This window comes from Durio zibethinus, chromosome 28, assembly GCF_047325235.1.
Source record: "Durio zibethinus cultivar Kanyao isolate XHJ-2024 chromosome 28, ASM4732523v1, whole genome shotgun sequence".
Lineage (NCBI taxonomy): Eukaryota > Viridiplantae > Streptophyta > Magnoliopsida > Malvales > Malvaceae > Durio > Durio zibethinus.
The window spans coordinates 4793605-4859852 of record NC_143189.1 but is presented as its reverse complement, the minus strand read 5'-3'; the positions used below and the strand labels follow the sequence as shown (position 1 = coordinate 4859852).

Genomic DNA, 66248 nt, shown 5'->3' with positions numbered 1-66248 from the left:
TTCTTACATCTCTGAATCAAATGAATAATTGAACAGTTAATGTTTCTGACATCTGAATTCTCATAATCTTCTTTATTTTTTGGTTCAAGGTCGTAAATGTGACACAGCTTTCATTTTGGCCTGTAGTTTGTATATGTTAGACAAAGATGTTTTGGCCTTTACTCAGCAAGGGAACAGCATCTTCAGATTCTTTAGAGCCATTGCTTCATTAATGGCCTAAAAACAAAATAGACTAACAAAATAGACTAGTAGTTGCTTATTTCTTGACTAATGGCCCCTTATTATTGTAAACAGTCATTAACAGAACTGGAAACTGAGGTTGAAGCTGAAAAGCAATTTGTGTCTGGTGTCAGAGTTAATAACTTGGTAATAGGGTGGGCAACCCAACTTATTTTTTATCGATTTTTTTGATTCGGTTTTATAAGGTTAATTTTTTTTAATTAAATTTCGGGTCAAATTAAATTAAATAATATTAAAAAAAATAGATTTAAATTTTAAATAAATTCGATTTAATTTGACGTGATATTATATAAAATTAATTTTTTAATTATATATATTTATATAATTATATATTTAAATATTTATATTTAAAAATAATATTATATATTAAAAAAATATTTTATTAATTTTAAATTAAATCGAGTCGAATATAATTTATATAATATCAAATCAAATTTAAATTTAAATATTAAAAAATAAAAAAATTCAAATCAATTCAATTTGGATCGAATTTGATTTTAATAGATATAAAATTGAGCAAAAACCTGCCTGCTTGGCAATGTAGCAGAGTCGAAACCAGCCAGCCACTTCACCACGTGGCATACTTTAATTTGAAGTCTTTCACATTTTCTAGACTGAAAATGCATTCAATTTAAAAATAATTTCCGGATTTGTTATTGTGTAGCTTCAGTGTGGATACATCACCCACAGAAAGAAAGGTCCCCCTAACATAAATATAAGTTGCTCAAAAGACTGAATTTGGTGTGAGCCAACGGGCAAAAATCCCGAGGTAAATCTTGAGTCCTTTACCTTTATTAGTGAATAATTTTTTTGTGAAACCATGCTATTGTTTTTAAATATATCTAATAATTCATGTATTTTTATTAAGGTTATTTTATATTAAATATATATAAAATATAAAAAAATATTATATTAAATTTGTGTTGACACATGAAATATAAACATAGTTATTGATTTTTATCAAATTTATATATAATTTTATTAAATTTTAAATAATATTATTTTCATATTATATAATCCTATTATGTTTAAAATTATCTGAGTTTTTTTTTTGGTCAAAACATGCTATTGGCCACCTTGACACATGAGAAATTTGCTGGTTCAGGTGACACTATCATCCACAATATTGCACTTACTTAGTTTGCATATTCTTTGAAATGAATGATGCATTGGCGGTTGGTGTTGTGACTCTTGCATCAGCTAAATCGTCTTTCACCGCATGACAACGTTCAATGGTCAAGCAGCTGCATGCTCTGCGGCCTGCTTCTTGATCGACACCAATGTTTTGGGAGAAAGAACCTTGTTACAATCAAATTAAAATCTTTAAATTTCACACACAAAGTGAAAAAAAATAAAAATACTTATATAAAGTTTATAAAATAAAATTCGTAAAATTTTTTATTAGTAATGATTTAATAAAAATTAAAATTAAAAATTAAAATCGATTAATTGATAGAATTCAATGAAAAAAATTAATAATATATAAAAAATTATTTAAAATATCTTTCATAATTTAAATTTGATAAGTATTTATTTAACAATAAAAAAATTATCAAAATTTTACCAAAAATATCCATTTAAAAAAAATCAAAATTTACAATTTTTTTTAAAAAAATTTTGTATACTTAATTTATGTAATAAGAATTTTTAATTTATCAATTTTAATTTTTTATTTTATTAAATCATTTTCAATAAAAATTTTTCATAAATTACATTTAAAAAACTTCGATTAACTCTTTTCTGGCATCTAATCCACTTGCCGTCTCTTGGACCACTTCCTTTTTATATTGCAAGCATGGGTGATAACGGTTTAGTTTGGTTTGGATTAGGTTTGATTTTTTTGGATATCATATAATATTATGAAAATTTTGGTTTGTTTTGATTTACTAATTTTTAATTTTTTATATTATTTTAATATAAAATTTTAATTTATTTAAGTAGATTTTGATATAAAATTATTATTTTTATTTTATAAAAATTTAAAACATATATAAAAACTAAAAAATATATATAATTCAGTTCGATTCGATTTTTTTCAATTTTTTACCCTTTGGTCTAAAATTTGATCTAAACTTAATATGTATATTTAATATATAAACTTGATTCGAACCAAATAACAAAAAAAAAATCAAATTAAACCAAACATTATAATTTCTAATCAATTTTTAAATTTTTTCATTTTTTTTCTCAACCCTAATTGCAAGATTCAAGACTCCCTTTTGCCCATGCCTTGAAGTTGACCTATATGATGGAAAAACCCTTGCTCTCTCAATTAGAAAACAAAAAAATAAAAATAAAAATCCATATTAACTTTGTTACCAAACATAAAAATGTTGAATAAATAAAAATACTTTAAAATTTGAAATAAATATGAACATATTAATAAAAAAGTATATCTACTAAAGATTTTATTTTTAATTCTACAAAATTTCCTAATTAAAAAATGTTTAATTTGAAATCAATTAAAATTTAAAGTGAATAGTATTTTACAATTAATAATTTTAGATTTTAATATTTGGTCTAATTGATAAGGATTTTTGTTTTTGTCAATCAATATTGAACTTTTTATAAAAAAAAACATTTAGAGTGCGTTTGGATGATAAATGAAAAAAAATTATTTGTAAAGAGGTTTTTAAATTTTTAAAATGAAATTATCACAAAATAAAAGCTAAGATTGCCAAAATTCTTCAAATTTGAATGAAATATATATATATATATATATATATTTTTTTTTAAATTTCACCTAATGAGGTGAAATTTGTTAGATTCTTTAGTTTTACGGTAAGAAGTCAATATTTATTACATTTCCTTTTTATGTGCAATTTTTTTTCTTTAATTTTAACTACAAAACTTATTATAAAATTTATTTTTGAATTTTTTATGTTATTAGTAATATCTATATATTTTTATAAATTTAATGACATCCATATTACATATATTTTTAATAATTGTTTTTTTTATCTTTAACATCATTATTTATCTATTATAATTATTTTTATCTTATCAAATTTTAATATTAAATTTTTAAAAAAATTAATTATCTAAACAATATAATTACAAATTCTATTATTTTGAATTGATGTATTTTAAAATACTAATATTTCAAAATTCTTCAAAATGAAAAAATTTTCATTCAAATACACTCTTAATTTTTTTTAAATATACTAATTTCATATGAAAAAAAATGTACATTTAAAATCGTATAAAAAAACTCAAATAAAATTTGAAAATACTCTTTGATCAAATTACAAAAAAGAAATAAAAAAAAAACATATTTCTTTTTTGAGCCAACCCAAGAAAATAAAGTACAGGTATAATTTTTGTAATTTCCGCAATACCAACAACGAAAAGAGAAGACCCAAAATTTCTCATCAAGAATGACGATGTCAGCGATGGGAAAGAGCCCTTCACGCTTCCAGCAGAGAATAAATAAAGTTAACACACCCGCACACAAAATTGACACAAAAACTCACGTATGGTCACGAATTCAGCAGAAGAAAAAATAAATTAGAGTTTTTTTTTTTTTTCTTAGAACCCCCACCAGCATTACTGCTGGCTAAGGCGACTCTTTTTAGTTTCTTTTACCTTTTGCTGTCTTATTTTCTTAACCCAATCTCGGCGCTGATCTGGTCCATAGGGTGGCGCCACCTACCATAAAGACAATCAATGGTACGGGCCTCCCCCTCCCCCTCCGTCTAATCTAATCTACTGCTCTTTTTCGGTTATTATTTCATATAATACAAGTCTTCTTTCACTCGAAAATTTTAAAATTTTTTATTTCACTCATTATTTATTTTTTTTATTTAAAAAAAAAATAATGATTTGTTATAAATGATTGAGAAAAAATTTAAATCTTATATGTGATATTAAAATATGAAAATATGACTTATATTTATTTATTATATTTAACATTTAAAAAATAATAATTTCATTGATGAAATTTAAAATTTTCACATATGTAGTGAATAATTAAAAAAAAAGACCATAATTTTTAATTTTCAAAAACTCAAACCGTCAAAAGCAAATAATTTTTAAGTTTCGTATAAATCAAATCATTAATAAGTAAAATTCAAACATCAAATTTTGAGTTAAAAATACATTATTTATCAATAAGACCAAATAATAAGTATTAAACTATAATAATTTTTAAATTCTAAAATAATGGATGCTATCTAGTCACATTTTTGTTTTCACAATATGACATATTTGTTGGATGATACATGTTTTCTTAATTTAACTTTAAAAAAATGTATGTTATATTTAATAATAATTTTATTATATATTATTTGGTAAGTAATTTTATTTTATAGATAGTAGAAGAATAAAAGTGCTAAAGTATCAATTTAATTAGTTATCAATTGTTTTTACAATTAAGATCGTTACTGATCAAATTAAATTTTGATCAGTAAAATTAAGTGTCTAACATTATGAGTTCATTCAAATATTTTTTTTCTATGACCACATTAAATCCAATTTCGTTATCATACAAAAGTAGAAGTTTGTTGTTAATGCACTCAAAGGAGTTAAGGAGAGAAAAACATTCATTTCTTTTTTCATTGACATCTAATTTAATTAGCAATAGTGATAACATATATAATTAATATTTAAATTGAAATCTCAAATTCAATTACATTCCAAAATTAACTTTTTTTTGACAAAAATCTTTCTATCATTCTATGCTTATAAATTAGAATTTTTTTATTCATTTAAAAAAATATTAGGCTCAAATTTGTCATTATATTATAAAACAATATCGCAAATGTTACCATTATATTTCAATTTCATTGAATTTTATCACTATATTTTTTTATTTTATTAAAATTTGAATATTAAAATAATAAAATTAGTAAAAATTTATATTGTATAAGAATAAAATAGATGAAATTGATGAAATTTGTATTAACAAAATATTTTAATTTTGTTATTTTTATAAAATAAATAAAATTAAAAGTATGATAACAAAATTAAAGCATAAAAAGCATTGTTGAATCTGACAAATTTCACCTTAATTAAAAAAAAAAACCTTTAGGATAAATTTAATTAGAAAAAGAAAAAGGCTATAATGAGAATTGTTACTCGACAGCTGCAAAATAGTACCACTTGCCGTATTAGCCCAAATCTCGATAGATCCAGTGGCAGGCAGGCAGGCAGAGAGATAACTCAAAGCTGAAAGGCAGACACAGACAGAGAGCTAAGGCAGAGCTAAAGAAACAGAGTATTTCTCACTCTTTCTTTCATTTCGATACCAAAAATCCATGCCCTATTTTCTCCTCCATTAACGGTCACTACTGTCAATCCGAACTCATTATTATTATTGTTATTACAATTATATTATTATATTCTGTTACGCCCCAGGGGTCTTTCTGATTCTTCTCTTTCTCTTTTTTCACTCTTTCACCCTATGTGCTTTAAATATTCTAAAGAAAAGGCTTTAACGTAACGAAAGAAAAATTCCCATAAACAAGCTTCATGAATTTTGGTTGTTGAATCTGATCTGGGTTTTGGGTTTTTGTTGTTTGGGGGAGGGGAGGGTGAAAAGGAGAGAGAAGGGAAGATGTTAACGTGTATAACTTGTTCAAAGCAGTTAACCGATAACAATGGATCTATTGGGCGCCAACAGGATGAAGATACTTTGGAGACTCCTAGGACTAGGCAAGCCATTAAGGCCCTCACTTCTCAGGTATTGTTATTAGTTACTATATATAAACATTTAGAAATTTGCTTACATGCTTTTGTGTTTGTTTGATGAGAAAATGCGGGAAAAGGCAACTAGGAATATTTGAAGTTCTGCTTCGACCCAGTGAATTTCATTATAATTTGACTTTGATGGTCTGTTCAGTAAGGCTTTAAGTGACAGAGGACTTTTCTTTTTATATAATTTTCAGATCAAGGACATTGCATTGAAAGCATCAGGAGCTTATAAAAACTGCAAGCCTTGTTCTGGTTCATCAAACCATAACCATAACCGGAACTATTCCGACTATGACGCCGCCTCTGGCTCAGCACGCTTCCATTGCCCTTACCGTAGAACAGGAAACTCGAATTCAACGCCCAGAATATGGGGCAAGGAGATGGAATCAAGACTAAAAGGACTTTCCAGTGGTGAAGGTACCCCAGCCTCTGTTAGTGGCCGTACAGAATCAATAGTGTTTGTGGGGGAAGATGAGCCTAAGGAGTGGATTGCACAAGTGGAGCCTGGTGTTTTAATCACCTTAGTTTCATCGCCCGAGGGAGGGAATGATCTGAAACGAATTCGATTCAGGTACTTAATTTTGTTATTGGTATATGTGGCATGAAGGTTCTGATCTATTTTGGTGTGATCACATGATTTTTATTTTTGGGATTGAAATGGTAGCCATATTTGTATTATTCTTTGTGGTTTAAAATTTTCTTGTATATCAAATTTCTGGTTTTTAAGTGTTATTATTGTTTTGTTTTGAAATTGTCTCCTTTTAGTTTGGATGCCGTTCTTGGCTCGAGTTTGATATTGAAGGTTTCAATTTGTTGGATAGTGATTGCATGTGGTTAGTGTGACGGTGCTGGGGCCAAGTTCTATGTGATCTTTCCGTAGGCAGTACACTGATTGGTGAATCTAGTGTAACACTAAAGGACTAAAGAAATGTCTTCTTCACATGCATGCTGGTCCCTTTTGTCCTTCAGGGTCTTCACTGGCAAATTTTCATTACTTGATGATAGTGACCAAACAAAGCATTTATTAGAATCGCAAGAAAATGTCCTTTTGTACATCAAGTCATTGCTTTTCAATTAACAGTTGTTCTTTTATGGGCCAAATAATCGTGTGAACCATCTCAATCAGGATACCATTTTCCCTTCTTTTCTTCTTCTTAGGTAGGAACTTTGATGGCTTCTGTTTTAAGCACCAATGGTTTCTAATAATGTGTAATTCACTTCCATCTCATAATTATCAAGAGCGTGTTTGACGGAAGATTATGAACGGATAAGATCATAAATTTCTGGTTGTATGCTAGCTCGTTTGTTATTTTTTTTTTCTCTTTGAAAGTTGCTTCTTTAGCTATTAGGAATGGATATATATATATATATATATATATATATATATATATTGAGATCTCATCTTGCCTGATAATATATATATCAGAAATTTTGGAAGGGAAAAAAGGCACTTGGCTCTATAATTCTGTTAAATTCATTTCAAGGATTATGAAACTTTAATACTGCAATTATCAGCCTCTGCTCTTCTTTTGTTCTATGGTTGCTTGTTGATTGCTTGGAGTGCTGATCTTTCCTTTTGTTGATTTAATCAGTCGTGAAATGTTTAATAAATGGCAAGCTCAAAATTGGTGGTCAGAGAACTATGACAAGGTCATGGAATTATACAATGTTCAACGCTTAAATCGTCAAGCTGTCCCATTTTCAACTCCCCCGAGATCTGAAGATGAAGTAAGCTTCCCCTGAATGTGTTGACTTTTCATTGTCCTTAACATGACTTGGTGAAGTCCTAGTTTTTTTTTTTTTTTTTTTTCTATCTATATTTTAAGTGAACCGTGAAAGACCTTTAGGTTTTACATGGCACTGGGATGTTGATTGGATACTTTCACTATTAGGTCTGAAAGTACCATCCCTTTAAAATAGATGCAATCAGTCCATGATTGAGGATCTTTTCTCTTTGGTTTTATTTTTCAGTCAACTATAGGTTCAACATTTTCAGGGTTTCAAGCAAAATTGTTCTTTGATGTCATCCTGCCCACTTTGGGGTTTATTCCATTCATAAAATGATTGCGGCCCTGTAATTTCACGCAAAGATTACCGTAATCGTCTTTCTTTCTTAGTAAAATGACATGTCCATAAGTTTTTGAGTTTTTAAAATTAGTTTTCGTCCTTCCCTTTCAGGGCTCAAGAATTGAATCTGTGAAGGATAGTCCTGTGACTCCACCCCTGAACAAGGAACGTTCCCGCAACTTTGTCCAGCCAACAGGAATGGGCTATTCTTCATCAGATTCCCTGGATCATCACTCCACACAATCCCGTCAAAACTTTGACTCAAGTGCACTTGTTTCGACGTCAAAACTCTCCAGCATTAGCGGAGCCAAAACTGAGACATCATCGATGGATGGCTCTGTTAGAACTAGTTCATCGAGAGAGGCAGATCGCTCTGGAGAGCTCTCCATCAGTAATGCTAGCGACATGGAAACAGAATGGGTTGAACAGGATGAACCAGGAGTTTACATCACCATTAGAGCACTTCCAGGTGGCACTCGGGAGCTCAGACGTGTCCGCTTCAGGTATGTGGTTTCTTCGACATAGAGAGGATAGGTGGATTAAAGGTCAAAACTGTTAACATAGTCTTATACTAACTAGGTTTGCATTTTCTTGGTTTGGGACTTTAGAATGGATGGGAACAAAAGCCAAACTGTTATTTTCATTCTATGTTTCCTTGCTCATTGTTATTAACGGGTCATTCGTTCTTGGCTAAGAAGGTAGCTTAAAGCCATTCCTTGTAGGCTTTTCTAGTAGTAGTCTTAAACTCTAAAATTGAGATTTGAGGCCAAGGCATTATTTGCAAAAGAAAAATGCTGAGGTGTCTGATATTCAGACTGTCCGACTACTCATAAATTATGGATAAACAGCTTGAATGGGGTATGTTCAGTCTTAAGTGTGCCATAGACCACTCAGCATTCAACTGCAACGAAGCAATGAGACTTGATAATAGTTTAACCGTGCCAATTACTAAGAGTACAACCAACCCATCCTGGCTTTATTTATTCATGCATTATGGTCCATGAATTAAGTTCTGATTAGAGGGTTTTCTTTTACATTTTGACTTTTTATAATTAGCATTGAGTTATATAATATCCAGTGAAGGACTGGGACAATCCTGACAGAAGCAAACAATTTCACTCTCCTATAAGATTTAGTTTGGTCCAATTGGAGTGCAAACAGCTTCCCTAGTGCATATGGAGTGAATGAATGATCCAAAAATCTAAGCCTTCTTGTTGCTAGTTTGACTCACGATGCTGGTCCCCTCACCTCCCAGGTTCTCCTGCTGTGAATTCCCCATCCCCTAGTGTCATCCGAGACTCTAATTTTCCGATTCTCCATGGCCGCAACAGCAGCAGACAGCTTAATATTTAATTCAAGCATTGTTTTATAGTAATAAAATCATTATTGTTCCTTTGTATGTGTGCTGCAGCCGAGAAAGGTTTGGAGAAATGCATGCAAGGACGTGGTGGGAAGAAAATCGAGCCAGGATACAAGAACAGTACTTGTGAGATTTTAGCAAATCAATGAGATAGTGGCATTTGGAAGTTTTGTCTGCTTTTTAACAAGTGGTGGTAGACAATTCTGTGTGCCTGGGCACAACTAATCACAAAGCTTACATGTATTAACTCTGCATATTTTTCTACTTAGATATATCATCAAACAAATCTTCTTTCTTCTTTGTTTCTCTCTTTTCCGCCCACATTTGGTTGGATGCAATTGTTGGGTGTTTTGGAGTCTGACAAATTGGTGCAGAAATCGAAAAGATGAAGAGAAATGCTAGTTAAAATAATGTTTATTTTTCATTTTCGCTCTTTCATCTAATTCTTATAAGCGGGTGTATTTTATTTATAATTTTATGATTGTTCAATTATAATAAATAATTATATAAAGGTCTAACGTTTATAAATGTAGATTTTACATAAAATTTTGATGAAACTTACATAAATTTTAATTATAATTACTTAATTGTGATATAATTTTTATACTTGAAAGGGTGGTGCATTTACTATTTCACATAGAAGAATGAAGGTGGAAACAACTTGCTAGGTAAAGCCTCACGTTTTTGTTGCAGCCCAAACTTGATGGATCCATGTTCTGTTCTCTTGGGCTCTTATTGTTGCAATACAGCATTTGATTCCACTCCCAGCTTTCTTCTGCTAGAAACGGGGGTTAGCCCAGTTGTTTCACAAAGAACTTCCAAAATACAAGCACACAACCTCAAGGACAAAACCGCGAGAAATTCAAAACTTTAGGGCAGATCAGTCATTAGGCAGATCCCGAATTAGGAACCGAATTTCTACCAAGTAAAAACGTTTTCAAAACCCTCGCTCCCAAACCTCTCTTTTTCTCTCTCTAAAGCCGTTCTTCACTCTCTTTCTCCCCCTAAATACAAACCCTAGCTCTTATCTTTTATAGGGTTTTAATAGTAATAATAATAAAATAATCAAAGAACCCTCTTTATATTCAGAATAGAATTTGGAATTGTATTATCAAAACTGGGTTTTTTGTTTAAAAAAAATAGTGTGGAAAGTGAGAAAGTCTTTTGCTTTTTTTTTTTCGGAGTAATTTGAAACAAAGAGAGAGGGAGAGAGATGGTAAGCGGGGCAAGAGTCGAAGGATATATCTCACCGCGAGTAAGGAAGACAATACAGTCAATTAAGGAAATAGTCGGCAATCACTCTGATGATGATATCTATGTTGCCTTGAAAGAGGCCAACATGGATCCTAATGAAACTGCCCAGAAATTGCTTCATCAAGGTAACTTAAAACCCTTTATTGTTGGTGTTTAGGGAAATGGGTTTTGTTTGCTTTGTAGTGGCTTTAAGTGTCGCGAGTTTGAAGTCAAGATTGTTCTGGTTCAAGTTGCGCTTTCTTTTGGGTTTGTTTGTAGTGTTTTTTTATTGTGTTTTTGGGTATAGGCTATTTTGGTTTGTGTTAGTTGGAGTGTGAAAGTTGATTATTGTTTTATGAAGAAGGTTTAATGCCTGATGATTTGCATGCTGAGAATGTAGTTTTTGCTTGTTTGGTGATATTTCTTTTTGTCTTTAGCTTTGCCTTGGTGCTCTTCTTTTCGTTATACTAGCTGCATTTTGCTGAGTCTGAAAGATCTTGTGTTAATTCTTCTTTTTGTTGCAGTAGGTCATTTTGCCTTGGTGCTATTCTTACATTTCGGTGTTTTGAGCCTGCTGATTAACCATCAATCAATTTTTTCTAGAACTTTGTCTGGTTGACTAGATATAGTTGGGGGGGGGGGGATAGTAAAGTATTAAGTATGATTAGTACAACCCAGAAATCAAAACCTCCGCATAAAAGGTTGATTGAACTGTTTAGTTTGGTTAAACCCTCTGGACAGAGATAGCAATAAAGGTATAATGTTATGGTAATTACTGTACTAATTTACAATCATTGGTCAGTGATTTTGATGCATGACAAGTAAGCAGCTTATCTTTGTGTATGTCATACAATTGGCATTATGATCGTCATTGACTTGTTTCTGAGCTGATTTCTTGACATTATGACATTGGATAGACTTGATGATTATGTCTGTCTAATGCTTCATGCCATGCCATGCATAGTGAACGAGTGACCCAGGGATGTTCACACCTGGAATAGTTGGACATTTTAGCATTTTTCCTCCTTTTGTTAATTACCATTGTTAAGAGGGGATTGGTTGTGTTTTCTGTTGTTTAGGCAACTTTCATTAAATTGGTAAATTGGTAAATTGGTCAACAGAAGTCATCAATCTTAGGCCTTGTATGAGTTCTCAAAGTTGATAATTTCTGTTTTCCCTTTTGGATATGCTGTGGTTTCAGATTGCTTCTTTTGTTTAAGATGATATTTCAAATGTACTTTTATTGATGTTTCTTATTTACATCCAGTCTCATTTTTTCTTCTCAGATACATTTCATGTAGTAAGGAGAAAAGGAGATAGGAAGAAAGAGGTATAATCTTGTATATTTACTAATTTGGTTTTTGGTGAATCTTTTTTGTGTGTTACTTACTTTCTTTTGCAACAGAGGGCATTGTGCATATTTTTATCTTAACTTTGTTTGTTGATTTTCCCACATTCTCATTATTTGATAGGTGCCTCTGTTTTTATATTCTTAGTCGTGTGATATTGTTCTGCTATTAATTTATCCTGTGATATTTATGCATTTCATTGATCTTGTATCCATAGTAATTGATATATTGTTAATCACTTGAATTCTTATTACTTGCTGTATCTTGAAATGTGAATCCACTAGAGGAGTTAATGTACAGATGCGAAAACTTGTTCTGATCTGACATTTCATTATGATAGAGCATTGGGTACCAAGTTACCATGGATCCAAGAAATCATTCTGAGAATGTTGGTCAAGGGATGAAATTTCGTACATATCCTGAACGTGGTTCTCAAAGAGGAGTCTATACTCGGAATGCTTTGCCTGGTAATGCAGTGAGATAAGATGTTTAAATGACCTTTATTTTTTGGCAAGTTAATGCTTGATTATGTAGTCTCTTGAAGCTAAACATTATACTGCCCCATGTTCAAGGAGTGATGAATTAAAGTTAGGATTTCTTAAGTTTCTTTAACGATTTTCGTCGTTGTTAATCTGGTACAAAGTGATTTTAAAGTTGTCTATGAAGATGGATATTAGTGAAATTAGTGATTGTAATGATTTGCACTATTATATAATACTCTTTTTATATTGATTTCTAATGTCTTAGATTTGCAATTTGCACAATATGCTGATCTGGCGAGGTTTTCCTGGTGCCTTTAAGAGTTCAAGTCTTGTTAATCCATCCTTCCATGAAATCCCACAGCTTTAGGATTTTTTTTTTGTATTTTATATAAATTTTACCCATGTAATGTGTGTTAGTTTTTCTTGTCTAGTGAACTGTAATTCAATTGCTTTGGTTCCCATCTACTTCTACATAAAGTCTGCAGCTGATTATTGACGATCTTGACGCACTTTTAACCTTTTTCTGCTATTTAATGAATAGTTCCTTACTAGATGCAGGAGTCAACAGAGAGTTTCGTGTAGTGAGGGACAATAGAGTTAATCAAAATGCAAATAAAGATACGAAGCCTCCTTTCCTGCAAATCTCAACTTCTGGAAATGAGCAAGTGCCCATGAATGTTGCTGAAAAGGGGTAATGTCTATTTGGCAGTTATTTTATTTGCTGTTCCACTCTAAGCCTTTTTTTCTCTGGTTTCTTTTGCACCTGTATTTACTGATGTTGTAGTCCTTGTGAAATAGAGTGCTCCAAGTGTTATACTTTTTATTACCATTCTGCAGTTCAACCGGAACACCAAGCAATCAGAGACCTCGGAGTTCATCTCAAACTTCAAATGCACCATTCAGTTCAAAACTGAGACATGCTCGGGTTGCAAATTCAAGTGGTATTGATAGGAAAGAATTGGAGGAAAAGCAAACTTTTATACCTAATGCTGTTTCTCGGTCACTGGCAGTGAAGCCCGATTATACTCAAGCACATTCTGCCACTCAATCATCAAGCAGCTCGGTTGTTGGGGTTTATTCATCCTCTACTGATCCTGTTCATGTTCCTTCTCCTGATTCTAGATCATCTGCTGCTGTTGGAGCTATTAAGCGTGAAGTTGGGGTTGTGGGTGTTCGCCGTCAGCGTTCTGAAAATGCTGTCAAAGATTCAACTGCAGCAAGTGGTTCTCTCTCCAATTCACTTGTAGTGAGGGACACTTCATCAGAGGCATTTCGACCTTTTCCTGCAATTTCTAGAGCAGACCAGCTCAGCCATAATAGTGCAACTGAATCTGTCATGCCAGGGACTTCTAGAAGCAGGTCATTTATGAGCAATCAGTATGGGAGCAGGCAACATCAACAAGTGTTAGGTCATCAAAAAGGTACTCCCTCTTGACTCGAAGCATCCATCTAATAAGCTGCCCTTTTTGTTGGTCAAGGGGTAGGTTTGATATGATTATTATACTTATCTATAAAATGTTTTCCTGGGTATTCCTTCTCACTTGTATATTAGACAGATGTTTAAATAACATGTATTTACAAAAATATTAGAGAAAAAAGTATCTAAAGTAAAGTGTAACTCATTATGTGGTGGTTATTGCCATGTTATGTGGCTTTGATGCCTTTCTGTTATTATTGTTACTTAATTATTTTTATTTTTATTATTATTATTATTTTGCAAGTAAGTTTCTGTTGTGTTAAAAAGAACCCAAATACAGTTTTTTTTTTTTTTTTTTTTTTTTCAGTTAATTTTAAGCTTCTTGTAAGTGTGATGAACTTCTGTGTATATCAAGGTTAATATTTAAGAATGTAAGACACAATAAACCAGTGATAGATTTAGATGAACTTCTGTGTATATCAAGGTTAATATTTAAGAATGTAAGACACAATAAACCAGTGATAGATTTAGATATCAAGTCAACTCATCTTCGTGTTACCTTAGAAGCTTCTTATTATGGTACTTTTCGTCTTTTTGTTGACCAAGTTAGGTTTTATTTTGTTTCTTTAAACTGCTATTTTAGCAAATGGCTGTCAGTAGATAGTAGTTATTATAGCACTTGTTTTCAACTTGTTTCTGAAGTTTTTGTGAGAGTTTATCATGCATATTTGATGCAGCTAACCAACATAATAAAGAATGGAAACCAAAATCAAGCCAAAAGTCAAGTGCTAATAATCCTGGAGTTATTGGTACACCTAAGAAGTCTGCTTCACCTCCTGCTGATGATGCCAAGGACATGGATTCAGAAACAGCTAAATTGCAAGATAAGTTTTCTCAAGTAAATATCAATGAGAATGAGAATGTTATCATAGCACAGCACATTCGAGTCCCAGAGAATGAACGCCGTCGACTTACTTTTGGCAGCTTTGGAGTGGAATTTGATTCGTCAAGGAATTTTGTGCCTGATTTTCAAGTCACTGGTGTTGCAGAAGACTCAAATGGGGAATCTGCTGCTAGGTTGGTGTTTTCTCCCAAGTAATTACTTACATTCGATAGGGTCTAAAGTTAAAAATTTGTTCTTCAGTTCATATTCCTTGTTTCTTATGGTTTACTTATATTTGATCTAAGCAGTTTGTCTGTGTCTGCTCCCAAAACTTCCTGTCATGCTGCTGGTGGTGGCAATCCCATTGACACTTTAGATGATCAACTTAGAAATTCTGGATCTGATTCTCCACCTTCTGGTACTGCATCTGAGCATCAATTGCCTGATAAGAAAGACACTTCAAGTCCCCAGAATTTGGACAGTTACGCCGATATAGGAATGATCCAGGACAACAGTCCATCCTATGCTCCTTCAGAGTCACAGCAGCAGCAGGATCCTCCTGAGTTACCTAGTTTTTCGGTAAGTATAATCTTATGAATAATGACAGGTGTCATAAATTCAAACCTTTAATCTTGCCTGAACAAATATTTATAAAATTTATCAGTTGGTGTGTTTCTGATATAAGGCAATTTTGAAATTTGGAATAAATACTGTTTTCTTGATTGCTCCTTGCAATGGAATGTTCTGATGCGGTGTTGGCTTGATAGCAGGCATATGATCCCCAAACTGGTTATGATTTTCCATATTTCAGACCCCCAATAGATGAAACCGCGAGAGGACAGGGTCTACCATCCCCTCTGGAGGTTAGTGTCAGTAACATGCATTTAAGAAGCAGTATTCATTTCAAAACAGGTTTGTTTGTTTTTATCACTGGAATTGATGCAGATTCTAATGGTAATTAGGCCTTAAGCATGCATGCTGCGAACATCCCTGCATCAACAATACCAATGGTGCAGCAGCAACAACCACCAGTAGCGCAGATGTATCCTCAAGTTCATGTGTCCCATTTTCCTAATCTTATGGCATATCGTCAGTTTGTCTCCCCAATTTATCTAGCACAGATGGCGATGCCAGGTTATTCCAGTAACCCTGCTTATCCGCACCCATCGAATGGTAGCAACTATGTGCTCATGCCAGGAGGTAGTTCTCATCTTAATGCAAATGGCCTCAAGTATGGAATTCAGCAGTTCAAACCACTTCCTGCTGGTAGTCATGGGTTTGGAAATTTTACCAGTCCCTCTGGGTATGCGATCAATGCTCCTGGTGTAGTCGGGAATGCAACAGGTCTTGAAGATTCATCTCGGATCAAATATAAAGATGGCAATATCTATGTTCAAAATCAACAGGTATATAATTGTTCTTCACTCCAATAGCCCGTAGTATGAGCCACTGATCAACTAAATATTGAGGCATTAGTGACTGTGAATTGAGGATTCTTGAATGTCCTGTTGTATCTGGTTTTGGGTTGTGTAGATGTTCTACCACAGCAACATGGTGTCTGCTCATCTGCTTAAAAGAAAAGTTCCAACCAGTATGAAAAAAGTAATGCGCATTATAATAACTAGGATATGTTTGATTCTTTAAAGATTTTCGAGTGATTGACATTGGTGCTTGCAGCTGAATTAGATAGTGAAACCCTGAAATATCACAACCATAGACTGGTTTAATGCTCTTTATTGAGTCAGGTCATTCGTGTTTTGCTTTGGCTGCTCTTCATTAATTTTTCATCCGTTATTTTTAATGCACCCATAGTCACTGTTCATACATTTGGAGTCCACAATCATTGACTGTCCCCCCACAGATATGAATTATGATATGGAATATATTGAAAAGTAATGCACAAAAAAGCAGCGGAGAGGTACTCACCCATGAGTTTTGCAGTTTGGTTTTTACATTTTGTTGAGCATTTGACTTTGTTATTTGTTGAGTCATGATATCAAAATTGAGCCTGTTGGACGTATAATTGATTATTGCCAACTACGGTGTGATATATCTTCACTTGCCTCACGCACAATGAGTTTCTGTAATTCTGCATGTGTTTCTTTGGTTTGATGAAATGTTCTTTTGTCTCTGCTGTGTATAGTTTTTATTCAGTTGGTGAGTTTGATTGACTTGGTCTTTATGCTAACTGCATTGTCATTTGACAGGCTGATGCATCGGATCTCTGGATTCAGAACCCGAGGGAGCTATCGGGCTTGCAATCTGCTCCATACTACAATATGCCACAAACACCTCATGGTTATATGCAATCTCACACAGGCCATGCATCTTTTAGTTCTGCTGTGCCACAATCTTCTCACATGCAATTCTCAGGGCTGTACCATCCTCCACAGCCTGCTGCAATGGCAAACCCACATCATCTAGGTCCTGCCATCGGTGCTAATGTTGGTGTTGGGGTTGCTTCAGCTGCTTCTGTGGCTCAAGTAGGTGCTTACCAACAGCCTCAATTGGGTCATCTTAACTGGACAACAAACTTCTGAATGGTGTCAACCTAACCCTTTCTCTTGTAATAGAGTGAAGTAGCTATAGAAATTTCAAGTTTTCTTTGTGAAACAACCCGCAATCATTTTAATTCAATACATAATTGGTGTTTAATCTCTTCCTGTTTTTATTAAATTGCACTAAGCTTGAAATAAAAACTTGAACAAGATGATCTTCTGTCCGGGTCATGCCAAATTACGAATCATGCTACTGTAGCTGCGAAAATGGATTTGGTTCACTTGGTAACTTATTACACACTGGACTCAATCACCTAAGCTTTACGTAGGTCATTAACGCCGGGATATACATGCATGTGCTGTTGTCTTTTCATCCTTCTGTTATTTTTGAAGGGTCTGTATTGCAGCAAAGATTCTTTCATGTTATTTTTGTTGGAGGGAAAAAGGGAAAGAACAGGGAGTCACTGCTGGGGGCTTTGTGTGTGTGTGTGTGTGTGTCCGTGTGTGTGTGTGTCTGTGTGTCTTTGTGTAGAGGTCGTAGGTATAGGACTCTGTGCTTTATGCCTTGGGATTGCAAACACATTAGCTGCCCCATTGCCCTTCCCTTGCCTATGCGGCTCTGCATGTCCATCAGCTTGTATGATTGGCCTTCCAAGCGTCACCCGCCCATTTAAGACTAAGCACGTAGCTGGAAGCCCCCACTCCTTTTTCACTTCCTTCTTTTTCTTTACCCACTTTTTCCTTTCATTTTCTCCTAGCTGGAGGAATAATCTTTCCTTTATGCTTTATCTCCTACCAATGCCAATGCCTTTTCTTTCTTTCCATTTGGATTTAAATTCTTACACTTACTTGTCTGCCAACTTTCCATCTTAATTTAATTACGTCTACTTTCATTACGTCACCCTAACTCATTGCGAACAGAATCTCTCCCAGCAAATTAACCATTTTCAAAAAAAAAAAAAATTCCTTCCATTTCATATTTGACAGCCATTGACATTTTCTTCACTCTTAACAAAGAATCTACTTGCCACAGGAGCTTCTTGATATGGATTTTGAGTGTTGAGTTATGAATTTTTCCTGCTTCAAAAATGGACTTCAAATTAAGTTTTTATGCAATTATACATTGATATATATTTTTTAAATTAAAAAAATTCGAACCCCATTTTTTAATATAAAAATACATAAACTTGTATTGTTAAACAAAACCTCACGTATCGCAATTATTATTATTTTTTTATTTTAATGCATTCCAGTTCAAGGTAGAGGAGAAAATTAACCCCGAAACAGTTCAGGTGTCACACCCGACGGTGCGTATGTCAGGTGGTAGAATTTGTGTGATGGTTTCCACTTTCCACCGGCGTTTCACGTGTGAATTGGCATTATATGCTAAAAAGTTTGATTAAGGAATTAAAGCACGTAATCATTGGGGCTCGTGCTACCTTTATTTCTATAAATAATTAATTTCATATCATGCTGTGATATGCATGCTTTATGATTTTGATTAAGATGGAGAACGGGTCAGATTGAAACGTATTTTTGCTCCTTTCGAATATGATTTGATTTAATAATAAAAAAAATAAATATGATTTTATCTTATTTTTTAAAATTTTTTATATTTAAATTTAAATCTGATTTAATATTATATAAATTATATTTGATTTGATTCGATTTAAAATTAATAAAATATTATTTTTTAATATAAAATATTATTTTTAAAATATAAATATATAATTATATATAAATAAAAATTAAAAAATAATTTTTAATATAATATCGGATCGGGTCAAATTTACTTAAAATCAACCCAATCCGAATATGATTTTTTTTTAATAATATTCGATCCGATTCGATTTAAAATTTAAATTAAAAAAAAAAAATTAACCCTATAAAATCGAATAAAAACCCGTTGAACTCAAATTTAACTGTAACCTTAATTTTGATTCACTTTTTTTTTTTAGTCGTCTTACGAAGTTTTCCGTACGCTATGTAGCCCTTTCAAAACCTCAACTTAAATTCTTATTCAATTGTTGATTAATAGAGAAACAAAGCTAAACCTAAAGTTTAAACATTGGCTTTTTTTTTTTTTTTTGATTGAATGATGTCTGCCCTATCTATATTCCACTTTGCATCCTAATTCATCATGATTGGTGATCATTGTTTTACACAACACGATCTTACCCTTTTAATGGCAGTTAGGGTTTAGCATGTTCATTATGAGCCAGTTTAATTGATTTAACATCTATAAACAGAGTGAAATTGATCAAAACCAAATAATGGTTAATTGAATTTGATTGTAGTTGCTTGTTGACATGTTAATTTTGCATCACTTAGGTTATTTTCTTTTTTATCAATCAGAATTCGATTTCAAAGTTAATAAATGCACTAAATCGATGTAAATTTTTTTTTAAAATAATCCAAAGAAGAGATAAATTTGAGTTTAACTTTGAGTTAAATTTAAATTTTATCGATCGGTAAAAAGTCAATACATAAAAGTATAAAAAAAAAGTCAATATATAAAAATATAACCTAAAGTATGATCTCAATCCTACAAGTTTGTAATAGCCAAAAGAAATCCTGTATCTAATGAATTAATTATTCAATCATACTATATTAGCTTCAGTTTGTTTATTTGTTTGTTCGTTTGTACCCTTTCAAGGCTGTACCAATCAATTAATCCATATAAAATCTGAAACTGAAATTTAGTGTCCATTATAAAATTCACTGTTTGATTTGTGTTTCTTATCTCTGAACCCACTCTATTGCTTGAATCAGTAAAAAAAAAAATAAAGAGAGGAAAATAATAGACCACCTTAAGGTGCGTAGAGTTAGGGTGTAATCGATCGATTTTGAGTTGATATAATATTAAGCTTGAGTTTGAGTTTGATTCAAAATTTAAAATTTGATTAAAATTTGATCGAGTTTTTTTTTAGCTCGAGATCGACTTAATATATAAATTAAGCGATTCGATCTCGTTCAATTATATTCGATTAACATGTAAAAATAAATTTAATTTTTATATTTGATAAAAACTTGATTATTTATGTTCGAACTCGAGCTCAAATTTTAGATATATTATTAATTAAAATAATAAAATATATTAAAATATAAAAATTCGATTAGATTTGTAAGCTATTCTAGTGAGGTATAAAAATGTTCGAACTCTACTTGATCGATAAATCGAGTTACTTAAATTCGAACTTAACTTGATAATAACCGAGCAGAATTCGAATTTTATTTGAGTCGAACCCGAATAATTTACAAGTACTAATATATCATTTACACCTCTAAGTAGAGCTATCATACGTAGATCTAAACACAATTTTAAAAATTATTTATTAATAAGATTGTATGATATTTGATTCACCTTATTAATAAAATAATATCATTTAATTTATTGATAATATTTAAAATTTATACAATAATAATACATTAAATATAAACTCTAATAAATTAATGAGTTTTGTAATTTATCAAATAATACATTAATTAAGATAAAAAAAGATTAAAGATGGGCCAGAGCGATCAATCTAGGGTTTCAATTAATTAGAAAGCAATGGTTACAAGACCCACACCACAAATAAAGATCCAAAAGAAATGATGAAACATGGTCCTTCATCAATTCAAAACCATCCTTTCCAAGTATACATGCAGGGACACTTTAAGTTGTGGCCACGAGGCTCACTATCTTTTCTTCTTTGTAATTGATGATGATGATGAATTTGCATGCATTTCGAAAGCCACCTAGATGACAATCCTAGACATCAAGTGATCAGCCTACACCACACCACCTCTTAAGTGAGTCATGCCATCGCCAATAGGTTGCAACCATATCTTTTTCTTTTTTATTTTTCCTATGTTTTGATAGAGAGTGTATTCTTTAATCTATATTATTATTATATATAGCAAAATTATACGATGCTACTCATGCTTATGAGATTGAAATATTTTATTTTTTAACATTCTTTGGTGGGATGACAGCAGTGGAAAAATGGGGGTAAACAACTTTTTTCCTTGTTAGGGCACGTCAATGAACAATATTTGGTTGGATTTTTTGGTCCTCAAAAATTGGTATTCGTTGATCAGAACGGAATCTCTCGTCTTTCATTTTATTCACATCAGCCCCCCAATGGAATCTCTCGACCTTTTCTGCACAAACCTAATCGATATATATGTACGTAGCACTATCTCTAAGAAATTATGCATCTCATGTTCTATAAAGAGCCATTATATATAGCTCTTTCGTTACCTTAGAACTGGGGAAAAATAAAAGGGTGAATAATATTAAATCATAGTTCTATTGAAACTTGATGGTGATCATTATATACTTTGTTTCTCCTATAGTGTAAATTTAAAGCCTTTGTCATTGTACAAAAGTCCATAATATAATTGGTGGCAAAGGAAAAACAATGAAGTTTCACCAATGGGACCTCTTATTAGTATTTAAAGTATAAAATTTCAAGTTCAAATTTTGAATAGTTGAGATGAAATTTACGGGATGAGAGAGTACCATTCTTTCATTGTGTAATTCTATATACAAAAAAAAAAGGATTTTTATTGAAATTACTCTACGACAAATAGGGATATATATACATAACAAGCAGGACATTGAATTCAATCTTGGATTTATTTATGGGTTTTACACAGATCTCGAAGGCGAGTATACGGCTAAGCCAAAGGTTTGGATTTATGATTTATTTTATGTTTATTCATGCTTGGTGGTAACTGTACATTTGTGCAAAATAAATGCATATAGCGCTAGCTAGCTAGCTACCCAAATGGAATATTTGTTTATATATATATATATATCGAAACTTGATGATGTGGTGTTGTGCAAAGATGCGATCGAATGCCATAATGAATGGAGAAATTTCGTGTGTTTGAAGGGAAAGAGAGAAAAAAGGAGTACATGGGGGGAAAAGGGTTGATGAGAAGCAACCCACGTTTGCTTTCTTTGGAACCTTTTCTATCCAATTTATAATTATATCATTTTATATATACCTAATCTAATCTCTTTTTTTTTTTTTCTCTTTCATCACACTCATTTTTTTGTCGTAATCCTTTCTTAGTTTTATCAAATCACATTTTGTTTTAGTTTAGCCTCCTAAGCCACCCCTCCTCGTAAAGTTTAGGAGCCACGAGTGTAATCATTGTACAAATAAGCACCATATCCCCACAATCGAACATGCTGATCTCTTGATTTAATTTCTTTTGATCACCAAAACCTAACAAAATTATTTTGCCAACAAAATGAGTTCAGAGACGTCTATAATTCAATGTAAAAGAAACTGAATAAAATCCCTTTCTTTGTCATTGGCATTGCTAACTATTGCCAAATCTCCCATATCTTTATGGGAATTGGGATGCACTATTTTAATATGACGTTGCATTTGCAGGGATGGGCGCTCAAGGAAAAAGATCCTGTAAATGCATGAATCGTCTCAACAGCTCATCCAAGGTTTGTTAGCCACTAGTTAGGCATGCATCCATTAGTTATCATCGGCTATGAATATGCTTGAAAACCAATGTCATGGATGTATGTGTATGAATGCATGTATGCATGTGTGTGTGTATATATATATATATGCAGTATATGAACATTCAGGGGATTGTGAGTTTGTCGTATTGTTCTGTGAACTGATCTCAAACTGTTGACTTATTTGGCACTAACTTAAATGCCAATGATGAATGATCATCATTCTAATACTAAAGTTAATCAAAGTCTAATTGTTTCCATGAGATCAGAAAAAGAAACAAAATCTAGCAGATTCTATAAATTAAAAAAAAAATCTAGCAAGAAATTATGATTTTCAAGAGCAATAATTGAAAAACTTTGCCTACCATCTAATAGGGATTGCTCCACTGGGCAGCAAATTTGACATGCATAAAAGGACCAAGAGTACCCACCAATATAGCAGAAATGGTTTACTAATAACAGAAAAGAAACATGGTATATGATTTTCCTTAGTTGCCAATGAAATGGACTGTGTATTTTTTGTTAATTAGTGAAATTAATTAAGGCAGTGTTGACTATATCAACCACATAATTATATTTCATGTTCACTGCTTAAGGGTCATAAAAATGGTGATCATCTTTGTAAATTATGATATCATAAACTGATTATGCCTTTTATGTTCATTCCCTGTTCAACATATCAGCTGCATAATTATATTGCTGATTTGCTAAAGAATTGGGATTAACATATAATCATAAAAAGGTTATAGATATATGCTGATCATCACTGTAATATTGTAATACAGTAAATCAGATCACAACTTCATTTTCCTAATCTCCCATTTGGTATTTCTTTTCCTAACTATTCAATTGTTATACATGTTTCTCTAGCTTAATATATGTTCCCATTAACTGATCTCCTAGTCATCTGGGACTCGCATTATGGAAAACTAATTCTAGTTTTTAGCTTATTCAATGAATAGATATCAAAGTTTTTAAAACACTTCGGGTAAATGCTCGAAATTCTAGCATTTGAAAATAATAGAAAGGTTATAAATGTTAACATTTAAAAAACTAACTGAACTAAATTTTATGTTTATATATCGTATATTGATGTTGGATGCTATCTCTTAAAAATAATTGTATGAATAATTGAATTAAATTTTGAATTTATAAATTGCACTTTATGACAAAATTAATTATCAATGATATTCCATTTAATACTACAATAATAATACTATAATAACTATATTTAGATGTACATTATTGAAAATCTTCAATAATATTGGAAGTATTTTAAATGTGACAATAAAAATAATAGAATTGAACCACCTGGAAAATGACTAGTACTGTTTGCTAATAATTCTTAATAAATAAGGTCAGTGTAAACATAAAATTTAGGGATGTTGACCTCTCTTTATCGGTCTTCACTCTTCACCACTCGCCCCAATCGAATCAAAAACTTCATATCCTATTTATTTGAATACTCAAGGGCACAGCATCATTGCACTTCATCAGATCGTTTCATTATCTTTTGCAAGGTCAAAATATCCAATGAGCGGCATTAGTTTGACTATGCAGCCATAGCTAGGCAAAGGCAAGGACAAAAATGCTTTCACAACATAATTGCTTCAAATCTCTATATACTATCTAGATTGGCTCCAAACTTGGAATTTATTTTTATACAAAAGAGCCAAAGCCTAAACAAATTGGAGAAAAAAATAGTAAGTCAGATTCAAATTCAAACTTATGAAAATTTATTATTTAAAAAATATAAATAAATCATTCAAGTTAAGTCTCAAACTCAAAGATTCATGCTATAAAATTAAAATTTATTGAATAATATACTTGTATTGTTCTTTACCTAAAAGGGAAAAAACTTTTAACTGTATATAGGTGAAGAGATTTTGAACAATTGTCTTGCAATATGCCTGAGTGATAATTTGGAAGGTTGAGAAAGTATTGATTTCTTGTACTAATTTAAAGGGAAAAAAATTAAAATGGACCCTGCAGATCAATCTTGGCTTTGGTGTTAGGATCAACATAACATCTTCTCTATGCAAATCTAACAATCATGATCATGCACATTAATGAGATTTATCTTTCTTTCATTTTGATCTTTATCTTTTGAAAGGAAAAGCAAAAAATATGAGGTTACTTCATGTAAGGAGGGAAAGGCAAAATGGGGTGTAATTAAAAACACAAATAAATTTAATTAAAGGCCAAGAAAGTTAACATGATTAACTTATTAATTAATTTACCACATCATCATTCCAACCTGGCATTGGTTCCAGCTAGGACCCACTTGCCCAAGTGTAAGGATTTATAAGAGCGTGTGAAAGAGAGAGACTGAAAAAAAAAAAAAAATCTCTCTCTCTGTTTCTCTCCTCTTCAGGCGTGGATTTTGCCTTTCATTACTCTCTCTCTTTTTTTTTTTTTGTTTTGTTTTTCTCTCTGCTTGTATATGGAAGCCATCAAGAACCCATCAATGAAAATGTCTGCTTTCTTTTTTTCATAAGCATTTTTTCTTTTTTTTTTTTCTACAGAGAGAAAAAAAGAAGATAGAGAGAGAGCTAGAGAGCCGGCCAGTCTTTGTCTTCAAAATGTCTCTTTGTTTGTTTCACATAATTAATCTTGGACTCATGGTTGCTGCCATTAATCTCTTTCTCTTTCACTTGTATCCAGCTTTTGAAACTCTTTGAAACAGACAAGAAAAAGCAAACAATATCATTTAAATCCCACTACTGTTCGATTCTGTTTCACCTCATTCCTCAACTTCTTTTTTCTTTTTAGTTTTCTCCCTATAAAGCCATGGATATGTGGGATAAACTTCCAAGAGAAGGTCGGTATAGAAACAGGAGAGAAAACCCATCTTTCTCCTCAACTCTTCTTGACGCTATCTACCGTTCAATTGATGAATCCAACGGTAGTCAAGGAGAGGAAGAGCTGATTTTTTACCGAGAGAATACCATGAGGAAGAAGCACAGCAATAACAGTTCATTGACAGAAGAAGAAATGACAAGCCTTCAACGTGCTCGCGTGATCGAGAAATGGATGGAAAAGAAAATTAGCTGTGATAATAATGTTGTCATTAGACGAAAATCCATGGCGGATTCTGAAAGAAACTCTCGAAATGACTTTGATGCCATGTTGCTGTACTCGAGCTCCAGCTCTTCTGATTCTAGCAGCGGTGGTGGGGTTTCATCCTCAGAGTCAGATTCCTTTTGTACTTCAAAATCAAGGTCATCATCTTCATCATTAAGTCATTACACTACTCATAGGCCTAAGCCTATAAGGACGAGCGTCTCAGCTCCGTCTGAGAGATATGAAAGGCCTCAACATGAAGTTGAAAACAGTTCCCATACTGCCACACAAAAGCCAAAGCATGAAGGTGGTTTTGTAAGAACAAAATCCAAGGCCTTGAAGATTTACAGTGACCTCAAAAAGATTAAGCAGCCGATATCTCCAGGTGGACGGCTTGCAAGCTTCCTTAACTCGATTTTCAATGCAGGGAATGCAAAGAAGGTAAAGATTTCATCGTCAGGGTATGAGGAAAGAAAGTTAAAGTCTGAGCAAGCTACATCAACATGTTCTTCAGCTTCATCGTTTTCAAGATCCTGTTTGACCAAGACTCCATCTTCAAGTGGGAAGTTAAGCAGTAATGGGACGAAAAGGTCAGTCAGGTTTTGTCCTGTTAGCGTTATTCTTGATGCGGATTCCAGGCCATGTGGTCATAAAGACATCCTCTACGAAAATGATCATCAAACGTCCAAAGAGCTTGAGCACTTCCGCATCATGAAAGAAAATCGTCGAGTTGTGGAAGTCGCAAAGGATCTTTTAAAGAGTTACCAGAAGAAGAAGGAAGAGTATGATACGAGAGATATCTGCGATGGCAATGAAGAGTCTAGTGTTGATGAAGACGATAACGAAGAGGAAGACGCAGCTAGTTATGCAAGCTCCGACCTCTTTGAATTAGATAATTTTTCAGCTATTGGTATTGAAAGGTATCGAGAAGAATTGCCTGTGTATGAAACAACCCATCTCGATACCAATCGAGCCATTGCTAACGGTTTGCTTGTGTAATTCACAAAGTGCCAAAAAAAGAAAAAAACTATTAGTCAAATGGTTTGGGGGTTTACATCAAAAAATAATATTAATTTCTCTTTTGGTATAGCAATTAAATTAGTCTATTTTCGATTTTCGTGAGTATCAATGTTTGTTTTTTATTTTTTATTGAAGGCCGTCGGGATTTATTTTTTAACATTAAAATTAAAATTTTAATATTTTATCAATAAATCAGACAATTATTAACAGTATCTATGTTTGCTTTAATTTGATTTTTTTTCGCTTTCATTTCCTTAAACAATGAGCAAACAGTGGCTATCTAAGACATGGCAGAGAGAGAGAGAGAGAGGGAGAAGAAGATTAAGATGAGGTGAAAAGCAAAGGCAGATTTTCTACTCTTATCATCCAAACCCAACCAAGCCTTTTTTTTTTCTTTTGCTGTCAAATATGTGGGTCCTTCCTTGCTTCAAGATAATGCAACTCACCACCAATCCATCCAATCTATTTCGGGTTATTAGTCAAGAAAAGAGATGCTGTTGATGCATCAATATAGCTTTAACATTTTTGGGACATAAATAAATTAAACGCATTGAAACTTTAAATATTGTGGCCAGAGCATACATTTTTCCGGTGACGGCATAGTTTGGGAGGAGGTAAAATCGAGGCAACTGGAAAAGAAAAGAGAAGGGGAAGGAGAGAGATACATGGTCTCAAAAGCAATGGACAAAAGGATCTAATCTTTGATCCTCTAAGCCCTTGATGTCAAATTTGGTTGGCTTCCAAATTATGAGAGCAAAAAGGTTGAAAATGCTCTCCATATATTCACCTAAGATATTACACCCTAAACCTCCCATTTTCAAACCAACATATCAATCCCTCATATTGCCAATTAAATTTACTCTGTCTTTGCTTTTTGTTGATTATTGAATTTTATCCATTGCCTTGGCCATTTTGTTTTAGTGATAATTAACTAAGCATCAAGAAATGACATTGTGAAAGCGATTTGCCATGCAACCACCGATACGTTGGGTTTAAAAAGAAAATGTTAATTTTCTTATAGTTTCACACTTATGACTATTTATTAATTAACTATCTAATCAAGATTTAAGATCTTCTTGGATATATCAACCGCAATTCTTTGATTCTTTTTTCTCGCCATGGAAAAACATTTGCTACTTCCATTTCCAAACGGTTGGTGAGGTGGGGAAGGTTGACAACAATCATGAGATCTGCTGAGATGGTGGCTCTGACACCACCTACTCCTTCAAGCTGCGGTTCATTGACCATAATTCTTGCCCTTTGTTTAGGTTAGATCTCTTCGTAGATTTGGGTGCATGTCATATTCGAGAGTATGACCCGGTTTCCGACAAGATGTTTTTAAGTCTTGAATCATAAAGTAAAATATATTTTAAATAGTAATATATAAATAATTTTAATACTTTAATATTTTTAAATAATAACTTGGATCGACTTAAATAAATCGGTTGAATCTTGGACGAAATCTTTAAATAATCAATTAAATTTAATCCGATTTATTAGATATTTTTTAAATCGACTTTTTAGATTAGGTCATGTTAGTCGATCGAGATTTGGTTTTAAATAAATTTGATTTGATATATATATATATATATAAACATTTATTTTTAATTTATTTATATATATATATATTTAATTTTATATTTATATTAAAAATATAATATTTTATATTTAAAAAATAATATTTTTTAAATTTCAGATCGTATATAATTTATATATAATTTATATAATATCAAATTATGTTGAATTCAAATATAAAAAATAAAAAAATTCTTCAAATAAAATCGAATTCGAGTTTTATGAATATAAAATTAATTTAAATTCGTGATAAATAAAAATTCGGCATGGCCTAGTCCAATTTGCTGCTATCACTAATTTAGACTAACTAGAGGATTATTTTTAAGTAATTCGGCTACGTTTAGACGATGCTGCAGTATAAGGGAGTCCATTCCTAAATAAAAACTTTAATGACAAATTAGTGGTGTACACATAGAAGCCATGGTGTTATGCACCAGAAAGCTTAATTTCACATATTTTGGGCAAAGATGCTTGTTATAATTAGAGAATTAATTGAGTTTCCATGAAGATATCCAAATGTTTAGAGGTCAAGACTTGACGAATTCAAAATTTAAAATAGATGAAATGAAATATATGAAATCAGAGAAGTAATTAGTTACCTTACATTTTGTAGCTTAGTCAAATATAATTTTTGGCAGATTCATAACTATTTATTTATTGTGGTTGTGGATGACCCCCTTTGAGGTCCCAGGACAATGAAGCAACATCAACTAATAAAAACGAATCGTAACCATCATCAGCTTAATCACGCGTCTAGACAAGCCCTTTACGAGCTAGGCATGCCACTTACCAACCATGCTTAAGTCAATGGCACCTCAGCCGATTAACCAGTGAAATCAAACCATAGCAGACCAGTTTTGGATTAGGGGCTAAGTCCACCACAAATTGCTCTGATCATTGGCTCGACAATAATCTTTATTGCTGTCCATACACAAGGGTACATGCGGGGTCAAGAAAATGTTGTAACTGATCATTCATTTATGTTGCACAACTCGTGCAATGAGTGGACTTGAGCCTCAATTTTTGTTAGTATTTCTTTGTGTTTTAGGCAATCTTCCTTCTCTTCTCAATAATTTGGCAGCTGTACATATAATTGGCAAAGATTAGAATTTTTTTTTTTTTGTTAAACTTTAAGTTGCCAGGTTTGTATTTTTCTGAATGTCAGTTTTCAATTATCCATCACATATATAATTACCCATAATTTTGATATTGTTGAATATGGCTGCGGAATAGGCTACAAAATTAAATTGATGATGCTTGATCGATTAGCATTTCCTTCAAAACCAAGATTGAAGAGTGATGTACTTTTCTTATGTTTTTATTAGCAAACACTGATTACATGTGCACATAACATCAAATAAATCATGAATTACGGATTGTTTTATAAATGATTAATGTTACAAATAATCTTTAAATTATAATGAAATAGTTAATATGATATTTGAATTTTAAAATTTATAATGTATTACTTGAATTACAAATTTATTAAATAATATAGTACTTATAAGATTGTTTGTCTGTTATGTATCATTATTTGAAATTAATAAATTTAATCGCATTATAAGTAAAAATCATATTAATTGATAAATTTATAATTTAAGTATCATATTAAAAATTTTATAAATTCAACTATTATATTAAATATTTTATTATAATTGAAAAATTATTTGTAATATTAACTCTTTTATACATGTGAATGGTAATTAAAAGTGTATGGAGATTTTCTTTAAAAAATGTATTAAAAATAACGTAGCATTAAATCGAGTGGGATAGGATTTAGAGTGGCATAACGCTAGTTACTATGTGCCTATTGCATCAATTTCTGAAGCTATGCATGACATAATTCTTTCAATGTCCTAATACTGGAGTTCAAAATATGTTGTAAAATATCGTAATTTGATGACCAATCACACAATAAATCTTAATAATTTAATTTTTATTTCAAAATTTTATATTTTTGGATTGCAATTTCTTGTTAGATTTAAAATTTTTGCACTGTTAAACTTTTTCTTTATGGTAGTTCTTTTTTTTTTTTTTCTTTTTACGTGGAAGTAGAGTAAGAATGGTTCTGTTCAAATTCAAACACAGAAAATGTAAAGAAAAAATAAATATTAACAGAAAAAAAGAAAGTGGGTCCAACTCCAACACATGGAGAGGCAGCGAAGCATGCATGCCACACAAAGAAAAGAAACCAAATGGGGAAGCCAAGTGTGATGTGGTTGCCAGCATGTTCAAAACCTGTCCCGCATGCACACGTGTGACCTTCCCTTCACAGATCCCCGTGAGATCCGTTCATCCGCAATGAAATTTCTGCCTGTCACACCATCACCACCACTCATCTCTCGCCATGTGTACCTATCCGCACGTGTGGGTACCCCACTTTGATTGCCAAGATGACCCATGTGCCCATGGCAGAGTGAAACGGAATTTCCTTTTGAGATGGGTAGTTTTAGAAAAAAGTGAAAAATGTAGATGGAGGGAGACAAGGCGGGCATGCAGCCTTAAAAAAGAAGGGTTTATTTTTGTGTGAGGGAGAGAGACTGATGAGAGAGTGTAAAATGAAAGTATTTTTTTGGTGATCCCAAGGAGAATATAGTGAAACTGTTGGTTTGATTGCAGCAGCAGCTTTTCTTTTCTCTTACAAAAGATCAGATGAGACAACCCCCCCCCCCCCCCCATCCATCTATCATATAATCTTAATTACATCACGACTTCATAAAAGAGATGATCATGGCATGTCGATCACATTTTCTCAATCCTACCCAAGTGTGAAGTAAGGAATTAAAATGCAGAAGAATTCTTCCCTGTTTTGATGCAAGGGAAAATGTGTTTCTTGAATTAGTGTATAGTTTTGTATATAACATAAGAATATTGGACATTGGGGATATGTAATTTGTTACATATGATCATAGTCTCAAGGCCTTTTATCAGGTTTATTTTGCTAAAAGAACAAGGAACTATTTCCGAAATTCTGTAGCCATGCGCACCTGAAAGTCAGCAGTCTAGCCAGCATATCCTGCGGCTCAGAGGGCAGATCAGAGGCTTTCTCTTCTTTTCATTAGAAAAGAAACAATGACACCTCTCTCTCTCTCTCTCTCTGGCTTTCTCTATATTTTCGTGCGATGTTCTTGTTCTCGCGCAATCCATGTTTCAGAAAAAGCTATTCGGATAGAAACTTTTGAGAATGGCATGAAGGCCTCACAGCTTATTGACAAGTACAAGGAACACATTTAGTTTTGAGTGTTTTGCAACCTTTTTTACGTAATAGATTTCATTTTGTTATTTTAAAATTTGAACTCTAAATCAAATTTTAATTTGACATATCTTGAAAAACATTTAATCTCATTTGAGTTTATAAATAAATCAAGTAAAAGAAAAATTGTCTAAAGATGAAATAATTTTGAACCTCATAGTTAACTTAAATGATTCATCAACTTCTTTTAAGAGATAGATTCTTACAAAATTGAGGTTCAATCTTCATTCTCTTTTTTTATCTTTTAATTTTTGACCTCCTTTATATAAAAAATAAATAATTATTTTTGGTGATTAGAACAATTAAGGTGTGCCATGAATGCACATGTAATTATAAAATAAACAAGAATCAAATAAACTTTTGAGAAGAATGTATCAACATTCTTTTCTTTTCCACCTTATATTCCAAGAACTTTTTTTCTCCACGTTCCTCATGTACATGATTAAGATTACAATAAAATGATAATGATTGTTTGATTATAATAAAGGAAATATTATTGTGAATGCCTCTCCACTTTGCCCCATATATTCAAATTCTAAACTGCTTTAAAATATGCATTTCTTTTGATTAAATAAAGAAAAGACCAATGCTTTAAGAATGAAAAAGAAAGTATGGTGTTATGGGTGAGTTATAAGGTTTGGCATGCATGGCTTGAAACTTAGAGTGTTTTTTTTTTTTTTTTTGGGTTTCTGTGTTTGAATACGTTTGGAAGCTGTAGGAAAATAATGTAAATAAATTTATTTAAATTAGTTCAAACAGAGAATGTACCGAACAAAACCTAAAAACTCCTACCACTAAAAAAATCACACTATTGGCCATTACAAGTAATAAAGAAATTTCAAAAAGGCTATTTGAAACAAATAGTATACTATAGTGTTTTTCAGCTTGTCAATCTCAGACAGAGAGATGCCAAATTCACATGATAATTACTTAGTAAAAACCAATGAAACAGTGACGGCCTAAAATCAGCCATGCCATGGGTTTGATGCGACAATAATTAAGGAGAAAATGATGGCTAAGTACTCGGTTCTTGCCCTTCAAGTTTTCAGCGAAGGTCCGGAATATTTTGGACCATGGAATTACTATTGCGACGATAGCAAACTACACTTGGGATGACAGTGACTTTGGATATATACAAAGTCATATAAATGCTTGTGAAAAAAGCAAGCAACAGCAATTCTGGTGACCACCTCATTTAATTGTCAGCCGTCACATATGTTTCATGCGTTTTGCTCCAGCCATTATGAGGATCTATCTCTTCGAATCACAAATCTAGATACATACAAGTTGACGTGTGAAACCCTTGGTGGAAAAAAAAAACCAATAATTTCATCAAAGCAAAAGAATCCTGTGTGCGGTAGCTATAGAGGGTTAAAGGCTGAAGCCACCATTGCCTATACCTTTGGATGCTTCATTTGTTTCCAGCTGTACCTCCAAAAAGAAAGTTGCATCTATCGCTATCTTAGGTATGCGGGGATTTATACTTTGAACATCATTTCTGCTTTTCAAGAATCCATCGTAAAAATAAATAATTATATAAATTAATTAAGTCAAAGTTCTGAATTCATTTATATTCATCGTTGTACAATAACAAACTTCCTTTTAAAAAATTACTATTTTGTCAAATTGTCATCAGTCATAAACACTTTTAAGTTTCTTACGAAATTAACTTGAAGAGAGAATGACATCTCCACCAGAGAAATAATCTTCTAAACCGTCCATATTAAATGTTGCCTTTTATGGGACCCAATAGAAGAAGATTTCCTTGGAAACTGACACAGTAGGAAGATCTGTAGTTGAGTAAATTCAACATCAAGGACGAAGCTATACCATCAACAGATACGCAGTCGATCATGAACGAAATCAGGCGCCCAAATTTCGGCGAAAGCTGGTTCACCAGCTGATATTTGAAAATGGTATATATAAAATACCCCCATGTGTTATGTGTGCACAGACGCCATGAATAGTTTCAAGCCAATGATTCATCGCAATTGATTGAGACTACGACTAATAAGCCACTTGAAGAATGATTATTAGGCAAAATTAATAACGACAACAAATGGCAAATATTATTTTGCTAAAAATTTTCATGGAAAAGTTTTGATTTATTGATATCTATATACTTATATGCGGCCGTAGTTCAGGCATGCTTGCTTTCAGCATCGTGGCAATTGGCTTGTTAACATCTAATTATAAAGATGAAAATATGTTTAGGTATCTGTCTTTGTGATATAGATCGATTTGAAGTTATAGTCCAATGAGTATGGTTTTTGTCACCATGACTACATTTTTTATAATAAAGTAGGAGGTTTTTTCAAGTTTTTATTGGGCTTAATTTTTTTTCATAAGGTTTTAAGGATGCATTTTCATATTTGTGTGGTGTATTAAAATTTTACCCTCGAGTATTTTCTTAAAAGAGAATTTTTTTTTTCTTTACGAATTAAGTTAATCCTCAAGGATATTATTTCATAATCACTTTAGTATATCACATCAACAAAATTTATTTTTTAAAAATTTATAATATTAAGTCAATAATGTTATATATATAGTGAGATGAAATTTTTACGTGACATCTCACATTAATATGTCGTTAGAGATTAATAGTTGAAGATAAAAAAAATTATTTATTTAAAATTTAATGATTAAAATAAAAATTTTAAAAATTAAATAAATATTTTAAAAATATGACTATATATATATGTATTATATATATATATATATATATATATGAATGACCAAAGAAATATTTTACTTGGCAAAGGATAAATTAGGGATTTGATTTTGAAAGCCCGATTAAGGTATCGGGATTCTTAGAAAACAGCACGTTTTGAGTTTTGATTATTTATAAATGATGATGAGTTAATATATAATTTGTTGATCTATCGTGTATTCGTATTTATTTATTTTATTTTTATTTATAAAATATTAAAATTATTGTATTATAATTTATATTAGCAAATTAAATACAAACATATATATTTTTTGCTTTTGTTGAACTTATAATTTTTGTTGAAAATTTAAATTATTTTATTTTCATATTTAATGTTAACACTTCAAATACAAAAATACTTTTTCGTTTTCATTAAATTCATACAATTGTTATTAAAATTTTATATTGTATCTTTTTAAATTTTTTTCATACCATATCCATATTTAAAATTATCAGACTCAATAATTTGAATAGTAGGTTACAGTAGTAATTTGGTTTAACTCACAATAAATAAGGAAGTAAAGATTGGTACAGATCTGCAGAGATAAGAACCGAAACCCGAAAATGTTAAATCTTTTTTCAAATCCAAACGAGGATCATCACCATTTTCTTTTCTTCAAGATCATAGTTCATTCTAGTTTTAATGATTTTGTAAGTGTTGGTTTCAGTTGTCAACAGTGGAGAATTAATCATTTGAGAGTCGTTGGTAGCCCATTGGTTAAAAAACAAGACAACAGCCCTAGACCAATAAGGACCTCTCCATCTTTACCAGTCATTTGGACATTGGAACGTGACAGCTCGAATGATGATTCACCAGTCCCTAGTTCTCAACTCCATAAGTTGAATTGAAATGCCATTCTGGTTCAAACACCAAGAACACGACGTTAGCACAGCATATGATAAACAAACTCCCTTGCCTGCTGCCCATCCAGACAAAATCATTAAGAAAACAGTTTTCCTAGATAGTACAGAGAATTAGAGCAATCTTATTTCTATTTTACACAAGTAAAATCTAGTATTATTTACAATGTTACAAGTATCCTGGTCTTGCTTCATTTACACTTCTGTCATCGCAGACAGCCTGCTTGGTCACACCAAGATTTGGTGGTGGAACCTGTGCCTGCATCTCAGCAAGCTCTCTCACGCGTAATAAAATTGGTGCAGGGATAGGCATTGAAGGGTGTTTCCGTGAATTTACCTACATTATCAAGCACAACAAAACCATAAATGTATTGAAAAGAATGAAACCTATAATGTTGGGTGTTCCAACAGAGAACCCCTTCCAGGAGGGCAAAATGAAACATGGGGAAAAGTTATTCATTATTGGAAGAAGTAAAGAGGATAATTCGGGTGAACTTTGTTGTATCATCATTTGAGGAAGAAATCAATTAGAAATAAACTTGATATCTCACCCCTTTGTCTGCAGGTGTCTGGGCAAAGCTAGCTTTCAGCAGATTTCTCCATTTGTCCTACAAAATAACATTTATCAGGAAAAATTATTTTTCCTACAGTCATCACCAATTCTTATCCTTAACCAAATGGCAAAAACTCATTCCTTTCAGCATCATTTATTACCCAACAAAAACACCATATGCATACCTTGAGATCAACAGAGGTTCTATATGAATAGGATGCAAAGGCAAGCCTTTTAATCTCAGACCATCTGCCAGCTCCATACTTAGACACACCCTCAACTAGCTTCATAACCTCAGAGAGAGTCCAAGCTCGATGATGTTTCCTTCTAGTTCCACCTTTTGCGGTTGGTACAGTAACAACTTTATCATCTGAAGTATCTCCAGATGGATCTACATATTTTGGCGCCATATTCTGCCCCAGCTCAGCTGATGGCTTCTCTTTCTTGGATTCAGTTACAAACTGAATATAGAAACAGAACATAAAATAAGCAAATAAAGTTCAGTTACAATAACCTAAAAAGAACGAAGGTGTAACATCGTTCCTGTTATTGATATCATTTACTCTTTTCACCTGTTGTGGGGTTTGCTCAGAAGTAGAGTTGGCTTCCAAAACTTTGTTCAGACTCCCATTGTCCATTTGAGAACTACGTACATCAAGTCCCTTCCTAACAAATGTAGCTGTCATGCCCATATCACTGGGATGGAATTTCTGCAAAAGGCAATTCAAGTTCCATCAGAAACATAACCTCTACTATCCACATTATACCAGTAACACAGGTGATAGATTCCCAATCCATAAAACATCGGTCAAAGAAAGAAGTAACGAAACATTCAATTCATGGGTGATACTTGACTTCCTAAGTTTTAGAAGTTATTGTTATCTATTCAGGTTGAAAATGCTCATGTCAGAAATGGACACTGATGAATAAACTCATAAACCAACTAGAGTGCCACAAGAGACAAGGGAAACTTTTGCACAGGATTATGAAAGCTAACAGGGAATATCTGAAAGTTCTTTCCAAAAGCAAAAATCAAATTAAAAAACGTAGATATTCAAAGCCAAATTCATATTGTTGAGACAGATAAGCAGTATTTTATCTTTTTCACATACCAAAAGAGCCATGACATTCTTCCTCGGCCGGCTTCTTCGAACCCGATAAACACACGGAACCTGAATTCCAGATCCTCCAAGGGAATCCAACCTTATGATAACAGTTCTCCCTTCTAAGGACACATTTCTAGCAGGCCTAGCATGAGATTTTAACACCGAGGGTCTAATTCCAATGTTTTTTGTTGAAGTAATTAACCTGCCACCGTCCTCTTTGGACTTTGCTTCAGAAAGTTCTTCAATATACCGCTTTGTTGGCTTCCTAACTCTCTTTGCAGCTCTCTGATCTACAGCAAGATCTTCAATTGCACAATTGTTTTCCAGATCATTATTTTCCAATCTAGTCCCAGAAGTAGTTTGATGTTCATCTATTTGAATGCCATGGTTATTCAGTAATACCTCATGGTATTCAACTCCAATTGCTGGGTGTTCTTTGCCAGTACCAAGGTCCACATTGTTAGAACTATCTACTTTACCCTTTTTCACCAATTTATTGTCTTTAATTACAATAGTTGTAGTTGAAACATCACAAGAATTAGTCAATCCCATGGCAATCCTTCTTTTAAGCCACTGCTTGTCCTTGACAGTAGTGTCTCGCCCAAATGTTGCCTTAAAAACTTCATGAAGTTCTTTAATTGATAAATTATCCAAGCATATTTCACCCTTCAACTTGGAAAAATCAGGTTTTAAACTAATACAGCTGGCAGAAGTTGATGATCCACCTTCTATTGGCCCATCCAGAGGTTTTGAGCCCTCCACAACACTCACAGATTGAGTAACATGATCGTCACTCAAGCTCTGTGCCCCAGAAGGGACCATTTCCTGCAAAAGAATTTGAGATTGGAGCTTCTCATCAATACCAGTCAAGCTGTCTACATTCATATAAGCAGAAGAATGATCAGGCGATCAAGATGCTAAATGGAGCCTCTCTTCGTGTTTGACTTTATGCAACATTTCCTCTATGCACTAAGGAGATATTAAGGCCAAGAAGGATCCAAGATAATTAATAGTTCAATTAATACCGAAACAACTAACTTCAAATCAATCATGTGCTTGCATATGTACAGGTAGGGAAAGAAACAATGAAAGATCAAAACCGGTGAGAGAAAAGAGCCTAAAAACTACACAGAATATAAATTTAAAGGAGTAGATATCAACCCTACCTCCCCACACCCCCCCCCCCCCAAAAAAAAAAAAAAGATAACATTGTTCTCTTTAGATACAGATTGTTAACCCCTTCTTATTAGTTAACATGTAGTTGTTAAATATTACATATTTAAAACTCTGAAAAAGATACTCATATACTGACACGAGTATATGAAAAAATCTTTATTCCCTAAGACAGATGATTTGATTCAAACAAAACAGTGAAAAAACTAGAAGTGGGTTTGATTTCTTCATTTTTTTTCCAGAAAAGAAGAACAAGACGGATAGGTCACCAGACATGATAAGAAGAACAAAAAATAATGCAAGAAATGTTAGAATTTATGTAACTTTAACAATTACACAGTCATCCTCACCAGATACAGGTTCTGTAAATTTCAAGAAGATAGTTTCGACTAAAATGGAGCATAATTGCCAAAAATTGAGATTAAGGACCTCTATACCATCAAAATCCATAATTAAAATATCAACATAACCTCCCATCTCAAGCTTAAAAAAAAAAAAGCTTTGACAAAGTGTTCTTCAAGAGAAAACTCAAAGATCAAGCCCTAGGCAGTGTTTTACACGCAAATATGACAAGCATCTGGTAATCCATTTAAAGGAAAGTTAAGAATTCAAGTGTAGTGAAAGTTGGAAATACCTCAAGGCATGCACTTAATTTTGCAGTATCAGCTTCTGTGTTCTCAGATTGTGACAAACCTAGCAAATATTAATCATGCAGAAAATGAAAATATATAAACATCACAACACAAAATATGTACAAATGCTCATTCCCGTGAGCATAAAAGTTGAAACAGCAAGACCAGAAGCAATATTAAAAATAAAAAATTTGCAGAAAGCTACCCACTGCATCTTCAAACACAAAGCTAGATTTTCAAGTGAACCTTTTCCGACACCATATTGCTCATATATTTATGCTCAAATGACTTTTTTGTGAATCTACTTGTTTTCTGTTTTTCATTTAGCCGATTCAATGAACTTTGTTTTACCTCTAGGGAATTTCTCATGTACATGTCTTCATTACTCAGACTATACCTCCTTGACATTTGGCAACTTTTAATTTCATTATTTATGCATATCAGCAAAAGATGTACATGCATATTTAAAAGTTGACGGAAATGGAACAATCTATGAAACAGAACAGAAATACACAGGAAGCATGCAAAATAATCAGCCAAGACCATCAACACAGAGAAAAATACAATTAAAATCACAAGTCAGTGAATTAAGAAATCCCAACTCCAGTCACGATCAGCAGAGATAGACTTTTTTTTTTATATTTTAATAGGTGTTAAAATTTCATGATGTAGGGCTAAGAAAATCGTACCTTCTGAGCTTTCTAACTGAGGCATGCCAGAGGATGATGCTTCATTAGAAGTGCAAACTAATGCATGTCCAGTGTCTGCAACAATATGGGTTTCACACTTTTCATTTTCCAGCAAACCCTCAACCTCCATGAGTTCATCATCTGTCGCAGGCACTAATCTCCCATCCCCCTCAACCTATATGACATAATTTCAATTTAAGATTGCAAATAAGAATAAATCAACCTGAAGCTATATGTCCACATCTTTAGGATACATTAAACTAGGAACTTAGAAATCATTTTTGCTTTATCATTGTCAGTGATCACCGATATCTGTCAAATCAAATAAGAGCTTGAGTGTTTCAATACTTTTGGCAAAACTCAGGTGAGCCATGTGTGTTTGTTGATTGAAGCCTATTAGTGTGAATAACATTTTCAAAATCGGCAGAAAGGGATAAAGTGTTTTTTTAAAGGATATATCCCCCTCTTTCAGATATGTAAAAGCATCACTCCTTTTATTAAATAAACTTGGTAACCAAGCACACTTAAAAAAAAAGAGATTCCAGCTAATCAAAGCAGATCAAGTTGTTCTCTTACATTAACTAGTTTTACTATGCAAAAGCTCAAACTAACAGCTATAGCAAAAAAAAAAAAAAATGAACATTACATTTTAAAGTATGTCATTCCCCTTCAAGAAACCTATCGTTTCTACACCGATCATAAATATGGTAACACATTCTAAATGGTATTTTGATATTACCACATCATTTCAACTGAACCCAACCTCCACTCTAGGTGATTCTAAACTTGTAATTCAACCAATTTCTACATGTCATTGTTTTCTAAATGAATTGATGGTAGATATTCACCACATTAATTTGTCTTTCACAAACCAGCTAATCTAGCCCACAAACATGCTGCTTTATAAATGACCAATAATCAAAGAAAGGTAATGCAGAAACCCGATATTTATAACACTTTTAAAATCTTTTAACTGACCCACAGTCAAATGACTTCCTGATTAATTCTTACATTAATGTAGCTCAATTATCAAACTTAAGCAAATCCAAGTCAACATTCTTACACAAAAAAAAAAAAAACAAAAAGTGGGAAGCAGGTACAAGTTCTTTGCATATCAGTAGAAGAAAATAATTAGAATAACATTTGCCAAAAGAGGTACCCGAACAAGCTTGTAAACAACCGGATCGGCAACATGCCTTGGTGAAGATAAAACCAAGTTACTTTTCTCAAGGGCAGTCTCTACAAATTTCCCTTCATCACTCCCCTGAACTTCAACCACTGCTTCCATGGAAAATCAACGACACGAAGCTCACAAACAAAAACTGGAAGCCAAAACCAAAAAATAGCCAAATAAAAAGACACATCAATTTTCTTGCCATCTCAAAAAGAATACTTCATTCATGCATGGGAACACAAGCAAGCACAGCAAGCAAAATTCAAATTTTAGCAGTTCCCATATTGATATCATTTATTAGGTCATTTAAACTTTACTTGCTCAACAGTCAAATAACCTAGTATCTTGAATTGATTACCAAATTCACTCAAAATAGTCCAAATTTTAACACACGCCTAGAATATTTCAATCTAATCCAAAAAGAAATTAAATTTCAAAGTAAAACGTAATAAACCCAACAAATACATTAAAATTTCCACTTTAATTCAAAATTAACTATAACAACTCCTTTCACGAATCAAAATTCCCATATTTCGACGAATTGAAACCCTAATTCTCAAATTACAACAACCTAAAGTAAAATAAGCTCGTTCTCTAACTAGTTATATTTCCATACATAAACAAGAAAAAAGAAAGAACACATAAAAGCTTCAGATATTCCAATAATTAATTTAACTACACATAAAGACAAATAAATGAAATTTCAAAGTAGTTTGTCTCACCATAGGACTGTGATTGTTGACCGAGTTGACTCAGGCCCTCCAAACGATAAACAAATTAAGGACTGTGTGACCGATTTGGAGTGACTTAGAGGCGCGAAAAACTGAGTTGGCACAACGATTTAACGAAATGAGAGAGAGAAACTTATAGAAAAAGATTTCTTTCCTTTTTCGCTAGCGGTGGAGTATTTTCCATTTTGGCTCGCTTCGGCAGTACGCTGCGTTTACTGTCAGACAGTTCCGGAATCGAAAATTTATGACAATTGTATTTTATAAAATGGCGTAGAGTCCGGGATAGTTTTTCCGGGTAGGCGAAGGTCCTTGCCCTTTTCTGTACAGTAGTCAGAATACATTCTGTTCGGTTCACTCCACAATCGCTTTCTGCTTTTCCTTTTTTTTTTTTTTAACAAGAAAATTAAACAAACGTTCTAAATTTGGTTTTCAAAATGGATTTCTTTTTCTTAGAAAGCAACAGTAGTTAAAACATATTTTTTTAGAAAATAATTTTAAATTTGTATTGTTTTAGTTGTTATAAAGATTTTTCGTTTAAGAGAATTCGATTTTTAGGTTTGATGAAAATTTTTGAAATCATCACTAATCATTTTTGTAAGATATAATTGATTACTCAAAAATATTATCTTTTAATAAAAATATTAAAATTAATTAAGATTTACTAAAATAAATTTAAGTATGTGAAATTAGGACTAGATCCAAGAGTATAGTTACGAATAAAGAAGATATTAGCATCTTCACGTCGCTTATTCGAAGAACAGTACCAATTAAACATATATAATTCTTTAATCTTGACGATATGATTTTTTTTATATTTAAATTTAATTTTTTTAAATTTATTTATGAAAAACATTTTTTGTTGTGAAGTTAATATTATTATTATTTGTGTATTCTTTAATCTTTGTCATCATTTTTTTATTTAAATAAAATTTTATTTAGCAAAAATATAATTTTTTGAATTATCCAAACTCTTTGATGAAATCTAAAAATAGTTTTTTTTAATAATTAAGAGATTTATTTAAAGAATTATTTTTATTTTTATTTTTTATTATCATTTAAATGTATATATTTATTTAGTGAAAAATAATTTTTAGGTTATCTTAACTGATTTGTAAAATCTAAAAATATTTCATTTATTTTTTTACTTGCATTAAAAAAATTGAACTCTTTCAATTTTATTCGAAAATCACCTTTTTAGAATATTTATTCAAATAATCAATTATTATTATTTTATTTTTTATTTATTAAAACTGATTTTAAGATTATTTCGATTCTTTGGCGAAATCCAAAAATCATTTTTCTAGTTGATTTTTTTATTTTTTGGCGAAATCTTAAAAATTTTAAACTGATTTTAAGATCATTTCAACTTTTTAGTGAGATCCTAAAAAAATCTTTTCTCTCGATGATAATTAAAAAAAAATTAATTTTTCTTAAAATTCTTACTTAAGATATTCGATTTAACAATTAATTTTTTGTTTTATTATTTATTATTTATTAGTTGTTTTGGACAAAATAGATGTCTATATTTATCCTTCTTTACATATTGCTGAGAATTAAAAATAAGGCAAAGACAAAAGATAACTAATTTGTCTAAACAATGTTATAGGTACGAACACATTTTTTTAATCTTTTATTTATTTATTTTTTTGAAAGAAAATTTGGAAGGCTTTTCTAAGTATAAGCTTGAGAACTTTTGAAAATTTAAAAACTCCTTTAAATAGAAGCTCAACGACTTTTGAAAATTTAAAAAAGATTACCTTTGATTAGAGGTAATGATACTCTAAAATTTAAAAGGCTCTTCTAACCAAAGGCTATGAAATTTTAAATAGCTCATTTAAACAGAGGTAATGAAACTTTAAATTTAAAAGACTCTTTTGACCACAGGCAAAAAAACTTTAAATGACTTCTCTAACTAAAGGTAATAAAACTTTAAATTAAAAATCTGAGAGGGTTTATAGATGATACCCATTGGTTTTACAAATCATGCCTAATTTTGATAGAATCCTTTAATCAGAGGCTCTTAAAATTAAAAAGCTCTTTTGACCAGAAGCTATGAAACTTTAAATGGCTCATCTGATTAGAGGTTATGACACTTTAAAGAAAGCTCATATGACTAGAGGTAATGACACTTTAAATATCTCCTCTAACCAGAGGCAATGAAATTTTAAATTTTAAAATTTGAGAATATTTATAGATTATGTCCTTTGGTTTTACAAATCATGCCTAATTTTGATTGAATCCTCTAATCAAAGGCTCTTAAAATTAAAAAAAACTCCTCTGACCGGAGGTTATGAAACTTTAAATGGCTCATCTGACCAAAGGCTATGACATTTTAAAGAAAGTTCTTTTAAGCAAAGACTATGACACTTTTAAAGAAAGCTCCTTTGACCAGCAGTAATGAAACTTTAAATTTAAAAGTCTGAGAGGCAATGGTATTTGAAAGATTCCTCTAAACAGAGGGTTCATATCTTTTTTGCTTTTGACTTTTCCTTTTATTGGTCTTAGATTGTCCTAAACCCATATGTTTATTATATTACATACATGCATGAATGACATTTTCATGCTTTTGAAATGTCATGCAATGAATGATGATCATGATGCAAATGAAAAGACCATATTCTTTTTTTGTCATTTTTTTTAATCCTAGAAATTTCTTATTGTCTGTTTCCCTTTCCTTTTTGAATCACATGTATTCTAGCAGCTGATTAAGTTCAGATAAAAAGATTTCTCTCTACAATTCCCATATTCAAGATTTATCACTTTCATGACTTATAGACCTCTTTTCTTGTTGACCATTGTTCCTAACTATTTTGCTTATCATTTTAAATTTTTTTCAAAATAATTTGTCTTTCATGGTCATTATTGTTCATTCATCATCTTTTGAATTTCATGACAATTATAACACATATCACATTTCTCTTTTAATGAGAAAGATAAATGAAGGATAAACAAAGATGTATTTTATTTTAGTAAAAAAGAGAAATTTTTTATGCATTATCCAAAAGGATATAACAAGGAAAACAATTAATCATATAACAAATATTCAGATAATCATAAACTAATTCATCCTGGATTCTTTTATGAAAACTTTGATTGATGCCCTTTGACTTTCTAAAAATGCAGCAAACCAAGCTAGCTCAAAACCAATGAGATCTTTTGGCATATATTGAGAATTATCCTATTCCATTCAATTTTCCTTTATCTAAGTTGTCCTTTTAGATTTTCAACTCAGATATCTTTTCATTTCGTTTTGCCTTTGCATCTTTTTTTTTAAAGTGTAGTACTTCTTTACTACATCATTATTGATTGAATTTGAAAAATCATCCCCATCCATATTTGCCAAGATCAGTGCCATACCAAAAAACACTTTTTTTTATAACATATGGGTCCTCTTAATTAAAAGTTTATTTTTTTTTATGATCCTTTTGGTTATAAAAAATCTTTTTCAATACTAATTCTTCTCAAAATTATTGAGAACAAACTTTTCTGTCATGAGCTTGCATCTATCTTTTTTGATATTGTTGACCATAACAAAGTGTAACTAGTCTCATTTGTTCAATGAGATTCAACTGTTCATATTGAATACGAGCTTATTCAGTTTCTTCTAACTCAACTTTCATGAGAACGCACAAAAAAAAAATTTCAACTTCAATGGGCAACACTGCTTTATCCCATAAATCAATGAAAATAGTATCGCTCCTATAGATATGCGAATTGAAGTTCGATAAGCATGTAATGAAATGGTAACTTTTCATACCAATCTTTATATACATCTATCATTTTTTTAGCAATTCTCTTTATGTTCTTATTGGCCGTTTCAACTGTGTCATTCATCTTTGGACAATAAAGCGTTGATTTGTGGTGCTTGATTTTGAATTGGGCACAAACCTCACTCATCATTTTGTTATTCAAATTAAGAGCATTATCCAAAATGATCTTTTCTGAAAGTTCATATCAGCATATGATCTATTTTTTGATGAACTTTCAAACTACCATTCTTGTCACATTAGCATATAAAGCCACCTCTACCCATTTTATAAAGCAGCCAATCACCATTAAAATGAATCGATATTCATTTGAAGCTTTTAGTGTAATGGGCCCTATCACATCCATTTTCTACATAGAAAAAGACCAAGGTATTGACATAACATGCAAGGATGTTGGAAGAACTTGTATCTTGTTTGCATTAATTTGACATTTGTGGCATTTTCTAACGGAGTCGATGCAATCTTTTTCTATTGTTAACCAATAGTATCATGCTCTCATGATTTACTTAGTCATCATGTGATCATTTGTATAAGTTTCACAAACACCTTTATGGATTTCTTCTAGCAACTTTTTAACTTCAATAGTATTCACACATCTCAATAATATTTGGTCTTGACTTTTCTTCTATAAAATTTTTTCATAAAAAAAACCATCATCAGTCTTCTCAAAGTTCTCTTATCATTATTTGATATATGCTTTAGATATTGCTGGTACTTGATCTATTGTAATATGTCAAATACCATGGTTTTTCATTAACTTTTTTCTCAACATTTTAATAGTGAGTTAGTTTCTCTCATAAGCTCAACTTGATGGGTTAGACTTCAACATTTTCATTTAGCTTAAACATTATTGTTAATATAGCCAAAGCATCAGCCATCTTATTCTTTCATCAGGGTAAATGATAAAACCAAATATTCTCAAAATTTTTGATCAATTTTGATATGTACTTTTGATATAAAATTAACTTTGAATCTATGATTTTTCATTCTCCTCGCAATTGGTAAATGACTAAGGCAGAGTCTTCACTAACTTTTAATGTATGGGCTTTCCTTTCAAAAACAACTTGAAGACCCATAACGCATGATTTATATTTATCACATTATTGGTGTAATAAAAACTTAGTTTTGCAATGATTGGGTAATAATCTATTTCAAGATATATCAAAATTACTCATATACCATGCCCCAAGCATTTGATGCGCCATCAAAATACATCTTTTATCTATATATTAGGCTCTTCTTTATCTATGTACAATATAAATATTAAGTCTTCATTTGAAAAATCGAATGTCATAGGCACATAATATTTGTAAGCATGTTTTGTAAAAAATTCAGCAATAATACTTTTTTAATTACCTTTTGGAACATGTACATAATGTTATATTTAAAACGTAACACTTGTCATCTTGTTATTCTTCCTAATAATAAAGGTTTTTCAAAAATGTACTTGATTGGATCTAACTTCGAAATGAGCCAAGTGGTATGATACAATATGTACTATCTAAGTCGACAAGTTGTCCAAGCTAGTGCATAATAAATCTTTTCCAATAATGAATATTTATACTCATAGTTGGTAAACTTTTTAATAGGTAGTAAATGGCTTGTTCTTTCCTTTTATTTCATTATGTTGCCCTAAAATGCACCCTATTGATTTTTCATACACCGTTAAATATAAAATGAAGGGTCTTCTAAGGATAGACGACATTAATATTTATAGGTTTGATAAGTATTCTTTAACTTTTTTGAATGCCATTTGATAATCTTAATCCCATTCTCTCAACTGGTGCTTTCAAAGAATCTTGAATATAGGGTCACATTTGGCTGTCAATTGAGAAATAAAACGAGCAATAAAATTCAACCCCCTTAAAAATTCCATCACTTCTTTTTATGTGCGTAAAAGTGGTAGCCTTTGGATGACACATATCTTATCTAGATCCATCTCGATCTTCTTTTACTGATGATAAATCCCAATAATTTTTTTGAAGTCACTCCAAAAGTGCATTTAGCCGAATTAAGCTTGAGTTGAAACTTTCTTAATCTCTCAAATAATTTTTTGAGATTAGCCACATGATTTTTTTCTTTATAGGATTTGACAATCATGTTATCCATATACCTCTATTTTTTTTTGTATTATATCATGAAATAGAGTTACCATAACTCTTTGATAAGTTGCTCTAGCATTTTTCAAATCGAATGACATGACTTTATAGCAAAATGTTCCTTATAATGTCATAAAAGTAATCTTCTCCTTATGTTCTTATGCTATCTTGATTTGATTGTAGCATGAAAATCCATCCATAAATGAAAACAAATAGTGCCTAGTGGTATTGTCTACTAAAGTATCAATATAGGGCAGTGAAAAATTATCTTTTGGAGTTGCTCTATTTAAATAATGATAATCAACATACATCCTCACTTTGCGATCTTTCTTGGCTATTGAGACTATATTTGCCATCCATTTGGGATATTTGGCCACTTCTAAGAATCCTACTTCAAATTATTTTTTTACTTCTTTCTTTATTTTCAACAATATTTCAGGTTTTATCATTCTCAACTTTTGTTTAATTGGTTTGCACTTGGGTTTTTAGAAGTAGCTTATGTACTATAATTTCACATGGTATTTTACATTTTCTTCAACATCGAGATCACCAATATAAATAGAATTTTCAAAATCAAATCTTGAAATATTGTCATGATCATCTTCACATTCATTATTTGAGTACCTGAAAGTAAATAAAATAGATGAAATGTAGAAGGATATATAGTAATGCGGGAAATTAAAATAAACGAGGCAAAAAAAAGGATAAATGCACTATGCTTGTCATTTATTCAATTGAAAATAATAAAAAAAAGAACACAAATAAAACATTTAATGCTTTTAACAAAAGCATTCAGATTAGGTTCAACATATTACTCTGAAAAAAATTTAAAAATAACATGAAGCTCATCAACATGCCAATTCTTCAATTCTGTAGCAGAAGAAGTAGGATAGACCCATAGATAACCTAAATCTTCATTCACCTCTTCACCCACCATTTATATGAAAAATTAAGTGAAGATATCCTTCAATAATGGTGTGAGCCCCTTCTCTATATTTTCTACTACATTTGGATAGATATAACCAACTAAGATGAAAGTTTTGTAAAACAAAGCAAAAGACATGCCTTCAGTTTCTACCTCTTGCCCCATAAAATAAGCCAACCTTTTTTTCTCTTTTTTCCTCTATAAACTTTATTCTTTCTTTTTGAATTGGCTTGTACCTCATACCAAACTGATCATCTTTTTTAGGTATCTTCTATGGTCGTTTCATCTCCTACAAGTCTGCCCATACTTGTTGTCTTTTTTTTATCATTTTTTTAAGGAACATCTTGAAAGCTTTGGATAGATATGGAATAAGCACTTTTGATCATTCACCCATATAGTTTGCATTAATGAATTCAAAGATTTGAAGAAAAATTTCAGATCTTCCTCAGTTACTTCAACATATAATACAGTTAATGGTTTAGTGACTAATAGATCTTCTTCACCGATAACAATAATCATATTTTTATCAATTATGAATTTTACCTTCTGATGTAAAGTGAAAAAGATAGTTCTTGTCACATGAATCCATGACTTTCTTAAAAGATAGCTATAGGAGAGAATAATATCCATGATCTGAAATACTATATCAAAATACATGGGCTAATTTGAATTAGTAGTTTGATATCGTCTATCATTTTATGGCAAGTTCTACTAAAAGCCCTTACTCTTATATGACTCATCTTTATATAAGATATATCAACTAACAATCTAGATAATGTAGTCAGAGGCATGACATTTAAAGAGAATCCATTATCAATAAGCATATTGACGAGTGTGTGATCATTGTATCTTATGAAGATATGTAAAGCCTTAGCATCACCCCTACCAGTAAGTGGAATCTCATCATAGCTAAACGATATAAAATTCTCTATTATGATGTTTCTTATTATATAATCAAGTTTCTCTACAGATATATTGTGAGCTACATAAGCCTCGTTAAGTACTTTGAATAAGACATTTCTATGAGGCTCAAAATTTAATAATAATGAGAGCATAAAAATTTGAGTTGGTAAGTGACTCAAGTGCTCCATTACATTATATTCACTACGCTTAATAAATTACAGAAGCTCACAAGCCTTTTTTTTGTGACTAAATTCTTACATTTTCAGTCTAAGACTAGGGTCAGGTGAGTTTCTTGATTGTTGGGTGGTCTATTTTCTTGTTTTAAGCTCATCTCCCATTCTTTTATTTTTTTTTTTTGTGCTTTTTTAAATGCTTATAAGGTATAGCATCCGTCCACTTTGAGTTATACCCTTACACCAATTATGTTTATTGTACTTACATCACATGTGCCACATTGAAGGGAACCATTATCCAAACCTTGTGATATGATATTACAATCATATTTTTAAGGGACTGCCTTATCATTTTTGTACGAAAATGGGCTAAGGACCTCAATTGTCACCTTTGGCATAACTGTACAAACTGATTCATCAATTTTAGTACTCAATTTTTCATTATAAAATATAGTGACAGGTTTAAAATTCATAAGAATTGGCTTATCAACCTTAACATGTTATTTCTCTTCATAAAAAATTATAGTAGGCTCAAAATTCATTTGATAAGGTCTTCTTTTAGATGAATCTCCCATCATAACATTCATGAAATTTTTTTCATATTATTCATAAAATTCAACCAAGAAAGAATTCATCATCCTCTACAATTCCTGTCAAAATGCTTTACAGTCTTGAAATGAATAACCAATCTCTCCCATATGAAATTCATAAGTGTGATTAGAATTATATATAAAATTTTCATTATTTAAGTTTTCAGGTATTGGGCAAATCATATTGGTTTTCACTAGGGCAGTAAATATTTAGTCCATAGAGGTTCTAATCTCGATTACTTCTTTTTTTATTTTTCGAGTTGTCTCGCTACTTAAAACATGTATTGATCCCCCACCATGATTGAGCAATGGATTGGCCTCTAAATTTAGTCCGACCTTTGTTGTGAAATTTAAAATTTTGTTATTAATCAAGCTTTGCACTTTACGTTTAAAAGCTATATAATTTTTTAGAGAATGGCCCTGAATCCCATAATGATAGTTACAAGAAGCTTCAGGATCATATCATTTCGGATATAAATGTTTTAAAAGCTCTATGAGTTATTGGGCCACCAAGTATTTTTGAAATAACTGAGAAAACAGTTTCATGTAAGTCTTAAGAATTTGATCAAATCATTGTTGCTCTCAATTATTTCAGAGTTTCCTTCGATTAAAATTTATGGTGTTTGATTAAGGGAAAGGTCATGGTAGAGGTGTGCCGAGATAAGCATTGGTTTAGAAAGTAGGCATCTAGGTTTGCATTAGTTAGTAATGGTATGAGTTTTGAAAAATATTATAAATGGTTGGGTAAGAAAGTTGGTATACATGATATGAGTGATATGGGGTAAAAGATCACAGTTTTGATTTTTTAGTGGTGATAGCTTGCACTTTTGCTTTTTTTGTTGGGTGGTCCTCATTTTTTTTATCTAGAAACATTAGCCTATATGATCTTTCCATTTTAATGGTGTTTTTTATTATCTCACCCTTAATCACCATATCAGTAAAGTTTTTCATGATATGACTAATGAGGCTATCATAATACGAGACTCGAAAGGTATTAATGAATAGAATAGTTATTTCTTTCTCAGTGAAAAGAGGTTAAACTTGAGCGACAACATTTCATCATCCCTTGGCATATTTTTTAAAGTTTTTGTTAGCCTTCTTTTCCATGTTTTGTAAGGATAGTCTATCCGGAACCATGTCTGTGACATGCTTGTATTGAGTAATAAATTCTTTGACCAAATTTTTTCATGAATAGATATGACTCATGTCTAATTGAATATACCATCTAATAGTTGATCCAGTAAGACTATCTTAAAAATAATAGATGAGCAACTTGTTGTTATCTGTATGCTCGATTATTTTTCGTTAAAACATAGTGATATGTGCCATGAGGCATTTGGTTCCATCATATTTTTTAAATTCTAGTACCTTAAACTTTGGTAGGATTACTAGATCTAGATCCAAACTAAGTTCACTATATCAATTGTGCCAAAAATATTCACACCTTCAATAGCTCATGGCCTTTCTTTTAATGAATCTAATTTTTGCTGCACTTTTATATTTTTAGATTGTTCGAACGTGCCTTTTTTTAGTTTTTTTTTATTTTTTTGGGTCATCTAAATCTAGGACCATAATGGGCTCAACATGAGTTGCTCCATTGTTTAGACCAATGTGTCATTGATTTCATGGTTGAACCATAAAGGTAGGTAAATTAAACAGAGCATGTGGCTACTTTTCAGGCTGTGTCATTTATGAATGCACTTGATGAATAGTTTGAACATAGGGCAACATGAACCCTGATGGATACAATGGATATTTTCTGTCACTGGTGTTTTCTTGAGCTTGGGGCTCTTTCTCTATTATCACTTCTTCAACTGCTCATTTTTTTTTTAGTTATTTTTCTTATCATGTCCATCATTGCAGCCATTTCCTTTCGAGTTTTTTCTTGAGACCTATTTAATTATTCTATCAACTCCTGTTGAAATCTAATCATCTGTTCCTGCATCTCAAATTGGGTTTTTCCATTCCATTCTAGATATTTGCTCGTTTTTCATGATTCTGACTTATGAGCAAATGTTGTAATGATAACGAGTAGTCTGATCTATATTTCTTAATATCCTAACTATCTTTACATCTGATTGAGTAAAGGGAAACTTTTTGATATTTGTTATTTTGATGCCTTTTTCTTTTAGTCATGATGCATTTTTTTTTTAAGATTTAGCATTAAATAAAACACATGTACGATGCATGAATACAAAGGATATTACAACTTTGTGTTTACCACATTATTACAATATTATAATATTAAAATTTCAAAAGAAATGCCTTATATGCTTGTACTGTTCATAAGCACTATCTAAAAAATTAGTCAAACTTTGGTTATGCTATATTGGGTAGACTTTTTTTTTTACTTGTTTAGCTTATTGGGCCATGTTTCTTGCTTTAAAACTGACTTCTCTTATTTGTTCTACTAAGCTAGTTGGTTAAGATTCCTTCAACAAACATTTTTCTTTCCAGTATGGTGCTTCTCTAGCTTTAAGTTTGAATTGATCTCATTTTTCTGTCAAAACTTGAATGGCTTTACATTGATAGTGTATTTGATGTTTCAAGTCATCCATGAAACCTTGCAGTATCTTTTTTCTTTCATAGAATGGCTAAGCTCTTTTTCATTAGACAATAAATTGGATTGAAGCTGTTTTGCATTCTTTCTAAATTTTTTAAGCATAATGGTCATTAAAATAAAATACTTTTACAAGGTTTTAAAAATTTTTTCTTGTTATCTTTCAAGCCTTTAAAATTTTACTTCACTATCCTCAGTCTTATTTTTTCACTCATTAATTTCATACTGAAGCCTTTTCTTTTTAAGCTCTCATATTTCATTCTTTTTTTTAAATTTACACTTTATAATCATTATACCTCCAGGGATCTCTTCACAATGAGAATCTTTTTAGTGACACGGTCTCTCTTTTTTGGGAACAACTTTGCTTGTGATGTGTTGACTACTTTATATCAAATATTCAGGTGTGGCTTTGTCTCTATATCCCTTACGATCCACTCACTGGGTTTATTTCCATTCTTTGATAATCTCTTTCACCTTTCTAAGAAATCCTGGCTCTTCAAAAAAGAATTCTAATTCTCGAAACCCATGAGTCATCGAAATAAATTACTCTAATCTCAATTATCAATGAACCATTTTTAGAGCATAGCTTATACCTCCCCACGGCCCTAAGAGTGGAACCCATGGCTTATCACCACACTTGTACAACATGGCTTCTCATGATGTCCATGGAGCTCTCTATATAACTTAAAGCACTAGTGAGATTTTGCAAAATCAATACCCACACTTCCTTAGACTTTGATTCTGACCACTCAATATTGTAGAATTCTTCAATTGGCCTACTTTTATTACTATAAGTAAGATGAAATTTACTTATAAGATGCTGAAGATGGCTTTTTGCCCAAATGTAGAGCAACTATGCACACCCTATGAAACATCCTCCTCTTCTTCAATAATGGTTCAATGATTTAAAAATTTTCACAAGTATAAAAGGAACATGATTGATTTTGTTGTCCACCTGTTCAAGAAAATCAATCACTGATACCTCAATGTGCCATAGAATTTTTGGGAAAATGACCAAGCCATAAATTACCAAAGCTATCATTATCATGCCTCGTTCATCCTTTAAGTGTTCGATGATATAATCATGTAAGATTTCTCACAAGATACAATCGGTTTTACCTTTTGTTTGGATATATGTGTGCATATTCTAAGTAGGAACCTCCATCATACGACAAGTTTCTTTTGAAATTCAAGTTTTTGACCTCACTAATAGATTTTATCTGGAATAAAAAGATGTAACCAAAATAGTGTAGTATACTCTTCAATTATCGAGGTCATATCTATGTCGTAATGATTTTGGAGCCGCCAAATGAATTTGAAAATGAAAATAAAAGAACGAAAAATAGAGTCGCCACCAATCTTTTTTGGTTAGGTGCCATTGGCCACTTATTAAAATTTATCATTTTAATAAGATTTTCAAATTAATTAAAATTTATTAAAAAGATAATTTTATAGTCTGTGAAACAGTTTGGATTCAGGAGTCGGTTACGCCTGAGAAAAGATTAGCAACCCCACAACGCTCGTTTAAAACGGTACCACTTAACTATGTGTTATCCATTGATATTAATAAAAACAGTCTTATTTTCGATGTTTGAAAAATAATTTTCTTGATTTTTTTTATTTATTAGAAATTAGTTTTTTTTTAATTTTTTTTTAAAAGTTTGTTATTTAAATTTTATTCGAGAAAAATAAATTATAACATTTTTATTGAAATAATTCTTAAAATGTTTCAATACATTGGTAACATTGAAAAAACTCTTTCTCACCTAAAGATTTCTTAAGCATCGCTTCTCGAAATACCTTAAAATCTCATCTTCGGAGATTTAAATTTATTTTTCATAAAAAATTTTATGTCGTGCATGCAATGCAAATGATAATACGTTAATGCACATATTTTATTTTTTTATTTAGAAATTTTATTAATTTTTATTAATATTTTTGTTTAAAAAAAAGAAAAATTTTTATTATATTAAAGATTTTCTATAAATATTCTAATACACTGATAATATTTAAAAAATATCTTCTCACCTAAGGAGTTCTGAAAGCATCTGTATTCAGAATACTTTTAGAATCCCATCATTGGATAAATTTTTTTTTATTTTTTATTACTCATTCCTAATTTATTAATTAATTTTATTTTTTTATTATTAAAGAAAAGAAAATGTTTATTGTATTGAAAATTTTTTATAAATACTTCAATACACTGGTAGTATTTAAAAAAACCTTTTCACCTAGAGATTTCGTAGGTATCACTACTTGAAGTACCTTTGAATCTCATCATCAGGTAAAAATTTCCTTTTCTTACAATTTTTATTAGTTTTGTATTATTATTAAGTTTATTTTTTTATTTTTAAAGTTTATTTTAAAAATAAAAAAATTATAAAAAAAAATTTAACTACATATTTCATCATTTAATCCAACAAATATAATTATTTTAATATGCATAACTATTATAAAAATAATATATAAAAAATATATAAAAACAAATTCAAAAAAATTTTATTTTACCTGAATCGGACCGATCAACAGTTCAATCAACGTGAGTCTGATCGATTCGACCGCTAGGTCCAATCTAGTTAGTTCGACAGTTCAAGGCTGGTCCAGCTCGACCTAGGTCAATTCAGCTAGATCGATCAAAGGCTGAGGGAAAATAGGTCGTCAGGTAGGTTGCACGGATCCTGGGTCAAGTCGATTGGTTGATGTACGGATCCTGGGTGCTTAAAACAACGTTATTTTGGGCCTTTTATTGAAACGATGTCGTTTTGGCTTTTGTAGTTTCTATAAAGGTCTATTTTTTTAGCACATTTTGCTTTTCCCTAAAAAAACCTCTCTTTCTTTTTTTTTTCAGGCCAATTGGAGCCGGTGGCCGTCAGTCGTGACGGCCATCGTGGTCCTTGCTGACGGCGAGCTTCGACCACTGTCGTCGATGCCAAAAAATTTTAAAATCCCTAAAAAACCTTCTTACGACCTCCTGAGTCCATATTTGAGCTCAATTCTACAAAAAAAAAAATGGCTCCAAATTGCGTAAATCTAGCCTAGAATATTCAACCAAAATTTTATTTTTTTATGTATTCTGACCCTTTTTTTTTTACTAACTTTGCTTCCTTTTTTTACAGGTGATCTCGACGCTAGGTTCCCCATTCCAAGGTACTGAGTTGATTTTTTTGTATTTTTTTTGTTATTTTTCTGGCAAAAAAGCTTTTTTTTTGGCAGGGTATCTTCTCTTTTTTCTTAGTTTGGCACAGAGCCGGCCATGTCCCGTGCCTGGCTTAGTAGAGGGTTTGGTAGGGGGTGCCGTGTACGATACCCCAAACACTAGCCCCCCTTCTCTGCCCCCTTATTATTATGTGCTGTCCAGTCTTGGGGCATAATGGCAATGAGCATAGGGTGTGGGTGTGAACTGGGAGGAACAAGAGGTGGCAGTGGCACCATACACGACACCCACTACCACCGGCCATTTATTTATTTATTTTTTTGTTTCTTAGCTTTTGTTTTTTCATTTTTGCATTTTTTTGTTTTTTTTTTCATTTTTCCTTTTCTTTTTTTTTTTGGTGTATTTTGTTTAATTTAAAAAATAAAATAAAATAAAATAAATAAATAAAGGGTAAGCTGAGCCTAAATAACAAAATGGACTTCGAGCCTGATCGAATTTGGGCTTCAAGTCCAATCGAATTGAAATTGGGCTTAAAGCCCAATTGAATTGAAAATTGGGCCTCAGCCTGATTGAACTTAAGGCTAGGCCTCAACCCGATTGAACTTGGGCCTCGACCCTAAAATCTAAAGATTTTTACCTAAAATTCAAATAAATTTGGTGTCTATAGCTGTCCTTCTTTGCATATTGCTAAGAATAAAAAATAGAGCAAAAACAAATACAACAATTTTGTTTGGGATCCGAAAAGATTTTTTTTTATTTAAACTAATCAGAAAGCTTTTCTTATCAAATTGAAATGCTCCTCTTACTTGAGGCTTCACAACTTTAAAAATTCTATCTTAAAAAGTTCTTCTCAGCAGAGGCTCAACAATTTTAAAAATTTTATCTTAAAAAGGCTCCTCTCAGTAGAGGCTTAACAACTTCAAAATTCTCTTGAAAAAGGCTTCTCTCAGCAGAGGCTCAACAACTTTAAAATTTTTTTAAAAAAGGCTCCTCTCAGCAGAGGCTCAACAACTTTAAAAAAAATTTTTAAATTGATTTTTCATCTTTAAACAAGTAAATTTCTTTTTTTTGACATCTCTTGTTTGATTATTATCTTCATCCGAATATGAAAATCTTGTTTTTCATTAGGAAATGGAAAGTTTCTGCTCTTTATTATAACTGCTCATGGATGCATATACTGAGTGCTTTAAATGCAATGCATGTAATGCAATCAAAATTATTCATTGTAGTAAAAAGGTTCTTTAAATCTTTCACTTTTTGTTTTTTTATCAGAATTCTTAACAATTGCAATATGACAAATATGTTCTTAACATCTGACCATTATATTCTTCCCTAACAATACTTTTCTTTAAAAGCCTGTAACATCAATGTCTTGTCATGCTTTTCTCATCTTTTTTTATTTGCTTTTGTCAACTTTTAAAAAGTAATGCTAAGATGTTTCATGTTTGTTTTTCTTTTCATCATTTTAAGTTTAAGACAAACAAATGCAATCACACATTTATCCTATTTGTACGGTGAACAAAGATATTAAATGAGGTAAAAGAATGGATAGACGTTATTTCCAAAGGAAAGCTAGCATATCTATTAGACTAATAATAAGTGCATGACAACAAAAGTGTTTGAGCCAAAACAAAAGTGCCCAAGTAATGACTACAAAAAAATCATGAACAAAATATTCTCAAATTCTCTTTCTAAAACTAAATCAATTGACTTCCTTGATTCTTTAGAGTTCGTCAAACTACACTTACCCCCTGTATTATAAGGTCATCTTTTAATGATGCTTCTCTTGCATATCCAAGCTGCCTTTTCAGGTTTTCAGCTTAGATAAGTCATCATTTTTCATTTTTTGACTTTTTTTCTTTTTTTTTCTAATTTTTTTCAAGCAAAATATTTTTTTACAGCATCTGAGTTTATAGGAGTAGGTAAATCATTTTTGTCCATTTCTGCCAATGCCTCACCAGAAAATGCCTTTTTCGTCATGTACAGGCCCTCTCAATTTGGTGTCCATTTTCTTCGATTGTCATGCTGATTTGAAAGGATCCTTTTCAGCACTAAGTCTCATTTCCTAAAACAATGAGGGTGAATTTTCTTATCATGTGCTTTCATTATCTTTTTTTGATATAATTGACCATGACATAATGCTATAAGTTTTTTCTTTTTAATAAGGTTCAACTGCTCATAGCGATTCCAAACCCATTCTACTTCTTCTAACTCTATTTTTGTTAGGATTCTTAATGAAAGAATTTCCACTTTGACCGACAGCACAGCTTTTATTCCATATATTAAAGAGAATGGGATGACCTTAGTTGATGTTCGAGTTGATGTTCTATAAGCATGCAAAGCAAAAAGTAACTTTTCATGTCAATTTTGTAAGTATCAGTCATTTTTTAAGATTATTTTAATATTATTTTAATATTATTATTTATAACATCCACTGTTCCATTCATCTTTGAATGATATGGTATCAAATTACGATAATGGATCTTAAACTGAGTGCATACTTCATTCATCATTTTACTATTCAAGTTTTTGGTATCATAAAAAATAACTGTCTCTGAAAGCCCATATCTGTATATTATCTCTTTTTTTATGAACTACATACCACGGATCAGGTTACACTAGCATACGATGCAGCTTTTACCCACTTCGTGAAATAATCAATCATTATAAAGATGAATCTATGCTCATTTAAGGCTTTTAAAGTAATAGGCTCGATGATATCCATGTCCCACATAGAGAATGACCATGAAGGAGCCAAAATGTGTAATGCTAATGGAAGAGAATGGATATTATCAGTATAGATCTGACACATATAGTATCTTCTAACATAATCAATACAGTCACTTTTCATTGTCAACCAATAATAATCAGCCCTTATAATTTGTCTAGCCATCATATGACCATTTACATGTGTCCCATAAATCCTATCATGCACTTTTTCAATAATCTTTTTTACTTCAGTTGCATTCACACATCTTAAGAGCACTTGATCTCGATTTTTTTTATAGAGGATATCTCCATCCAAGAAGAAACTCATAGCCAACCTTATGATAGTTCTTTTATCATTTTCTATTGCATGTTTTGGGTATCGTTGACTTTTGATGTATTGCATAAGATTATGATACCATAGCTTCCCATCAACTTCTTCTTCGACACTTAAGCAATGTGTTGGTTCAGCTTTCACATCTAGCTTGATGGGTTGGATCTCAATATTTGTATCTATTTTAATCATTACAACTAGAATAGCCAATGCATCAGTAATTTGGTTTTTTTCTCTAGGTACATGCTCGAACTGAATTTTTTCAAATTGTTTGACTAACTCAAAAATGTATTTATAATACCTGATCAACTTAAAATCCCTTATTTTTCATTCTCTTCGTAACTGATAGATAACCAAAGTTGAATCTTCAAATACATCCAACAGTTTTATCTTCTTTTCAATTGTCGCTTGCAAACCCATAATACAAGCCTCGTATTCAGCTATATTATTTGTGCAATTGAAATTCAACCTGGCTGTGATGGGATAATAATGTCTATCAGGAGATATTAAAATTACCTTAAAATTATGGTCTAAAGTATTTATTGCTTCATCAAAATACATTCTCTAAGACTCTTCAACAGGTTTATTTTTTTCAATGGCCATCATATATTTATCAAAAAAATCCAAGTTCATTGGTTCATAATTTTTGGCACGGTGATCGATAAGGAACTTGGCCATTGCACTTCTTTTTATAGTTTTTTGAGTCACATAAATAATATAATATTCTGAAAACATAACTTGCCACCATGCTATTCTTTTTATCAATGATTGTTTTTCAAAGATATATTTAATGAGATCTAACTTTGCTATGAGCCAAGTAGTGTGATAGAGCATGTATTGTCTAAGTCGTCAAACTGTCCAAGCTAATGCAAAACATATCTTCTCTAATGGTGAGTATTTGGACTCAAAATCAGTAAACTTCTTACTCAAGTAGTAAATTGCTCATTCTTTTCTGTTAGTTTTATTTCTTTGCCCTAGCACTCATCCCATTGATTTTTTATGAACTGTTAAGTATAAAATCAAAGGCTTCCCTAGAACAAATGGCACCAATATAGGCGAATTTGATAAGTACCCTTTGATTTTATCAAAAGCTTATTGACATTCATCATTCTATTCTCCTGGATCATATTTTTTAAGAAGCTTGAAAATGGGATCGTACTTGTAGGTGAGTTGAGAAATGAAACAAGTAATATAATTCAATCTTTCCATAAAACCTCATACCTCTTTTGGGGTATGAGGAGGGGATAAATTTTGAGTAACCTGTATCTTATTTGGATCCACTTCGATTTCTCTTTTACTAACCATAAAACCCAATAATTTTCTTGATTTGGCACCAAATGTACATTTGACAGGATTAAACTTCAACTAGAACCTTCTCAACCTATCAAAAAGCTTTTTGAGATTGACTATATGATCTTTCCCTTCATGAGATTTTGTAATCATATCATCCACATATACTTCTATCTCTTTATGCATCATGTCATGAAAGAGCGTCACCATTACTCTTTGATAAGTAGCACTAGTATTTTTCAGCCTAAAAGGCATAACTTTGTAGCAGAACGTCCCACACATAGTTATAAATGTGGTTTTCTCCATATCATCTCTAACCATCTTGATTTAGTTGTAACCTGAGAAGCCATCCATAAAAGAAAATATGGAATGCCTAGCAGTATTATCCACTAGGGTATCGATATGGGGTAGAGAAAAATTATCCTTAGGACTTGCCTTATTCAGATCTCGATAGTCAACACACATTCTCACTTTTTCATCCTTATTGAGAACTGATACTATGTTGGGTACCCATTTAAGATATTTTGTCACTTTCAAAAATCTTACATCAAATACTTTTTCACCTCCTTTTTAATTTTTAGCAACATCTCTAACTTTATGCGCTTTAGCTTTGGCTGTACTGGCTTGCATTCTTGTTTCAAATGTAACTTGTGTCTTATAATATCAATGCTGAGTTCATCTGTATATTCTCAAAATAGCTCTTTCAGCTTCTGCCTTTCAATTGATAAAAGGGATGTACCAACTTTAACTTCTCTTTTATTTTCATCATCCCTCAATTTTACTAATTCAGTAATTTCTTGGTGAGGCTCTATTAGCTTATCTTCATGCTCTATTAATTTTAACAAATCATAAGGTAATGTGTAATTATCTTAATCTTCTTCATTATCAAGTTCATCAATATGAATTAAGTTTTTGAAATCAAATCTGAGATTATTGTCATGATTATCTTCGTATTCATTATTTAGAACCCTATAAAAGGGTAAGATGAAGAGAATATTGGCACACAAAAATAGAATAACAATAAAATGATGGAAAGAGAAAATGAAAAATAAAATGAAGATGAACACAATAGAAGAAATATTGATGCATCTTCTAAGTCTTTTATTAAAACAACAAATATAAAGACACCACAAATGATCACCCAATGCTTATAAAAGTAATTAAAGATTTAAAGTTCCACAATACATTAGTTTTCAAAGGTTTTAAAGACAACAGACAGCTCTATGACTTTTTAATTATCTAGCTCAAAATCTAAAGGATAAAGGTACACGAACAGCTCTTTAACTTGACTCTTCTTTTCTTCGTCATCTACCATTTGAATGGTCAGCTCTAAAAATTCTTTCACGAATCTTATACTTAGGACTCCAAGTAAATCTGAGTAAATATATCCTCCTAAACGAAAGAAATCATAGAGGTATGGGATAACCATAGGCTCTGACTCTGACTCATATCCTTCAAGATTAGTCATTCTCTTATTTTTTTTCTCATTCACCATTTTTATTATGTCCCCTTTTATTGGCTTATGTTCTAAACCGAATCTATCTTTCTTGTCATATACTGTTGGTGATTCTATGATTTCTTACAGATTCTTCCCTAGTCCAATTTCAAGTCATCATGCCATCTTAGTAAACTATTTGACAACTATTTTAGTTGTCGTAGACAAATATGGCAAATACAATTTAGATCCTTCAGCCACATATGTGGCATTGGCAATCTCGAAGGATCTATAAGAACATTCTAGTGCTTCATCTACTGATTTCATATAAAGAGTATTTATCAATTAAGTTACCAATAAATCTTTTTTTTTTGTCACACACGTTAGCTTTCCTTCAATAATGAATTTAACATTCTGATGTAATGAAGATGGAATAGCATATATCATATAGTCTATAGCCTACTTAACAAATAATTGTATGAAGAAAAAATATCCATAACTTAAAATTTCATGTTGAAAGTACATAAATCGATTTACAATGACATTTTTATGTCTCCCAATATCTCTCTCGTAGTTCCATTAAAGGCTTATACTATCATATGACTAAGCTTCATATAAGATCCATCAACAGGGAGTTTCGTCAGCATAGTCACAAGCACAACATTAATGGATGAGCCATTATCAATCAAAATTTTAGCCATTATATGACTTTTATATTTAGCAGTAATGTGGAGAAATTTGGTACTTTCACGACCTTTTAAAAAAAAATTGCATCACTAAAAGAAATATGTTTGAAATTATTAGATTACCAACAAGCTATTTCACATATTCAACAAAAGTATTGTGAGACACATATGCTTGATTTAGCACCTTCAGTAAAATATTATGGTATGACTCTGAACTGAGCAATAATGACAATACCGAAATCTTAGCTAGCATTTTGTTCAGTTGTTTTACCACATTATACTTGCATGTTTTATCAATTTTAAGAATTCACAAGCTTTGTGCTCAGAAACTGGTTTCTGACATTCTTTTTCTAAGGCTGCAACAGGATTACTTTTACTTTTTTTTTTCTTTTTCTACCTTGGCTTTCTCATTTTTAGCTTTTGAGGTATAACATCTCTCACTTTAAGTCATGCCTCCTATGCCTGTTATGTTCGTAATATCTAGATTGATTACAACATCACAATCATACTTTCATGGTATTACTTTTATCATTCTGATATAAAAAAAGCCAAAAACTTTAATTGTTATTACTAGTCGAAAGACGAGTTTTTCTAGCTTCAATGTCAGCTTTTTATCATAATAAATAGTTATCAATCTACGTGTAAACTTATTATTTGAATCAATAGTAAACACTTCAATTTTCATCAACTCTTCTCTTTCTTTGAAAAATTCTATCTGACCCATATCCATCAACTTCTACACTTTTTGATGAAATTGTTCATAATTCTCGATAGAGTACCCTAAAGCACCTTTATGGTAGTTGCACTTCTCAATTGAATTGATCGTTCTTGAGTGATCTTGAAGCTTTATTGATTTTAACATATCCACTTTAACTAAGGCTTCGAACTCCTTAACCATCGAAGGTTTGACTTTCTCTATCCTTTTCTTCATATAGCTTGCTTGTCCATCAATTAAAGCATTTACTGATAGTCTAATATGATTTGGTAGAGGGTTTTCATTAATATTTTAAGTTTCTCATTGGTTGATTTTAAAATTTTACACCCATTCATTGATCAATACTTACACTTTACACTTCAAAGCAGTATAATGTTTAGTAGAATGGCCTGGGTTTCCATAATGATAATCACAATGTGCATTAAGGTCATACCATTTGAGAAACAGAAGTTTCAAAGGCTCAACAATAACAGGGGGCTGGTAAATGTTTCTCGACAAGTTGGGGGTATAAATTCATGTATGTCATGGGTATGGGATCGAAAGTGATTTTTTCTTGGGTAGTTCTTAAGGCTCTAGGATCACCATTAGGATTAGACCTCCATTATGGTCTAGTGGCTGTAGCAGGACGGTTGTAGGTAGGTGTTCAAAAGAATGGCTAAAAATGGAACGGATAAGCTGGTGGTTGTAGTGACTGGTATAGTTGATATGGATGAGGGATAGATGTAACATTATTTATGGGAGGGTAATGGGTTTGGTAGACTGGTGCAGCGTTGGGCGTAAAACCTCTAAACTGTTGCCTCACATAGTTTATCGCTTGAGCTTTGTTTTCTTTTTTTTTTAAACTCCACCTTTCTTTGCTTCACCTGTCTCTCATGTATTGAGCTTGCCATTTTTTATGACATTTTTTATAATCTCCTATGATATTACCATATCTACAAAGTTCTTGATTGAATTGCCTATCAATCTCTTATAATATAGTACTTTCAAGGTGTTCACAAATAAAATAATAATTTTTTTCAATGAGGGGAGGTTATACTTGTATTACCATTTCTCTTCATCTTTATGCATATTCTTTGAAGCTCTCAGTTACTTTCTTTTTCATACTTTATAAAGATAGACGATCTGAAACTAAATCCTTGACATGCTGATACTGTGTAAAAAAACTTTTGTGAGCTCTTGTTAAGAATGAATACGAGTTTTATCTAGTTGAACATACCATCTGGCTGCAGATCCCATAAGGCTATCCTAAAATACGTGTATTAATAACTTTTCATCACGAGCATGTGCTGTCATCTTATGATAATACATGATGATGTGAGTCATTGGACATTTCATGCCATCATATTTTTTAAATTCAGGGACCTTAAATTTAGGTAGAATGACCATGTCAGGGACCAGTAGAGCCATAAAAATTCATTCCTTCTATTACCCTAAGCCTTTCTTCCAATAGTTTTATCTTTTCCTAGGCACTAGTATTTTTTACTTTTTCAGGTATCTTTATCTCTAACTTTTCTTTTTCTTTGGGATCATCTAAATCAGGAACCAAGATTGGCTCGGGTGGTTTTTTCATCATAATATGATTAACAAAATTTTGAAATTGTCCTAGAGTAGGTGTGGATGTCACTTTTGGATAAGGATTGGAATATCCATTAGGAGTAAGAATTTGTTCTTTGATTTCTTGAGAAGGTTGGGTCAATCGTGGCTCACCTTTTCACGAAAACTTAAATTTTTTCTTCTTATTTTTTTTTCAGCTTCTAATTTTTTTTTCACAAGCTCAATTTTTTATAACTACACTTCTTTTGAAAAATTAGTTGATCTATGTGAACTATCATCAAGAAGGAATATTATATCTTTAGGTCACTTTACTTTTCAAATTTGATAATCAGGGGTGACTTTGTCGATGAGAGGCCCCAATCTCATTTTTCATATTTTTTTCATGTTTGAATCAGCTGCTCTAAGGTTCTTAGTGAATTTGATTCCCCGTAAGTGAATTCTACTTGAGCCAGGCCATGAGTGGCGAAAATGAACTGTCTCGCACCAAATTACTTGAGCACCATTAACGGAGCATAACTTACAACACCCCATAGCCCTAATAGTGGTATCCACGACTCATTTTCTCTACGGTAAATAAGGACACCCGAGGCATCTAAGGTGCCATCCATTTAATTTTATCTCCGATAAGCCTTCATAAGAATAAAACCCACTCTCCCTTGATCTTCAATGTCGACCATTGACTTCTATAAAACTCATTGATTGGTACCTTATTTTGAACATACAACTTTGAAAAAGCACTCTTCCCACATTTGAAATGACTTTTGATCCACACATATAATAACGGTGCACATCTTATGAACCTTCTTTTTCCATTTCGTTGATAAAAATTCAATGATTGGATAGTTTTTACTAAGATTGCTAGTGCGAGATTAATTGCTTGGGTTTCATTTGCTCAAAAAAATCCACCATAATTATCTCAATATAATCCAAAGTCTTCGAAAAAATTATCATACCATACAATGCTAGAGCAAACACAGCCATGCCTTGGTCATCATTTAAATGCTCCTGAATGAAGTTTCGAAGAAAGTCTCAATGAATGCCAAGATGTTCACCTTTAGGCTTCACGAAAGAATTAATAGTTTTCACTTTAACCCTCATAAGCTTGGCTAACTTTTTGTGATAATCTGATTTTGACTTTCGGATAAATACTTTATCTAGACACTGTAGTTCTATCTCGAGCAAAATCAAATATTCTTTAATAGTTGACATTAAATCTTTTTGATTAAAAATGAAACATCTATAAAACGGATCTCAAAACTGTATAACTGTCCTAATCAATTGTTCATCCATCACTATCAAAATAAGGGATGCAATCTGTCTGAACTTCTTGCAAAAGCTTTTTTTTCTCTTTTCATTTAATTGATCCCAAATAGTGACTAAGTTTTCTAAATCATTCTGTATGAAATTTAAATGTACCTTCTCAGGTAACTCTGACACATAACTGGTAGGAAGACAATCTCTACTTTTTTGTTGGTCATCTTTTGATTAAACATCTACTTTATTATATGACTCATATGAGACATTGACTGAAGATGAGTAAATCTATAATTCTATGGGATCCATGAAGACTTCTTAAGAGAAAACTATCCTAGAGAAAATATCTCGATGCAGAGCTGTGTGACATGATTATGCAAAAAAAAAAATAAACAAAATTGAGTTAGTGTGAGGATGTGATTTGAGAAAAACATTTTTTTTATGTTTTGAGATTTTTTGTTTGGTTTTGTTTTGTATTAGAAATAGGTATTTCCTACAAGAAGGTAGACGAGGCTCTATCTAAGGCTGGTTTTCTAGGCTTATTACATGCTGAGTTTGGATTGACACGCGACTAAAGGTTCTCAAATTATTTCTCATTATCATCCATATTGGACTAGTAAGGCACCTCGATCCTTCACCCATAGGCTACGAACGAAAATGACTCAATTTGAGTGGAAGTATTTCGTTTGCCATTGCAGAGGTTATCACCTCACGAGAGCATAGGTACTTTACTTCCTCTTATAAGGGACGGAGCCCGAGTATAGAGCTCATGCATAAAATGCATTATGTTATTGTGTGTGCAAATGTTTTCTAATCTATCAAGAGTATTATATACGTAAAAATAAAGCATAAAAGGCATTGCAAAAGAAA

The 66248-nt window shown here is 31.7% G+C and overlaps 4 protein-coding genes across 11 annotated transcripts; 3 read left to right on the top strand and 1 right to left on the bottom strand.

The window, feature by feature from the left end:
* Positions 1-5538: 5538 nt before the first annotated feature.
* On the top strand, positions 5539-9656 carry LOC111280302 (protein Brevis radix-like 2). Its single transcript, XM_022867539.2, has 5 exons — positions 5539-5920; positions 6126-6502; positions 7524-7659; positions 8110-8501; positions 9410-9656. Exons 1-5 carry the CDS (start codon positions 5795-5797, stop codon positions 9486-9488), a joined length of 1110 nt encoding a protein of 369 aa, XP_022723274.1. The 5' UTR covers positions 5539-5794; the 3' UTR covers positions 9489-9656.
* A 635-nt stretch (positions 9657-10291) lies between these two features.
* LOC111280300 (uncharacterized) lies at positions 10292-17380 on the top strand. Of its 7 annotated transcripts, none has more exons than XM_089756825.1 (10): positions 10292-10737; positions 11878-11921; positions 12281-12407; positions 12981-13113; positions 13260-13843; positions 14577-14916; positions 15031-15301; positions 15493-15585; positions 15685-16128; positions 16930-17380. In XM_089756825.1, exons 1-10 carry the CDS (start codon positions 10572-10574, stop codon positions 17260-17262), a joined length of 2535 nt encoding a protein of 844 aa, XP_089612951.1. In that variant the 5' UTR covers positions 10292-10571; the 3' UTR covers positions 17263-17380. The 7 variants fall into 7 exon arrangements, with proteins under 7 accessions (XP_089612951.1, XP_089612950.1, XP_022723270.2 ...); XM_089756824.1 differs by having other exon boundaries at positions 15490-15585; XM_022867535.2 differs by having other exon boundaries at positions 12975-13113.
* A 7601-nt stretch (positions 17381-24981) lies between these two features.
* On the top strand, positions 24982-26915 carry LOC111281086 (protein BIG GRAIN 1-like B). Its single transcript, XM_022868683.2, has one exon. The coding sequence runs from the start codon at positions 25484-25486 to the stop codon at positions 26753-26755; it is 1272 nt and encodes a 423-aa protein (XP_022724418.2). The 5' UTR covers positions 24982-25483; the 3' UTR covers positions 26756-26915.
* Positions 26916-35211: 8296 nt separating this feature from the next.
* On the bottom strand, positions 35212-41597 carry LOC111280935 (uncharacterized). 2 transcript variants are annotated; one of them, XM_089757196.1, is made up of 10 exons: positions 41371-41389; positions 41225-41286; positions 40488-40650; positions 39329-39503; positions 38642-38700; positions 36841-37659; positions 36301-36438; positions 35914-36189; positions 35727-35783; positions 35212-35512 (listed from the first exon to the last, which is right to left on the bottom strand). In XM_089757196.1, the coding sequence occupies exons 3-10, from the start codon at positions 40614-40616 to the stop codon at positions 35345-35347; spliced, it is 1821 nt and encodes a 606-aa protein (XP_089613322.1). In that variant the 5' UTR covers positions 40617-40650; positions 41225-41286; positions 41371-41389; the 3' UTR covers positions 35212-35344. The 2 variants fall into 2 exon arrangements, with proteins under 2 accessions (XP_089613322.1, XP_022724214.2); XM_022868479.2 differs by having other exon boundaries at positions 41225-41597.
* Between the last annotated feature and the right edge of the window lie 24651 nt (positions 41598-66248).

What these genes read in the sequence shown, in the direction of transcription:
- LOC111280300 (XM_022867534.2), top strand. Translation starts at nt 10,572, where the DNA reads ATGGTAAGCGGGGCAAGAGTCGAAGGATATATCTCACCGCGAGTAAGG. An exon ending in CTGAGTTACCTAGTTTTTCG is followed by an intron (nt 15,302 to 15,489) that starts GTAAGTATAATC and finishes TTGGCTTGATAG; the next exon opens with CAGGCATATGATCCCCAAAC. An exon ending in TCTATGTTCAAAATCAACAG is followed by an intron (nt 16,129 to 16,929) that starts GTATATAATTGT and finishes GTCATTTGACAG; the next exon opens with GCTGATGCATCGGATCTCTG.
- LOC111281086 (XM_022868683.2), top strand. Translation starts at nt 25,484, where the DNA reads ATGGATATGTGGGATAAACTTCCAAGAGAAGGTCGGTATAGAAACAGG.
- LOC111280935 (XM_022868479.2), bottom strand. Translation starts at nt 40,616, where the DNA reads ATGGAAGCAGTGGTTGAAGTTCAGGGGAGTGATGAAGGGAAATTTGTA. An exon ending in TTGTTTACAAGCTTGTTCGG is followed by an intron (nt 39,504 to 40,487) that starts GTACCTCTTTTG and finishes TATGTCATATAG; the next exon opens with GTTGAGGGGGATGGGAGATT. An exon ending in AGACACCTGCAGACAAAGGG is followed by an intron (nt 35,513 to 35,726) that starts GTGAGATATCAA and finishes TTGATAATGTAG; the next exon opens with GTAAATTCACGGAAACACCC.
- LOC111280302 (XM_022867539.2), top strand. Translation starts at nt 5,795, where the DNA reads ATGTTAACGTGTATAACTTGTTCAAAGCAGTTAACCGATAACAATGGA. An exon ending in TTAAGGCCCTCACTTCTCAG is followed by an intron (nt 5,921 to 6,125) that starts GTATTGTTATTA and finishes TATAATTTTCAG; the next exon opens with ATCAAGGACATTGCATTGAA. An exon ending in CTGAAACGAATTCGATTCAG is followed by an intron (nt 6,503 to 7,523) that starts GTACTTAATTTT and finishes TGATTTAATCAG; the next exon opens with TCGTGAAATGTTTAATAAAT.